This window comes from Procambarus clarkii, chromosome 64 (genome assembly GCF_040958095.1).
Source record: "Procambarus clarkii isolate CNS0578487 chromosome 64, FALCON_Pclarkii_2.0, whole genome shotgun sequence".
NCBI lineage: Eukaryota > Metazoa > Arthropoda > Malacostraca > Decapoda > Cambaridae > Procambarus > Procambarus clarkii.
The window spans coordinates 23,526,093-23,598,181 of NC_091213.1; the positions used below are offsets into that span (position 1 = coordinate 23,526,093).

The window sequence follows — 72,089 nt, forward strand, 5'->3', positions numbered from 1 at the left end:
ATATATATATATATATATATATTGTGACGATAATCTCTTTCAAGAGAGATTGAGCCTGCTCATCCCTTCAAAGTACGTTACATTAACAGATAATATAGAAGATATATCCAGCAAGTATCTCCAAAACGTTTTGCCCAGAGAGCAAAACGTATCTAGCACACCGGCACACCTGCTCGCCTCCGCCACCGTAAACCGGCAAACTGCTTGTCCATCGCCTGCCTGTCGCTGATTGGCTGGTGTCCAGTTGCACCTGCCCCACCACCCTCCGCCACAAGTCGATGTCTGGGCTGCAGCGACCCAGATATGGCAGAATATCCCAGTGCTCCTTGCAGTTGACACGTCTCATTGGTAGACTAAGCCTTGGCTTACGTGTACTAAGGGAGGTGGCAGCTCGAAGCCAATATTCCGGCACTATCATCATTTACTTTGCTATTGCTCACTTGTCTTAACGTAACTTTTCATTTGCCAGTGATTATTCTTATTATTTTGTTTGTTGACTTGTCTGTTATATTTTATACTCAATTCTATTCATGTCTTGCTTTTCTAACGTAATTAAAATTTCATTGTTAAATTTACTTGTGTTTTGTGTGTCTTCCCATTACCTTACCACAGACGAAAGTTTCAGCTTTTCTCTTTTTTTTTCTTTATGTGACGAGGCCCTGCCCCTAGCTTTTGAAACAGCCGAACACCAACGCTTTACCGTCACAATATATATATATATATATATATATATATATATATATATATATATATATATATATATATATATATATATATATATATATATATATATATGTCGTACCTAGTAGCCAGAACGCACTTCTCAGCCTACTATGCAAGTCCCGATTTGCCTAATAAGCCAAGTTTTCATGAAGTAATTGTTTTTCGACTACCTAACCTACCTAACCTATCCCAACCTAACTTTTTCGGCTATCTAACCTATAAAAATAGGTTAGGTACGGTTCGTTAGGTTCGGTCATATATCTACGTTAATTTTAACTCCAATAAAAAAAATTTACCTCATACATAATGAAATGTGTAGCTTTATCATTTCATAAGAAAAAAATTTGAGAAAATATATTAATTCAGGAAAACTTGGCTTATTAGGCAAATCGGGACTTGCATAGCAGTCCGAGTACGACGTTCTGGCTACTAGGTACAACATATATATATATATATGTAGTATATACAACCAACGCAACCCTCCCTCCGCAAATAATATGCCAACCGGAACCATCAAAGCCGCTACTAGCCGACAAGACAAAGGCAGCAATTGAATCCATAAACAACTTTGAGAAACAATGGACAATCAGCACAAACAAACAAAAGTTCCAGATAATTCACATTGCAAAAAGAAACCCGGACCCCATCACCCTTGACAACCATCCGATCCAATATGCGGAGGTAGGCAGAATACTGATACTTATGATCAATGGAACAGGGATAAAAATTTACGTAAGAGACCGACTAAACAAAGCCAAAGCAGCCTTAGTGAAACTGAGGTGATTCCGAAGCCTCAGTACGAACACTTAGATTCACCTATATTAGGCTCTAGTTCGGCCGCATCTAGAGTATTCCTCAGTACCACTTCACACCATAAAGAAAACTAACATGCAAAAACTGCAAGCTGTTCAAAACAAGGCACTAAGGAGAGCAGCAAAACACCGTCCACCATATGATGTGAGAATCCAGGAGGTCCATGAACTCCTGAACATACAGCCACTAAACATCAAACTACAGCACCAAGCCATCAGGGTGTGGAACACCATCCCAATGTTAGAGGACCCAAGGTTAGACAGGTTACTCCAAGATGAGACGCCCCGCTCCCACAGCTGGTGGCCCAAGATGAGACGCCCTGCTCCCACAGCTGTTGGTCCAAGATGAGACGCACCGCTCCCACAGCTGGTGGCCCAAGATGAGACGCCCCACTCTCACAGCTGGTGGCCCAAGATGAGACGCCCCGCTCCCACAGCTGGTGGCCCAAGATGAGACGCCCCGCTCCCACAGCTGGAGGCCCAAGATGAGACGCCCCGCTCCCACAGCTGGTGGCCCAAGATGAGAGGCCCCACTCCCACAGCTGGTGGCCCAAGATGAGACGCCCCGCTCCCACAGCTGGTGGCCCAAGATGAGACGCCCCACTCCCTCACCTGGTAGCCCAAGATGATACGCCTCGCTCCCACAGCTAATGGCTTAAGATGAGACGCCCCATTCCCACAGCTGGAGGCCCAAGATGAGACGCCCCGCTCCCACAGCTGGTGGCCCAAGATGAGACGCCCCACTCCCACACCTGGTAGCCCAAGATGATACGCCTCGCTCCCACAGCTAATGGCTTAAGATGAGACGCCCCATTCCCACAGCTGGAGGCCCAAGATGAGACGCCCTACTCCCACAGCTGGTGGCCCAAGATGAGACGCCCCATTCTCACAGCTGGTGGCCCATGATGAGACGCCCCATTCCCACAGCTGGTGGCCCAAGATGAGACGCCCTACTCCCACAGCTGATGGCCCAGGATGAGACGCCCCGCTCCCACAGCTGGTGGCCCATGATGAGACGCCCCACTCCCACAGCTGGTGGCCCAAGATGAGACGCTCCACTCCCACAGCTGGTGGCCCAAGATGAGACGCTCCACTCCCACAGCTGGTGGCCCAAGATGAGACGCACCGCTCCCACAGCTGGTGGCCCAGGATGAGACGCCCCGCTCCCACAGCTGGTGGCCCAAGATGAGACGCCCCGCTCCCACAGCTGGTGGCCCAAGATGAGACGCCCCACTCCCACAGCTGGTGGCCCATGATGAGACGCCCCATTCCCACAGCTGGTGGCCCAAGATGAGACGCTCCACTCCCACAGCTGGTGGCCCAAGATGAGACCCTCCACTCCCACAGCTGGTGGCCCAAGATGAGACGCCCCGCTCCCACAGCTGGTGGCCCAAGGTGAGACGCCCCACTCCCCCAGCTGGTGGCCCAAGATGAGACGCCCCGCTCCCACAGCTGGTGGCCCAAGATGAGACGCCCCACTCCCCCAGCTGGTGGCCCAAGATGAGACGCCCCGCTCCCACAGCTGGTGGCCCAAGATGAGACGCCCCGCTCCCACAGTTGGTGGCCCAAGATGAGACGCCCCACTCCCCCAGCTGGTGGCCCAAGATGAGACGCCCCGCTCCCACAGCTGGTGACCCAAGATGAGACGCCCCGCTCCCCCAGCTGGTGGCCCAAGATGAGACGCCCCACTCCCACAGCTGGTGGCCCAAGATGAGACGCCCCGCTCCCACAGCTGGTGGCCCAAGATGAGACGCCCCACTCCCACAGCTGGTGGCCCAAGATGAGACGCCCCGCTCCCACAGCTGGTGGCCCAAGATGAGACGCCCCACTCCCACAGCTGGTGGCCCAAGATGAGACGCCCCGCTCCCACAGCTGGTGGCCCAAGATGAGACGCCCCGCTCCCACAGCTGGTGGCCCAAGAGCCTCGATTAACTAGATGAAAACCCCGCCCCACAGTACAGTATTCCCAGGTGAAATACCGACCAGAAATTCCGCCAATAATTGTAAAATAATTAAGTATATATGTATATATATATATATGTAAATATGTATATATATGTGTATGTGTATATATAAATAAATCACTAAATAATAATAAAAATATATAACCTGAAAACAGAACAACATGTGTAGAAACATCAGGGTGTGTATATATGAATGCTACACAGTATTCATCTATAGACATCCATATATGGTGAAACACATGTGAAGAACCTCTCACACACTCACAGCTCCCTGACAAGAGATAACAAGCTTTAGCTTAGCTGCCAACACCCACACATCAGAAAGGCGGACAGCCCGCCTGCTCTCATAACTTTCACTGTATTTCCCACTTCCAAACTTTCCTTCACCTATGTGTCTCCTTCCACTTTATTACCCCCCCCCCCCCCCCCCAAAAAAAAAATGCACACATAAGCGGGACAAGTCACACAAAGTGCCTCACCAATATTGTGAACATCCCCCCCCCCCCCCCCCGCCTATTCATCGAGTGAAGGGAGCACTATTAATGACACCATAATGGAGGCCGACTATTAATTAAATAAAACTATCAGCGGAATTAAACTTGCAGAAAACTGACCAGGATTTAATTAATTTCAGTTGACAATACAAGTGATGGATGGACGCCGCTGATCCGGGACAGGACTCTCGCAGTTATCCCTTAACGCCAACATTAAAATATCAACGGGGGATTTGTATGGATTTCGGATGGTGTCAGTCACGTGTATGTGTGTGTGTGTACTCACCTACCTGTGCTTGCGGGGGTTGAGCTCTGCCTCTTTGGTCCCGCCTCTCAACTGTCAATCAACAGGTGTACAGGTTCCTGAGCCTATTGGGCTCTATCATATCTACACTTGAAACTGTGTATGGAGTCAGCCTCCACCATATCACTTCCTAATGCATTCCATATGTCAACCACTCTGACACTAAAAAAGTTCTTTCTAATATCTCTGTGGCTCATTTGGGCATTCAGTTTCCACCTGTGTCCCCTAGTGCGTGTGCCCCTTGTGTTAAACAGCCTGTCTTTATCAACCCTGTCAATTCCCTTGATGATCTTGAATGTGGTGTTCATGTCCCCCCTAACTCTTCTGTCTTCCAACGAAGTGAGGTTTAATTCCCGTAGTCTCTCCTCGTAGCTCATACCTCTCAGCTCGGGTACTAGTCTGGTGGCAAACCTTTGAACCTTTTCCATTTTAGTCTTATGCTTGACTAGATATGGACTCCATGCTGGTGCCGCATACTCCAGGATTGGTCTGACATATGTGGTAAATAATGTTCTGAAAGATTCCTTACACAAGTTTCTAAAGGCCGTTCTTATGTTAGCCAACCTGGCATATGCTGCTGCGGTTATCCTCTTGATCTGAGCATCAGGGGACAGGTCTGGCGTAATATCAACCCCCAGGTCTTACTCTCTCTCTCTGACTCTTGAAGTATTTCATCTCCCAAGTGATACCTTGTATCTGGTCTCCTGCTTCCTACCCCTATCTTCATTACATTACATTTGCTTGGATTAAACTCTAACAGCCATTTGTTCGACCATTCCTGCAGCTTGTCCAGGTCTTCTTGAAGCCTCAAGCTGTCCTCCTCTGTCTTAATCCTTGTCATAATTTTGGCGTCGTCAGCAAACATTGAGAGGAATGAGTCTATACCCTCTGGGAGATCATTTACGTATATCAGAAACAGGATAGGTCCAAGTACAGAGTCCTGTGGGACCCCACTGGTGACTTTACGCCAGTCTGAGGTCTCACTCCTCACTGTAACTCTCTGCTTCTTATTGCTTAGGTGCTCTCTTATCCACTGGAGCGCCCTACCAGTAACTCCTGCCAGTTTCTCCAGCTTATGCATCAACCTTTTATGGGGTACTGTGTCAAAGGCTTTCCGACAGTCCAAAAAAATGCAGTCCGCCCACCCTTCTCTTTCTTACTTAATCTTTGTCACCTGATCGTAGAATTCTATCAATCCTGTAAGGCAAGATCTACCCTCACTGAACCCATGTTGATGGGTTGTCACGAAGTCTCTTCTCTCCAGATGTGTTACTAGGTTTTTTCTCACAATCATCCCCATCACCTTGCATGGTATACAAGTTAAGGACACTGGCCTGTAGTTCAGTGCCTCTTGTCTGTCACCCTTTTTGTATATTGGTACTACATTAGCAGTCTTCCATATTTCTGGTAGGTCCCCCGTTTCCAGTGACCTACTATACACTATGGAGAGTGGTAGGCAAAGTGCTCTTGCACACTCTTTCAATACCCATGGCGAGAGTCCGTCCGGCCCAACAGCTTTTTTCACATCCAGCTCCAATAGGTGCTTCTTGACCTCATCTCTTGTAATTTCGAACCTATCCAAGGTCACCTGGTTTGCTGCCACCTCTTCTAGCGCCGTGACATCTCCCTGTTCTATTGTAAAGACCTCCTGGAACCTTTTGTTGAGTTCTTCACACACCTCTTTGTCATTCTCTGTGTACCTGTCCTCGCCCACCCTAAGTTTCATCACCTGTTCCTTCACTGTTGTCTTCCTCCTGATGTGACTGTGTAGTAGCTTTGGTTCGGTCTTGGCTTTATTAGCTATATCATTATCATACCTTTTCTCAGCTGCTCTTCTCACACTGACATACTCGTTCCTGGTTCTCTGGTATCTCTCTCTACTTTCTGGTGTTCTGTTATTACTGAAGTTCCTCCATGCCCTTTTGTTCAGCTCCTTTGCTTTCGTACATTCCCTATTAAACCACGGATTCTTCCTTTGCTTCTCTGCTTTTTTCTGTCGAGCTGGGACAAACCTGCTTACAGCCTCCTGACATTTTTGGGTGACATAGTCCATCATGTCTTGTACGGACTTGGTTCCGAGTTCTGTGTCCCAATGTATATCCCATAGGAATTTATTCATCTCCTCATAGTTTCCCTTTCGGTACGCCAGCCCTTTGGTTCCCAGTTCTTTTTTGGGGGTGATAATTCCCAACTCAACCAGGTACTCAAAGCTCAATACACTATGATCACTCATTCCCAATGGGGCTTCCAACTTAACTTCCCTTATATCCGACTCATTTAGGGTAAATATCAGATCAAGCAAGGCTGGTTCATCCCCCTCCTCTCATTCTTGTCGGTCCCTTGACGTGTTGACTTAGAAAGTTTCTTGTTGCCACATCCAGCAGCTTAGCTCTCCATGTGTCTGGGCCTCCATGTGGGTCTCTATTCCCCCAATCTATCTTCCCATGGTTGAAGTCTCCCATGATTAAAAGTCTGGATCCGTTCCTGCTAGCCACAGAAGCTGCTTTCTCTATTACATTGATGGTGGCCAAGTTGTTTCTATCATATTCCTGTCTGGGTCTTCTGTCATTCGTTGGGGGGTTATATATGACTACTATTATAATTTTCTGTCCTCCAGTTGCTATGGTGCCTGATATGTAGTCACTGAAACCTTCACAGTTCTGAATTACCATCTCTCCGAAACTCCAACCTTCTCTTAGTAGCAAAGCTACACCACCTCTTCCTCTCCCTTCTCTCTCTTTCCTCACTACATAGTAGCCTTGTGGAAACATTGTGTTTGTTATGATTTTCGTTAGCTTTGTTTCTGTGAGTGCTATTATGTCTGGGTTTTCTTCTAGTGCCCATTCTCCAAGTTCACTTGTTTTATTTGTAATCCCATCTATGTTAGTGTATATCGCCTTGAAGCTCACTTTCTTCTGTTCATTTTCATGTCCCTTTCTTGGCGAGCATTCTGCTGGTGTGGGAAGCTGTTCCGTGGGTGAGAAGATCTGTGAGGTGGTTTGCAGGGTCTCAGAGGATTTTGGGGTGGGGGGTGGGGGTTTAAGGGAAGGGGGACAGGTAGGGTGTGAGTTAAGGAGATAGGAGGGACATGGAGGATACAGGGTGAGGGGGGAGGAGGGATAGGGAGGGTATGGGATGAAGGGGAAGTGGGGAAAAGGTGGGAGGGGGGATATAATGGGAATGGGGATGGTGTGTCAGGGTCAGAATGGGGTGGGGGGGGAGGGAGGGTTGGGTGGGGGCAGGTAGGGTGAGGGGATGGGAGGGTTGGGTGGGGGCAGGTTGGGTGAGGGGATGGGAGGGTTGGGTGGGGGCAGGTAGGGTGAGGGGATGGGAGGGTTTCTATGCAGAGGGGGGTGGTGGTTTTTCCCTCCCCTCTGGTGTTCCTGGGATGCTGGTTTTGGGTTCCCATTTTGTCTCTGGGACTGTTGTGTTGGGGGCTGTGATTTTCTGGTTTGCTCCTCTCTCCCTGTGCTTCCTCCTTGCCTCTGCTGCCCTGGCTCTCTCCTCTTTTGTCCTGTTCCTCTGCAGGAATACTTTTTTGTATCCCTCCACATGCTGCAGACGACTCTTTCTTTCGAGAATATCCTCCTTCGCGGTTTCGTTTGTAAACACCACCTTTACAAGCCGGTTTCTGTCTTTATTATACCAGCCCAACCTGAAAACCTTATCAATGTTATGTACAGGCCCTTCCATCTGTAACCCCTTCAGTAGCCCACTGCCTCTCTATCCTTGCCATTCCATTCTTGCCTGTTCGATCCTTCCTGTTCTTTGATGCCTACAACTTCCACTGACCTTCTTCTGTCCAGCAGTTGAGTGGTGTACCTTGCTGCATCCTGTGACGTAGGTGCCTGCATCGCTACCTCCCTGTGTGTCTGTGTACTCACCTAGTTGTACTCACCTAGTTGTGTTTGCGGGGGTTGAGCTCTGGCTCTTTGGTCCCGCCTCTCAACCATCATTCAACAGGTGTACAGATTCCTGAGCCTATTAGGCTCTATCATATCTACACTTGAAACTGTGTATGGAGTCAGCCTCCACCACATCACTTCATAATGCATTCCATTTTTCAACCAAAATGAGCTCAGTAATTTTTTTTTTCTCTCTTTTTTTTAGATATATACAAGAGTTGTTACATTCTTGTACAGCCACTAGTACGCGTTGCGTTTCGGGCAGGTCCCTGGAATACGATCCCAGCCGCGAACAATCATTTTTTCATCCAAGTACACATTTTACTGTTGCGTTAAACAGAGGCTACAGTTAAGGATTTGCGCCCAGTAAATCCTCCCCGGGCCAGGATACGAACCCATGACAGTGCTCGCGGAACACCAGGCGAGTGTCTTACCACTACTTACCACTGTGTGTGTGTGTGTGTGTGTGTGTGTGTGTGTGTGTGTGTGTGTGTGTGTGTGTGTGTGTGTGTGTGTGTGTGTGTGTGTGTGTGTGTGTGTGTGTGTGTGTGTGTGAGTACTCACCTAGTTGTACTCACCTAGTTGTGTCTGCAGGATCGAGCATTGACTCTTGGATCCCGCCTTTCGAGCATCGGTTGTTTACAGCAATGATTCCTGTCCCATTTCCCTATCATACCTGGTTTTAAAATTATGAATAGTATTTGCTTCCACAACCTGTTCCTGAAGTGCATTCCATTTTCCCACTACTTTCACGCTAAAAGAAAACTTCCTAACATCTCTGTGACTCATCTGACTTTCAAGCTTCCATCCATGTCCCCTCGTTCTGTTACTATTCCGTGTGAACATTTCGTCTATGTCCACTCTGTCAATCCCTTTGAGTATCTTATACGTTCCTATCATGTCCCCCCTCTCCCTTCTTCTTTCTAGTGTCGTAAGGCACAGTTCCCTCAGACGCTCCTCATACCCCATCCCTCGTAGCTCTGGGACGAGTCTCGTTGCAAACCTCTGAACCTTTTCCAGTTTCATTATATGCTTCTTCAGATGGGGACTCCATGATGAGGCGGCATACTTTAAGACTGGCCTTACGTAGGCAGTGTAAAGCGCCCTAAATGCCTCCTTACTTAGGTTTCTGAATGATGTTCTAACTTTTGCCAGTGTAGAGTACGCTGCTGTCGTTATCCTATTTATATGTGCCTCAGGAGATAGATTAGGTGTTACGTCCACCCCCAGGTCTCTTTCACGCATCGTTACAGGTAGGCTGTTCCCCTTCATTGTGTACTGTCCCTTTGGTCTCCTATCTCCTAGTCCCATTTCCATAACTTTACATTTGCTCGTGTTGAATTCCAGTAGCCATTTATCTGATCATCTCTGCAACCTGTTCAGGTCCTCTTGTAGGATCCTGCAATCCTCATCTGTCACAACTCTTCTCATCAACTTTGCGTCATCTGCAAACATCGACATGTAGGACTCTACGCCTGTAAACATGTCGTTAACATATACAAGAAATAGAATTGGTCCCAGCACCGATCCTTGTGGTACTCCACTTGTTAGTGTTCGCCAGTCCGACTTCTCGCCTCTTACCGTAACTCTTTGGCTCCTTACTGTTAGGTAGTTCCTTATCCATGCTAGGACCTTTCCCCCCCACCCCCGCCTGCCTCTCGAGCTTGAACAGCAGTCTCGTGTGTGTGTGTGTGTGTGTGTGTACTCACCTAGTTGTGTTTGCGGGGGTTGAGCTCTGGCTCTTTGGTCCCGCCTCTCAACCGTCAATCAACAGGTGTACAGATTCATGAGCCTATCGGGCTCTGTCATATCTACACTTGAAACTGTGTATGGAGTCAGCCTCCACCACATCACTTCCTAATGCATTCCATTTGTTAACCACTCTGACACTAAAAAAGTTCTTTCTAATATCTCTGTGGCTCATTTGGGCACTCAGTTTCCACCTGTGTCCCCTTGTGCGTGTTCCCCTTGTGTTAAATAGACTGTCTTTATCTACCCTATCAATCCCCTTCAGAATCTTGAATGTGGTGATCATGTCCCCCCTAACTCTTCTGTCTTCCAGCGAAGTGAGGTTTAATTCCCGTAGTCTCTCCTCGTAGCTCATACCTCTCAGCTCGGGTACTAGTCTGGTGGCAAACCTTTGAACCTTTTCCAGTTTAGTCTTATCCTTGACTAGATATGGACTCCTTGCTGGGGCTGCATACTCCAGGATTGGCCTGACATATGTGGTATACAAAGTTCTGAATGATTCTTTACACAAGTTTCTGAATGCCGTTCGTATGTTGGCCAGCCTGGCATATGCCGCTGATGTTATCCGCTTGATATGTGCTGCAGGAGACAGGTCTGGCGTGATATCAACCCCCAAGTCTTTTTCCTTCTCTGACTCCTGAAGAATTTCCTCTCCCAGATGATACCTTGTATCTGGCCTCCTGCTCCCTACACCTATCTTCATTACATTACATTAGTGTGTGTGTGTGTGTGTGTGTGTGTGTGTGTGTGTGTGTGTGTGTGTGTGTCTGTGTGTGTGTGTGTGTGTGTGTGTGTGTGTGTGTGTGTGTGTGTGTGTGTGTGTACTCACCTAGTTGTACTCACCTAGTTGTGCTTGCGGGGATTGAGCTCTGGCTCTTTGGTCCCGCCTCTCAACCGTCAATCAACAGGTGTACAGGTTCCTGAGCCTATTGGGCTCTATCATATCTACACTTGAAACTGTGTATGGAGTCAGCCTCCACCTCATCACTTCCTAATGCATTTCATTTGTCAACCACTCTGACACTGAAAAAGTTTTTTCTAATATCTCTGTGGCTCATTTGGGCACTCAGTTTCCACCTGTTTCCCCTAGTGCATGTACCCCTTTTGTTAAATAGCCTGTCTTTATCTACCCTATCAATCTCCTTGAAAATCTTGAATGTGGTGATCATATCCCCCCTAACTCTTTTTTCTTCCAGTGAAGTGAGGTCTAATTCCTGTAGCCTCTCCTCGTAGCTCTACCTCTCCGCTCGGGTACTAGTCTGGTGGCAAACCTTTGAACCTTTTCCAGTTTGGTCTTATCCTTGATTAGATATGGACTCCATGCTGGGGCTGCATACTCCAGGATTGGCCTGACACATGTTGTATACAAAGTTCTGAATGATTCCTTACACAAGTTTCTGAATGCCGTACTTATGCTGGCCAGCCTGGCATATGCCGCTGATGTTATCCTCTTGATATGGGCTGCAGTGGACAGTACTGGGGTGATGTCAGCCTCTAGGTCTTTTTCTCTCTCTGACTCTTGAAGAATTTCATCTCCCAGATGATACCTAGTAGCTGGCCTTCTGCTCCCAATGCCTATCTTCATTACACTACATTTGCTTGGGTTAAACTCTAACAATCATTTGTTCGACCATTCCTTCAGCTTGTCTAGGTCTTCTTGAAGCCTCAAGCAGTCCTCCTCTGTCTTAATCCTTCTCATAATTTTGGCATCGTCAGCAAACATTGAGAGAAATGAATCTATACCCTCCGGGAGATCATTTACATATAACAGAAACAAGATAGGACCAAGTATAGAGCCCTGTGGGTCTCCACGGATGACTTCACGCCAATTTGAGGTCTCACCCCTCACTGTAACTCTGCTTCCTATTGCTTAGGTACTCCCTTATCCACTGGAGCACCTTACCAGCTACACCTGTCTGTCTCTCCAGCTAAGGTACCAGCCTCTTATGCGGTAATGTGTGAAAGGCTTTCCGACAATCCAAGAAAATGCAGTCCGCCGATCATTCTCCTTCTTGTTAAATCTTTGTCACCTGGTTGTAGAATTCTATTAAGCCAGTCAGGCAAGATTTACCTTCCCTGAATCCATGTTGGCGACTTGTTACAAAGTCCCTTGTTATAATTTATCTGCTGTTATGAGGGGCATAGAGTATTAATGATAAGGGCCAACAACTAGAATCAGGTTGTATGAAAAGTAGGGGAGATCAGATAGGCCCGGTCCCCAATAAAAACATAAAAACAGTATTCAATATCTGGCTGTAGAATCAATATGTCAGTCTAGTGGATAATCACTGAGCCCCCAAACAGGAAGAATGGATACTTCTTTAAAGCTAACTTATTTATTAAATCCTATTAACAACCCCCATATACATTAACAACAATAACAATAACTACTTTACCACACTATCTTACGATAAAAGCCTTGGTCCACATAAGTAGGATACTAGGTTTTACACTTAGGATAAGTTAGGGTAAAGTCTACTAGTGAAGGACTTGAAAGCTTGAGGCAGCTTGGGGTAGTAAGTACCACGTGGGACCCTATCACAACACAACACGTAGGGATGCCCAAAACTCTGGCTTATACTACACAAGTCTTACAAGCCTAGCAGTTAGCACGGCACACAAGGTTTGGTAGTTATCTTAGTAGAGTAGCTTAAGGTAAGGGAAGGGAGAAGAAGGAGAATCAAGGCAGACCCGCACAGGGAGATCTTGACACTACACAGCCAAAACAAAGAAGAACGCGAGCCTGCTGTCTGAGCTCTCTCCAGCTGAATCGCTGCCGGCCGAATACTCAGCTAATCGTACAGCAGCCCTCAATCCAAGTTTACTCAGACCTACTTTACTAATACTTTCAAATCATTTGTAAACATAGTTGATACCTAGTTTAATCATTAATAATCAACAACAAGCTCAGTCTTTTAATGCTCTGTGAGAAACAAGATTCGTCTTATAGCTGGCAAGGAAGATAGGAACAAACGCGCATCATCAAGCATATCAAATAATGTAAAGTAACTTATTTAGAGTTCAATTTGACCTCTGGTTTCGCACTAAGAAACCCAGGGTCGTAACATCCCTTCTCTCCAGATCTGTTACTAGTTTTTTTCTCACGATCTTCTCCATCACCTTGCATGGTATACAAGTCAAGGACACTGGCCTGTAGATCAGTGCCTCTTGCCTGTCGCCCTTTTAGTATATTGGGACCTCATTAGCCATCTTCCATATTTCTTGTAGGTCTCCTGTCTCCAGTGACCTAATATACACTATGGAGAGTGGCAAGCAAAGTATCTCTGCACACTCTTTCAGTACCCATTGTGAGATCCCGTCTGGACCAACAGCCTTTCTAACATCCAGATCCAGCAGGTGTCTCTTGACCTCCTCACTCGTAATTTCGAACCCTTCCAAGGCCGCCTGGTTTACTTCCCTTTCTCCTAGCACAGTTACCTCACCTTGTTCTATTGTTAAGACCTCCTGGAACCTCTTCTTCAGTTTTTTACCACCTCTTTGTACTGTATTGTGTGTTGGTGGTTTTGACGCGTGTTGTTGATCCTTCTTTATGGACAACCCAACCCACAACTCGGTAGAGTGCTTATACTTCACTAGTAGATCACACAAGGCACTTCTGGCTCTTGGAGAGGGGCTCAACGTCACACGTTTAGGGGATGCGACTCCAACACTTAGCCTCGTTGTCTCTTGCATAAACCCACTCGAGCCACTGTGACTCCCCACTCTCTCCTTATGTGATATGATCTCCTCAATCCCCTTTGATTTACTAGTTTTCCGTCCTACCCTGTCCACAGCAGTGGTTCTTGGTTCTTTCTCTCTCTCTCTCTCTCCTTCTTTACTACCTCTTGGGAAGCCTCACTAGGACAAGGGCAAACACCAGCAAATTTGAATAAATTTACTGGACCAAGCACATACACAATACATACACACATAATAATAATAATGAATCCTACACTCCATACTATTTCAGTCAGGTTGCACTCCAACACCATCAGAACTCTATCATCAGCTCATCAAGTGGTATCCTATCTCCTGGTTCACCACCTAATATTACCAACCCCCTCAAGTATGTCAAGTCTTATAATACAATGTTGCACTATCAGCAAGAGAATATATACATCAATAAACATTTACAAGGAAAATCAGCATATGAATGCAATAACATATATATATCAGTATAAATGTTCCTTGATACCCAACAATGATCAATCGATCACCCTATCAGTCCTAGAACACGTACATCTGTAAGTAATCCAGCCTACGTCTGTAACTCTATGCTTCAGTGTAAGCACTCCTTGGCATGAAATTGGCAAAAAATCACTCGCCTTTCACTGCGTCTTGCACGCTAACGACAACCAAACACTATCACCTTCCTACAAGTAATCATTTAGAACTTCCCTTCCACCTCTGGAAGTTCACTACCCTGATCTCTTCAGGTTCTTCCTGCTTTAACTACCAGGATCCTCTGCAGCTCCTTCAGGCTGCTACCATGAAGTTTCCTTGAACAACTATGGTGCTTCACTACTTCTACTAGGGTCCTCCACAGCTCTCCTGGCTGCTACACCATGAAGTTTCCTCGAACAACTATGGTGCTTCACCACCTCTACAGAAGCACGTGAAACTCCTCTTCACTGCTTCACTGCTTCTCCTCACAGCTCGAGGTACTCTCCTCCACTACCTTGGAGTCTTATCAACTACTCCCTCTGTGCTGTGTTATGATCCCAGGTAGCCGAAAAACGAGTCTCCCCTTTGAGATTTATTCTATCAACCCTGACCTGACTATAAGATCTGGGAAATATCGAGGTGAAGACACTGATGTAAAATAGTTGGTCGGATTTAGTAAACATTTTGAGATTATGGGCAGTGAATAAGAAAATAGATAAATAACTGGTTAGGAGATGTGGACAATTTGCTGGAGGCGTGAGGCTCGCTTCTGGAGGGGTTTGACCCTCACTTGAGGCCAGACATCGCAGGGGGGAAAGCCACGCTCCAATTGAGCTCCCGTCAGGAAGGAACCCTAGTGATATATCTCCAAGAGAAGAGAAGTGGCAGACGTGCCAGCTGTGGAATTGAGTTGAGAACGTTGTGGTCTTAAGTCCTGGACGGCGAGGAGTGTTTATTAAGCCGCCCAGAGACATTATCGTGGGCCGAGGTAGTGCCCTGACCAGGCTCTGTCAGAGGGAGGAGCGCCCTCGACTAGACAATCTGTGGTAAGCCCGATATATGCCAGTTTATAGTGATTACTTGTAATTGGTCGTGTGCCCAGCGACAGTAGCGAATGTTTATTGATAAGTTAGAAATGTTTTGGTAAAGCAGGAAGCCTAAATGAGAGGACGGAGATGAGAGAAACAGCGGGAGGGACGAGCAGCACGTCCTTTCCCGTCGACCGCCTGAAGCCATCTGACCAGCGGACGACCCTCCCAGAGTGAGTGAGGCCCGCCGGATGAGGTGGAGTATGGACCAGCCCAATGGGGGAGTCCACTCTCACTGCATGTAGAGAGCAGATAGATGTTGGATGCAAACATATTGTGTGGTTATTTTTGTTTATGTGTTTAAGGGGAAACATTTTTATTGGAGTGTCAATGGGTTGCAGGTTTGTCTTTGGGGAAGAAGTTGCTGAGAACTTCGAAGCCAGCACAGAGGGAGTAGTTGATGAGACTCCAAGGTAGTGGAGGAGAGGACCTCGAGCTGTGAGGAGAAGCAGTGAAAAGGAGTGTCACGTGCTTCTGTAGAGGTGGTGAAGCACCATAGTTGTTCGAAGAAACTTCATGGTGTAGCAGGCAGGAGAGCTGGGGAGGACCCTAGCAGAAGTGGTGAAGCACCGTAGTTGCTCAAGGAAAACTTCATGGTAGCAGCCTGGAGGAGCTGCAGAGGATCCTGGTAGTTAAACCCGGAAGAACCTGAAGAGATCAGGGTAGTGAACTTCTAGATGTGGAAGGGAAGTTCTAAATGAATACTTGTAGGGAGGTGATAGTGTTTGGTTGTCGTTAGCGTGCAAGACGCAGTGAAAGGCGAGTGATTGTTTGCCGTTGTCGTGCCGATGAGTTTATACTGATGTTTAGAGTTACAGTCATAGGCTGGATTACCTACAGATGTATGTGTTCTAGGACTGATAAGGTGATCGATTGATCATTATTGTGTATCAACGAACATTTATACTGATATATATGTGTTATTGCATTCATATGCTGATTTTCCTTGTACTTGTTTATAGATATATATATTCTCTTGTTGATAGTACAACATTGTATTATAGGACCTGACCTACTTGAGGAGGTTGGTAATATTAGGTGGTGAATCAGGAGATAGGATACCACTTGATAAGCAGATGATAGAGTTCTGATGGTGTTGGAGTGCAACCTGACTGAAATAGTGTAGAGTGTAGGATTCATTGTTATTATTATATATGTGTATGTATTGTGTATGTGCTTTGTCCAGTAAATGTACTCAAATTTGCTTGTGTTTGCCCTTGTCCTAGTGAGGCTTCCCAGGATATAGTAAAGAAGGAGAGAGAGAGAGAAAGAACCAAGAACCACTGTTGTGGACAGGGTAGGACAGAAAACTAATAAGTCAAAGGGGATTGAGGAGAGCATATCACATAAGGAGAGAGTGGGGAGTCACAGCGGCTCGAGTGCGTGTGTGCACGTGACAACGAGGCTAAGTGTTGGAGCCGCATCCCCTAAACGTGTGACGTTGAGCCCCTCTCCAAGAGCCAGAAGTGCCCAGTGTGATCTCCTGGTAAAGTAGAAGCACTCCACCGAGTTGTGGGTTGGGTTGTCCAGAAAGAAGAATCAACAACGACAACACCACCAACCCACACTATAATAGCTGGCTTCAAAGTTCTCAGCAACTTCTTCCCCAAAGACAAACCTGCAACCCATTGACACGCCAATAAAAATGTTTCCTTATAAACACATAGACGAAATAATCCACACAATATGTTTGCATCCAACATCTATCTGCTCTCTACATGCAGTGAGAGTGGACTCCCCCGTTGGGCTGGTCCATGCTCCACCTCGCCCGGCGGGCCTCACTCACTCTGGGAGGGTCCTCTGCCGCGAGGAGCTTGGCTTTTTCAGTCACCTGCCAGCGCTCAGAGGAGACGGACGTCGCTCCATGTTCCTCCCTCTCCACTCTCTTATTTTAGGCCTTCTGCCTTATCAAAACATGTCTAACTTATCAATAAACATTGCTACTGTCGCTGGGCACACGACCAACTACAAGTAATCACTAAAGACTGGCTTAAACCATGTTTACCACAGATTGTTTGGTCGAGGGCGCTTCTCCCTCTGACGTCTGGTGAGGGCACTCCCACGGCCCACAATAATGTATCTGGGCGGCTTAATAAACACTCCTCGCCGTCCAGGACTTGAGACCACTACGTTCCCAGCTCGATTCCACAGCTGGCACATCTGCACACTTCTCTTCTCTTGGAGATATATCACTAGGGGTTCCTTTCTGACGGGAGCACAAACGAAGCACGGCTTCCCCTTGTGATGTCAACCCTCAAGTGAGGGTCAAAGCCCTCCAGAAGCGAGCCTCATGCCTCCAGCATATTATCCACATCTCCTAACCAGTCATTTATCTATTTTCTTATTCACTGCCCATAATCTCAAAATGTTTACTAAATCCGACCAACTATTTTACATTGGTGTCTTCACCTCTATATTTCCCAGACCTTATAGTCAGGTCAGGCTTGATAGAATAATTCTCAAAGGGAAGACTCGTTTTTCGGCTACCTGGGATCATAACATTTGTCATTCTCTGTATACCTGTCCTCGCCTGTTCTAAGTTTCATTACCTGTTCTTTCACTGGTAGGTACCTGTTCATTCAGGGGTGCCTGGTAGCCTGGTGGATTGCATGTAGGACTCGTAATTCTGTGCTGAGGGTTCGATTCCTGCACCAGGCAGAAACAAATGAGCAAAGTTTCTTTCACCCTGAATGACCTTGTTACCTAGCAATAAATAGGTACCTGGCAGTTAGTCAGCTGTCACAGGCTTCTTCCTGGAGAGTGTGTGGTGTGGAAAAAAAATAGTTAGTAAACAGTTGATTGGCAGTTGGGAGGCGGGCCGAAAGAGCAAAGCTCAACTCCCACAAACACAACTAGGTGAATACTATTGTTTTCCTCCTGATGTGACTATGGAGTAGCTTTGGCTTCTCTTCTGCACCCTAACATACTCATTCCTGGTTCTCTGGTATCTCTCTCTGCTTTCTGGTGTTCTGTTATTCCGGAAGTTGATCCACACCCTTTTATTCAGTCTCTTTGCTTCCATACATGCCCTATTATACCATGATTCTTCTTTTGCTTCTCGGATTTCTCCCTTTGGGATGGGATGAACCTGTTTACTGCCTCCTGACACTTTTGGGTGACATAGTCTATCATATCTTTTACAGACTTAGCTCTGAGGTCTGTGTCTCAAGGTATTTACCTTAGGAAACTTCTCATCATCTCATAGTTCCCCTTTCGGTATGCCAGCCTTTTGTTTCCTAGTTCTTTTTTGGGGGAGATAATTCCTAGCTTTACCAGGTACTCAAAGGTTAATACACAGTGGTCACTCATTCCTAAGGGTGCTTCCATCTTAACTTCCCTTATATCCCACTCATTTAGGGTAAATATCAGATCGTGCATGGCTGGTTCATCTTCTCCTCTCATTCTTGTTGGTTTCTTGTAGTGCTGGCTTCGAAAGTGTCTTGTTACAACGTCCAGCAGCAAAGCTCTCCATGTTTCTGGTCCTCCATGTGGATCTCTTTTTCTCCAAATCTATCTTCCCATGGTTGAAGTCTCCTATGATTAGTAGTCCAGATCCATTCCTGCTTGCAACAGAAGCTGCTCTCTCAATTATGTTAATGGTGGCCATGTTGTTTCTATCATATTCCTGTCTGGGTCTTCAGTCATTTGGTGGGGGATTATATATGACTACGACTGTAATTTTTTGTCCTCCAGTTGTTATGGTGCCTATTATGTAGTCACTGAAACCTTCACAGCCCTGAATAACCATGTCCTCAAAGTCCCAGCCCTTTCTTACCAGCAGTGCTCCACCATCACCACCTCTTCCTTCTCTCTCCTTCCTCATAACATAATATTCCTGTGGGAACACTGCGCTTTTTATGGTTTTCGTTAGCTTTGTTTCTGTGAGTGCTATTATGTCTGGGTTTTCTTCTAGTGCCCATTCTTCAAGCTCATTTGCTTTATTTGTAATTCCATCTATGTTAGTGTACATTGCCTAGAGGCTCACTTTCTTCTGTCCCTTCTCAAATCGCCTCCTTGGTGAGTGTTCTACTGGTGGGGGAAGCTGTTCCATGGGTGTGGGGGGAGGGACATTTAGCTGAACATTTGAGTGGGGGCAAGGAGGGTTTGGGGTAGGGGGGTTTTCTGTGCAGAAGTGGGTGGTGTTGTTGCCCTTCCCTCTGGTGTTTCTGGGTAACTGGTTGTAGTGTCCCTCCCCCCCTCCCCTCACCTCTGGAGATGTTGTGTTGGGAGCTGTGAGTTCCTGGTTTTTCCCTCTCACCCTGCGCTTCTTCCTTGCTTCTGCCGCCATGGCCCTCTCCTTCCTCGTCATGTCCCTCTGGAGGAATACTTTTTTTAATTCTCCCACATTTTGCAGGTGACTTTTCCTTGTTAGAATCATCTCCTTTGTGTTCTCGTTTGCAAACACTATCTTTAACACAAGGTCTCGGTCTTTGTTATACTAGCCTAGCATGAAAACCTTCTCAATTCTATGCTCAGCCCCTTCCATCTCTAGTGCCTTCTGTATTTCATTCACTGCTGCATTGTCCTTATCATTCCACTCTGTCCTATTGGAGCCTTCCTGCTCTATAATAAACACAGCTACCATACTACTCTGTGTGTGTGCATGTGTGTGTGTGCGTGTGTGTGTGTGTACTCACCTAATTGTGCTTGCGGGGGTTGAGCTCTGGCTCTTTGGTCCCGCCTCTCAACCGTCAATCAACTGGTGTACAGATTCCTGAGCCTCCACCACATCACTTCCTAGTGCATTCCATTTACTAACTACTCTGACACTGAAAAAGTTCTTTCTAATGTCTCTGTGGCTCATATGGGTACTCAGCTTCCACCTGTGTCCCCTTGTTCGCGTCCCTCCAGTGTTGAATAGTTCATCCTTGTTTTCCCGGTCGATTCCCCTGAGGATTTTGTAGGTTGTGATCATGTCCCCCCTTACTCTTCTGTCTTCCAGTGTCGTAAGGTGCATTTCCCGCAGCCTTTCCTCATAACTCATGCCTCTTAGTTCTGGGACTAGTCTAGTAGCATACCTTTGGACTTTTTCCAGCTTCGTCTTGTGCTTGACAAGGTACGGGCTCCATGCTGGGGCCGCATACTCCAGGATTGGTCTTACATATGTTGTGTACAAGATTCTGAATGATTCCTTACACAGGTTCCTGAACGCCGTTCTGATGTTAGCCAGTCTCGCATATGCCGCAGACGTTATTCTCTTTATGTGGGCTTCAGGAGACAGGTTTGGTGTGATATCAACTCATTGATCTTTCTCTCTGTCTGTTTCATTAAGTACTTCATCTCCTATTCTGTATCATGTGTCTGACCTCCTGTTTCCACTGCCTAGTTTCATTACTTTGCATTTACTCGGGTTGAACTTTAACAGCCATTTGTTGGACCATTCACTAAGTCTATCTAGGTCATCTTGTAGCCTCCTACTATCATCCTCTGTTTCAATCTTCCTCATAATTTTTGCATCGTCGGCAAACATTGAGAGGAACGAATCTATACCCTCTGGGAGATCATTTACATATACCAGAAACAGTATAGGTCCAAGGACTGTCCCCTGCGGGACTCCACTTGTAACGTCTCGCCAATCTGAGACCTCACCCCTCACACAGACTCGTTGTCTCCTGTTGCTTAGGTACTCCTCTATCCACCGGAGTACCTTCCCTTTCACTCCAGCCTGCGTCTCCAACTTTCACACTAGCCTCCTGTGTGGCACTGTATCAAAGGCTTTCTGACAATCCAAAAATATGCAGTCTGCCCACCCTTCTCTTTCTTGCCTTATTTTTGTTGCCTGATCGTAGAATTCAAGTAACCCTGTGAAGCAGGACCTGCCATCCCTGAAACCATGTTGATGCTGTGTTACAAAGTTCCTTCGTTCCAGATGCTCCACTAGTTTTTTTCGCACAATCTTCTCCATCAGCTTGCATGGTATGCAGGTTAGGGACACAGGCCTGTAGTTCAGTGCCTCCTGTCTATCCCCTTTCTTGTATATCGGGTCTACGTTAGCTGCTTTCCAAATATCTGGCAGTTCCCCTGTTGCCAGTGATTTGTTATACACTATGGAGAGTGGTAGACACAGTTCTCCTTCCTTTAGAACCCAAGGGGAGATTCCATCTGGGCCTATAGCCGTTGTCACATCCAACTCTAGTAAACACTTCCTTACTTCCCCGCTGGTAATCTCAAACTCTTCCAGTGGTTCCTGGTTAGCTATTCCCACACTTACCTCTGGAATTTCTCCTTGCTCTAAGATGAAGACCTCCTGGAATTTCTTATTCAATTCCTCACACACTTCCTTGTCATTTGCAGTGAATCCTTCCGCCCCTATCCTTAATTTCATAACCTGTTCCTTTACTGTTGTTTTTCTCCTGATGTGGCTATGCAACAATTTAGGCTGAGTCTTTGCCTTGCTTGCGATGTCATTTTCGTATTGTCTTTCTGCCTCTCTTCTCATCCTGACATATTCATTCCTGGCATTCTGGTATCTTTTTCTGCTCTCCAGTGTTCTGTTATTCCTATAGTTTCTCCATGCCCTTTTACTTGGCTGCTTAGCTAGGCTACATCTCTGGTTAAACCATGGGTTTCTCATTTTCATTTCTCTGTTTTCCTTTTGGACTGGGACAAACTTGTTTGCTGCGTCCTTGCACTTCTGCGTGATGTAATCCATCATATCTTGGGCCGTCTTTCCCCTGAGCTCTGTTTCCCATGCTATATCTGTTATCTTATGAATTTTCTTATCCCCTCATAGTTTCCCTTTCGGTATGCTAACCTTTTGGTTTCGGTATCCCTCGTCGAGTTCAATAACCCTTTTTCAATCAAGTACTCAAACACCAGTACACTGTGGTCGCACATTCCTACTGGGTCCTCAAAACCGATTTTTCTTATGTCGGAGTCGTTCAGAGTGAAGACTAGGTCGAGTCTCGCTGGTTCATCATTGCCTCTCATCTTTGTGGGTTCTCCGACATGCTGGGTTGAAGAGTTTCTTGTCACCACCTCCAATAGTTTGGCTCTCCACGTATCCTCGCCTCCATGCGGTTCCTTGTTCTCCCAGTCAATCCTTCCGTGGTTGAAGTTGCCCATGATGAGCAGGTGGGATCTATTTCTACAGGCAGCAGAGGCTGCCCTCTCAATTATAGTGTTAACTGCCATGTTGTTGTTTTCATACTCTTGACAGGGTCTTCTGTCATTTGGTGGAGGGTTGTATATTACTGCTACTACTATTCTTGGTCCTCCCATTGTTATGGTGCCTGCTATGTAGTCTCTGAACTCCTCACAGCCCGGGATGGCCATCTCCTTAAAACTCCAATCCTCTCTCATGAGTAGGGCCACTCCGCCTCCTACCCTACCTTCCCTCTCTTTCCTTATTACTGTGTACTCCTGGGGAAACACAGCATTCATTATGATTCCAGAGAGCTTTGTTTCAGTGAGTCCGATCACATCTGGGTTAACTTCCTGTGCTCTTTCCCTTAGTTCACTTGTCTTGCTTGGGATCCCATCTATGTTCGAGTACATCACCCTGAAACTGACTCTCTTCTGTTTCTTCTCTGGGGGGGACCTTTGGGACCTTTGTGTGTGTGTGTGTGTGTGTGTGCGTGTGTGTGTGTGTGTGCACTCCCCTATTTGTGTCTGCAGGATCGAGCATTGACTCTTTGATCCCGCCTTTCGAGCATCGGATGTTTACAGCAACGTCTCCGGTCCTATTTCCCTATCATACCTAATTTTAAAATTGTGAATAGTATTTGCTTCCACAACCTGTTCCTTAAGTGCATTCCACTTTTCCACTACTCTCACGCTAAAAGAAAAGTTCCTAACATCTCTGTGACTCATCTGAGTTTCCAGCTTCCACCCATGTCCCCTCGTTCGTTACTATTCCGTGCGAACATTTCGTCTCTGTCCACTCTGTCAATCCCCCTGAGTATTTTATACGTTCCTATCATGTGCCCCCCTCTCCCTTCTTTTTTTCTAGTGTCGAAAAGCACAGTTCCTTCAGGCGCTCCTCATACCCCATCCCTCGTAACTGTGGGCTGAGTCTCGTTGCAAACCTCTGAACCGTTTCCAGTTTCCTTATATGCTTCTTCAGATGGGGATTCCATGATGAGGCGGCATACTCTAAGACTGGCCACACGTAGGCAGTGTGAAGCACCCAAAATGCCTCCTCACTTAGATTTCTGAATGATGTTCTAACTTTTGCCAGTGTAGAGTACTCTGCTGTCGTTATCCTATTTATATGTGTTTCAGGAGATAGATTAGGTGTTACGTCCGCGCCCAGGACTCTATCTCGCATCGTCACAGGTAGGCAGTTCCCCTTCATTGTGTACTGTCCCTTTGGTCTCCTATCACCTAGTCCCATTTCCATAACTTTACATTTGCTCGTGTTGAACTCCAGTAGCCATTTCTTTGACCATCTCTGCAACCTGTTCAGGTCCTCTTGTAGGATCCTGCAATCCTCATCTGTCACAACTCTTCTCATCAACTTTGCGTCATCTGCAAATATCGATATGTAGGACTCTACTCCTGTAAACATGTCGTTAACATATATTAGAAATAGAATTGGTCCCAGCACCGATCCTTGAGGTACTCCATTCGTTACTATTCACCAGTCCGACTTCTCACCTCTATGAAAAGTCTTTCTCAAAGACTCTTTGGCTCCTTCCTGTTAGGTAGTTCCTTATCCATGCTAGGGCCTTTCCTCCCACCCCCTGCCTGCCTCTCGAGTTTGAACAGCAGCCTCATGTGCGGTACTGTATCAAAGGCTTTTTGGCAGTCCAGAAATATGCAGTCTGCCCAACCATCTCTGTCCTGTCTTATCCTCGTTATTTTATCATAGAATTCCAAAAGGTTAATTAGGCACAATTTCCCTTTCCAGAACCCATGTTGATGTTTGTTCACAAACCTAACGTTCTCCAGGTGTGCAACCAGTCATAGCCTAATTATTCTTTCAAGTATTTTACAGGGGATGCTTGTCAGTGATACAGGTCTATAGTTAAGTGCCTCCTCCATATCACCTTTCTTGAAAATTGGTAAGACATTTGCTTTCTTCCATCAACTGGCCAATTCTCCCGACATAAGTGACTCATTAAAGATCTGGCCCTCAGCGTGCCAGAGGCACGCTGAGGGCCTGCACTGCTTCTTTTAGTATCAACGGTGATACTTTGTCTGGTCCAACCGCTTTAATTGCATCCAGTGTTGTCAACTGTTTCATTACCTCCTCTGCTGTCACCTCTATATCTGATAGTCTTTCATCTAGGGTAATCTCTTCTAACAATGGGAGCTGCTCAGGCTCGGTTGTGAACACTCCATGGAAGCTGGTATTCAGTGCCTCGCAGATTTCCTTGTTACTTTCAGTATATGCCCCTTCTATTTTCCTTAATCTTCTCACTTGGTCGTTCACGGACATTTTTCTTCTTGTATGGCTGTGTAGTAATTTAGATTGCTTTTTCGCTTTGATTGCAATATCGTTTGCATAGTTCCTTTCCGATGTTCGTCTTATGTGAATGTAATCGTTCCTAGCTCTGTTGCATCTGATCCTGTTGTCTTCTGTCCTTTGTCTTCTGTACCTCCTCCACTCCCGCCTGCTGGCCATTTTTGCTTCCTGACACTGTCTCTTAACCACAGGTTATTATATTTCCTCATATGTTTTCCCTTTCCTGTTGGTATAAGTTTATCTTCGGCCTCCTGGCATTTCCGTATTACCAGGTCGATGGACCTGGTCATACGGAATATCATACCAGTCATATCTTGGACTGTTTTTCCTCTAATTTCATCCTCCCACTGATCTTCTCCCAGATAATCCCTTATCCTCCTGTAGTCCCCTTTCCTGTAGTCAACTCTCCTTTCCCAGACCTCTTGTCCCATGGTCACAAGTTTGAATTCCATCATATAGTCAAAGACTAGGACACAATCGTCCCTGGCCCTTAGAGGTATTTCATGCTCTAAATTCTTGATGTCTTCTACGTTCTGGGTGAAAATCAGGTCTAATAGGCTCGGTGCATCTCCTCCTCTTTCCCTTGTGTCTTCCTTCACATGTTGTGTTAGGAAATTCCTGTCTATAACATCTACTAACTTTGCTCCTCACATTTCGTCCCCTCCATGGGGATTCCTTGATTCCCAATTTATCTCTCCGTGATTTAGGTCCCCATGACCAGCAGCTTCGCTATCATTCTGTGAGATAATGTTGCTGCCTTCTGCAGTTCATCTATGCATGCCTTGTTGTCATCATACTCCTGCCTGGGTCTTCTACTGTTTGGTGGGGGGTTGTAGATTACCAAGATCACAATCTTCCTCTTAACTGCTGTCAGAGTTCCATGTATGAAGCTTGTGCTCTCATTGGTAACCCGATTTCCCAGGTCTTCAAACTTCCATTTCAGCTTTATTAGGAGTGCTACTCCACCTCCCTGTCTCTGTGTCCTCTCTTTTCTTATCACCTGGTAGTCCTCGTGAAAGATGCATCCGAGATCATGTCATATATTTTAGTTCCCAATATTGCAACTATGTCTGGATTTGCCTCACTCACTCTTTCTTTTATCTCTTTTGCTTTACTAGATATCCCATCAGCATTGGTGTACCAAACCGTGAGATTATTCATGGAAACTCTGGTACCAGAGTTCGCCCTTTCTCTGGGGTCTGGTGAGGTGTCTGGTAGGTGAATGGGGGCTGGGGGGATCCAGGGGGTGTCTGGGGGTGAATGGGGTCTGGAGGGGTGCTTGGTGGGCGAATGGGGGCTGGGCATCTAGGAAGGTAGGTAGGAAGGTCTGGGGAAGGGCTTGGATAGGTAGGTCTGGAGTAGCAAGGGCATACTGGGTTTGTAGATTAGGGATTTTTTTTTTTTTTTTTTTTTTTATTATTATTTTCTACCACAGACGTGGCCACGCATTTACAATGCTAATCAGCATATATACATTTTCTTCTGTCCTCCATGGACAGGGTTAGAGAAGTGTTAAACATACAGTTCAAGGGGTTTATTGAACACTCAACCACAGAAGGTGATTCGGAGCTTTTAAAATGCTAAGCTAACTTACATACGTAAATACATAGATACCCAGATTTACGTATGCCCTACATAAAGTATTAGATGTGTCTTTTACATAGTGTCATTAATGTACATTCACAAAGGTGAAATGTAATTCTGATCAGCTTCCATATATGTTTTATACCCATACATATACATACACACACACACATACACATACATATATACACACACACATGCATTCACATACATTTGTCTCGTTTACCCTGACAGGGTGAGGTAGCTGATAAAGAAACTAGTGTGCAATTAAGCACTTAATCACTGAAGGTGATGAAGGTGCTTTTACCTTCATTACTTTCAGGGAGGGTCTGAGAGGTATAGAGGGGTTGAGAGGTGGCGTAAGGTTGAGAGTCAGCTAGAGGTGGAGAGGTTGGGGAGGGGAGAAGGATAGAGGGGGTGGGGGAAGAGGGGCGGATGGAACATGGATAGTGATAGTGGGAGGGAGGTTGTATTAGTCAGCGGGAACTCAGGGGTAGGTGTGGGCATTGGGGCAGGAGGGGTAAGAGGGAAATGGAGGAAGAGGTGGGGGGGGGCGTCCCCCATCCCCCATGGGGGTCCATGCGCCCCCACTCGCAAGGGTATGGGGTCACATAAACGGAGAGGGGATGAGGAGGGGTGAGGGCTGGGCGGGTTTTGGGAGTCGAGGGGATGAGGGCTGGGCGGGTTTTGGGGGTTGAGGGGATGAGGGCTGGGCAGGTTTTGGGGGTTGAGGGGATGAGGGCTGGGTGGAATTTGGGGGTTGAGGGAATGAGGGGTCCTTGGAATGTGGGATGAAGCAGATAGATTCGAATGTAGTGGGGTCAGAGGGATCAGGGTAGGTGGTGAGGAGATAGGCAAGGGCAGGGAGGGCTGATTTGGGGAGGGTGTGACCTGGGAAGCAGGCGTGGGCTCGTTAGCACGGGGTGGGGTAACTACGCTCAAATTTGACGAGGTGAGTTGTGGAGGCCGGCTTGCCCTGTGGGCTATCTGCTCATCTTTGGTCATGTATCTCTCAATATACACGTTGTAATAGTTTTCGCTACCTCTGAGTAAGTGCTTGTGTTGCAGTATGTAATCCACAACCTCTTCGTTAGTGAACTGTACCAGGACAGGTTGTTTCTTGTTACAGTTATATGCCCCAATGTAGCAGTGGATTCCCACCTCATTCCCTGCCATCTCGGCTCTGATATCTCTCAAGATCCCCTGTAACTCAAAATCTTCAATCTCCATCCTTTCCTGCCTCGATGATGCCTTGGCTTCAAGTAATCAATGGATTATGATTGATTTCTTTCTCAGTGCAGGGTCATGCTGGTCGCCTCCCCCCCCTAGCTGACACCCACCCTTCCCACACTCACTACTCCATCTCCCACCACTTCTCCTTCCCATGCCATGCTACCCTTATTCCTGCCAAATTCAGTTGTAAGCCTAGTTATCTCACTTTCCCATGCAACTCTGCTCTGCTTGAATATAGTCCATAAATTCTTGTTTTTGTCTCTGAACCTCGTCCTGTATCTTATTAAAGATTTCACTTTTAATCCCCTGGATTAAATCATCTATCCAAACATCCCTCTTCTCTAAAAATTTCCCAATCATCTTCTCCACAAACCTATCCTCTTCTTCAATCATAATACTGCTGGACCTAGACGCCCTTCCTGACCTAGTCATTGCTATAATCCAACCTTACTCACAGGGGTTCCAATTATTTTACCGACCCGCTAACACAATAGGTGAGTGAATCTCCAAGCGTCTCCCCACGGAGCAACACGTTCTCGCACTTGCTTTTAGTCAATATTGGCTTATTTTATAAGTGCATATGTGACATACTAATTGATTGTGAATATTTTAGTTTACCTTGAAAAACTTCATAGAAAATACCGACCTCACCTAACCTTCTTAGTATGTTAAGATAAGCATCTTATTGCTTCTTATTTACAATTATTACTTAAACTATCAATGGTATATTATATAATGGTATATAGGTTAAGTAATAACTGTAATTAAGAAGCAATAAGATGCTTTTCTTAACATACTAAGAAGGTTAGGTGAGGTCGGTGTTTTCTATGAAGCTTTTCAAGGTAAACTAAAATATTCACAATCAATTAGTATGTCACATATGCACTTATTAAATAAGCATATATTGACTGTAAGCAAGTGCGAGAACGGGTTGCCCCATGTGGTGTTGGGAGGGTTGATGCTGGGGGTGAGGTCCGGTCGGTCACAGATTGAGGCTGTTAGGCCACACTCAGTGTGAGGTCTGCTCCACTCCTCACACTGCCACTATGCATTCAACAACTATTTTCAGTTATGCTATTTCTATTGTATTTCTTCACTACCTTATGGTTTTAGTCAAAATCCAAGTTTTATCATTCACTCGTATATACTTTTTCACTTCGAAGCAGCCTGATCACCCCTCCCACTGCAGGATGCAGTGTGGGGTGTGTGTGTGTGTTTACTCACCTATTTGTGCTTGTGGGAGTTGAGCTCTGGCTCTTTGGTCCTGCCTCTCAACTGACTATCAACTGGTGTACAGGTTCCTGAGCCTACTGGGCTCTATCATATCAAAATTTGAAACTGTGTATGGAGTCAGCATCCACCACATCACTCCCTAATTCATTCCATTTGTCTATTACTCTGACACTTAAAAAATTCTTTCTAACGTCTCTGTGGCTCATTCGGGTACTAGGTTTCCACCTTTGTCCCCATGTTAGGAGGCCTGGTCGACGACCGGGCCGCGGGGACACTAAGCCCCGGAAGCACCTCAAGGTAACCTCAAGGTATGTTCATGTTCCACCCGTGCTGAAAAGTTTGTCTTTGTCTACCCTGTCAATTCCTCTGAGAATTTTGTTGGTGGTTATTATGTCTCCCCCTTACTCGTCTGTTTTTCAGGGATGTGACGTTCAGCTCCCTTAGCCTTTGCTCGTAGTTCCTACCACTCAGTTCCGGGACGAGTCTGGTGGCATACCGCTGAATCTTCTCTAACTTTGTCTTGAGTTTAACTAGGTATGGACTCCAGGCTGGAGCTGAATATTCCAGTATAGGTCTTACATAAGTGGTATACAAAGTCCTGAACGATTCCTTACACAAGTTTCTAAAGGCAGTTCTTAAGTTCTTATGTTGGCCAACCTAGCATATGCCGCTGATGATGCCTATTGATGTGGGCTTCTGGGGACAGGTTCCGTGTTATATCAACCCCAAGATTTTTCTCTCTGTTTAACACTTGCAGGATATCACCTCCCAGATGGTATATTGTAATCAGCTTTCTATTCTTTTCGTCTACTTTCATTACTTTACACTTTCCTGAGTTGAACATTTTTAGCCATTTTCTAGAACATTCCTCTAGTTTGTCAAAGTCGTCCTGTAGTCTCTGTCTATCTCCATCTGTCTAGATTCTTCTCATAATTTTTGCATCATCAGCAAACATTGAGAGGAATGAGTCTATACCCTCCTGAAGATCGTTAACATATATTAGAAACTGAATAGGTCCATGTACTGAGCCCTGTGGGACTCCGCTGGTGACATCTCGCCACTCTGATGTCTCCCCCATCACAGTTACTCGATTTTTCCCGTTGCTTAGATTCTTCCTTATCCACTGGAGCACCTTACCTTTTATTACTGCCGGTTGCTCCAATTTTGTAACAGCCTTTTAGGAGGTACTGTGTACTGTGGTACTCTAGTTCGATGTGACAAAGGCTACAGGCCCGGATGGAATCTCCCCTTGGATACTAAAGGAAGGAGCAGAAGCACTGTGCCTGCCACTCTCCATAGTGTATAACATATCACTGGTAAAAGGGAAATTGCCAAAAATTTGAAGACGGCTAATGTAGTCCCGATATACAAGTAGGGGGATAGACAAGAGGCACTGAACTACAGGCCAGTGTCCCTAACTTGCATACCATGCAACCTGATGGAGAAGATTGTGCGAAAAAAGCTAGTGGAACATCTGGAGCGAAAGAACTTTGTAACACAGAATCAACATGGTTCAGGGATGGCAAAAATCATGAAAGAAAAAGAGGGGCGGGCAGACTGCATATTTTTGGATTGCCCGAAAGCCTTTGACACAGTACCACACAAGAGGCTAGTGAAAAAACCGGAGAGGCTGGAGTGAAAGGGAAGGTACTTCATTGGATAAGGGATTACCTAAGCAACAGAAGACAGCGAGTCACTGTGAGGGGTGAAGTCTCAGATTGGCAAGACGTCACAATTTGAGTACCGCTGGGGTCAGTCCTTAGACCAATACTGTTTCTGATATATGTAAATGATCTCCCAAAGGGTATAGAATCATTCCTCTCATTGTTTGCTGATCATACAAAAATTATGAGGAGGATTAAAACAGAAGATGATAGTAGGAGGATACAAGATGACATAGACAGACTGAATGAATGGTCCAACAAATGGCTAATAAAATTCAACCCGAGTAAATGCAAGGTAATGAAACTAGGCGATGGAAACAGGAGGCCAGGCACAGGATACAGAATGGGAGATGAAGTACTTCATGAAACGGACAGAGAGAAAGATTTAGGAGTTGATATCACACCAAACCTGTCTCCTGAAGCCCACATAAAAAGAATTACATCTGTGGGATACGCGTGACTGGCTAACATCAGAACAGCATTCAGGAACCTGTGTAAGGAATCATTCAGAACCTTATGTAAGACCAATCCTGGAGTATGCGGCCCCAGCATGGAGCCCGTACGTTGTCAAGCACAAGACGAAGCTGGAAAAAGTTCAGAGGTATGCCACTAGACTAGTCCCAGAACTAAGAGGCATGAGTTACGAGGAAAGGCTGCGGGAAATGCACCTCACGACACTGGAAGACAGAAGAGTAATGGGAGACATGATCACTATTTACAAAATCCTCAGGGGAATTGACAGGGTAGATAAGGATAAACTGTTTAACACTGGTGGTATGCGAACAAGGGGACATAGGTGGAAACTGAGTACCCACATGAGCCACAGGGACGTTAGAAATAACTTTTTCAGTGTCAGGATAGTTAACAGGTGGAATGCACTAGGAAGTGATATGGTGATGGCTGACTCCTACCCAGAGGTTACCTTGAGGTGCTTCCGGGGCTTAGCGTCCCCGCGGCCCGGTCGTCGACCAGGCCTCCATACACAGTTGCAAATGTAGATGTGATAGAGCCCAGAAGGCTCAGGAATCTGTAAACCAGTTGATTGACGGTTGAGAGGCGGGACCGAAGTGCCAGAGCTCAATCCCCGCAAGCACAAATAGGTGAGTACATGTGCACTAACACATGCGCACTAACACACGCACACTAACACATGCGCACTAACACATGCGCACTAACACATGCGCACTAACACATGCGCACTAACACATGTGCACTAACACATGTGCACTAACACATGCGCACTAACACATGCGCACTAACACATGCGCACTAACACACGCACACTAACACATGTGCACTAACACATGTGCACTAACACGTGCACACTAACACATGCGCACTAACACATGCGCACTATCACATGTGCACGCACACACGCGCACTAACGTAGCAAGAATATTATGTACAGTTAATCAGGAATCCCAGTTAGAGGTTGGGTGGGTTATTTTAATAATTTTGTTACTTGTAATTAGATTTTACAAATATTATCATATAAATATATACAATTCCTCCGCTAGATTCGTGCGTTCTAATTGTATTATTTAATACACTTTTAATTTATAATGAATATTAGGCTGTCCACACTTGTCTGTTAAGTTAGAATGTCAAAATATTTGTTTCACATATATTGGGTGTGGCAGGTGATTGGTGACGGTACATCCCAGGGTGTGGGGCAGGTATCTGGAAGAGGCTACACCCTAAGTGTGGTGCAGGGGTCTGGAAGTGGCTACACCCTAAGTGTGGTGCAGGTGTCTAGAAGAGGCTACACCCTAAGTGTGGTGCAGGTGTCTGGAAGAGGCTACACCCTAAGTGTGGGGCAAGGGTCTGGAAGTGGCTACACCCTAAGTGTGGTGCAGGTGTCTAGAAGAGGCTACACCCTAAGTGTGGTGCAGGTGTCTAGAAGAGGCTACACCCTAAGTGTGGTGCAGGTGTCTGGAAGAGGCTACACCCTAAGTGTGGTGCAGGTGTCTAGAAGAGGCTACACCCTAAGTGTGGTGCAGGTGTCTGGAAGAGGCTACACCCTAAGTGTGGGGCAAGGGTCTGGAAGAGGCTACACCCTAAGTGTGGGGCAAGGGTCTGGAAGAGGCTACACCCTAAGTGTGGGGCAGGTGTCTGGAAGAGGCTACACCCTAAGTGTGGTGCAGGGGTCTGGAAGAGGCTACACCCTAAGTGTGGGGCAGGGGTCTGGAAGAGGCTACACCCTAAGTGTGGGGCAAGGGTCTGGAAGAGGCTACACCCTAAGTGTGGGGCAGGTGTCTGGAAGAGGCTACACCCTAAGTGTGGGGCTGGGGTCTGGAAGAGGCTACACCCTAAGTGTGGGGCAGGGGTCTGGAAGAGGCTACACCCTAAGTGTGGTGCAGGTGTCTGGAAGAGGCTACACCCTAAGTGTGGTGCAGGGGTCTGGAAGTGGCTACACCCTAAGTGTGGTGCAGGTGTCTGGAAGAGGCTACACCCTAAGTGTGGTGCAGGTGTCTAGAAGAGGCTACACCCTAAGTGTGGTGCAGGTGTCTGGAAGAGGCTACTCCCTAAGTGTGGGGCAGGTGTCTGGAAGAAGCTACACCCTAAGTGTGGTGCAGGTGTCTGGAAGAGGCTACACCCTAAGTGTGGTGCAGGGGTCTGGAAGAGGCTACTCCCTAAGTGTGGGGTAAGGGTCTGGAAGAGGCTACACCCTAAGTGTGGGGCAAGGGTCTGGAAGAGGCTACACCCTAAGTGTGGGGTAAGGGTCTGGAAGAGGCTACACCCTAAGTGTGGGGCAGGGGTCTGGAAGAGGCTACACCCTAAGTGTGGGGCAGGGGTCTGGAAGAGGCTTCACCCTAAGTGTGGAGTAAGGGTCTGGAAGAGGCTACACCCTAAGTGTGGGGTAAGGGTCTGGAAGAGGCTACACCCTAAGTGTGGGGTAAGGGTCTGGAAGAGGCTACTCCCTAAGTGTGGGGCAAGGGTCTGGAAGAGGCTACACCCTAAGTGTGGGGCAGGTGTCTGGAAGAGGCTACACCCTAAGTGTGGTGCAGGTGTCTGGAAGTGGCTACACCCTAAGTGTGGGGCAAGGGTCTGGAAGAGGCAACACCCTAAGTGTGGTGCAGGTGTCTGGAAGAGGCAACACCCTAAGTGTGGTGCAGGTGTCTGGAAGAGGCTACACCCTAAGTGTGGGGCAAGGGTCTGGAAGAGGCTACACCCTAAGTGTGGGGCAAGGGTCTGGAAGAGGCTACACCCTAAGTGTGGGGCAGGTGTCTGGAAGAGGCTACACCCTAAGTGTGGTGCAGGTGTCTGGAAGAGGCTACACCCTAAGTGTGGGGCTGGGGTCTGGAAGAGGCTACACCCTAAGTGTGGGGCAGGGGTCTGGAAGAGGCTACACCCTAAGTGTGGTGCAGGTGTCTGGAAGAGGCTACACCCTAAGTGTGGTGCAGGGGTCTGGAAGTGGCTACACCCTAAGTGTGGTGCAGGTGTCTGGAAGAGGCTACACCCTAAGTGTGGTGCAGGTGTCTAGAAGAGGCTACACCCTAAGTGTGGTGCAGGTGTCTGGAAGAGGCTACTCCCTAAGTGTGGGGCAGGTGTCTGGAAGAGGCTACACCCTAAGTGTGGTGCAGGTGTCTGGAAGAGGCTACACCCTAAGTGTGGTGCAGGGGTCTGGAAGAGGCTACTCCCTAAGTGTGGGGTAAGGGTCTGGAAGAGGCTACACCCTAAGTGTGGGGCAAGGGTCTGGAAGAGGCTACACCCTAAGTGTGGGGTAAGGGTCTGGAAGAGGCTACACCCTAAGTGTGGGGCAGGGGTCTGGAAGAGGCTACACCCTAAGTGTGGGGCAGGGGTCTGGAAGAGGCTACACCCTAAGTGTGGGGTAAGGGTCTGGAAGAGGCTACACCCTAAGTGTGGGGTAAGGGTCTGGAAGAGGCTACACCCTAAGTGTGGGGTAAGGGTCTGGAAGAGGCTACTCCCTAAGTATGGGGCAAGGGTCTGGAAGAGGCTACACCCTAAGTGTGGGGCAGGTGTCTGGAAGAGGCTACACCCTAAGTGTGGTGCAGGTGTCTGGAAGTGGCTACACCCTAAGTGTGGGGCAAGGGTCTGGAAGAGGCAACACCCTAAGTGTGGTGCAGGTGTCTGGAAGAGGCAACACCCTAAGTGTGGGGCAGGTGTCTGGAAGAGGCAACACCCTAAGTGTGGTGCAGGTGTCTGGAAGAGGCAACACCCCAAGTGTGGGGCAGGTGTCTGGAAGAGGCAACACCCTAAGTGTGGGGCAAGGGTCTGGAAGAGGCAACACCCTAAGTGTGGTGCAGGTGTCTGGAAGAGGCAACACCCTAAGTGTGGTGCAGGTGTCTGGAAGAGGCTACACCTTAAGTTTGGTCAGCAGGTTTCTGGAAGAGGCTACACCCTAAGTGTGGGGCAAGGGTCTGGAAGAGGCTACACCCTATGTGTCTGGGCTACGGAGTGTAATAAGACTGGCCACCTTCCTGCAATGCTCCAAAGGTGCTCACCATCGTCACCTTCTCGTGCTGATGGTGAGAGGGAGAGTGTGTGTGTTCCAGTCACATAAGAGCAGGTGAAGGTGACTTGGGATGCAGCTAAGGATAGGTATTATGGAGAATTACTAACTGTATCAGCAACAACTACCATTAATAATGTAAGAATCAATAAACAAAATCCTTTGAAGAAGACAAAGACAAAATCCTGCAAGTTGTGTACTATCCATAATATAGTAATAATATAAAAGCCTATCTCATGCAGATGTAGCAAAAGCCTTGTTTTAGAAGCAGTGTTCATCTCATGTATAACTTATTCACGTAAATAAAATAATTTTTTTTTGAGATATATACAAGAGTTGTTACATTCTTGTAACAACCCTCCCTCGGAACCCAACCCAACCCTCTTGTAACAACAACAAAATTAACCCTCGGATATAGGGTCGCCAGGAGGCCACCGAATATCAGAAGGGGGGGGGGGAGGGGGAGGGACCATTGTGGTCATCATACAAACCGTCATTTTGAGGGGAGGCCTTTTTCACTCCCCCCCCCCCCTCCCCTCCGGCCACACACTGTAGCAGAATGGTTGCCATCTGGGTCCCCCAGGGATACTGGTACTCCAGGCCTGGTCTTGACGATGTTGCTACACCATTGCAACAGATCCTGACGACCCAGGTAAAAATTATTGCTACTCTTTGGATTCCACATGTGAAAAGGAACCCATAGATACTCATCTTGACACACTATGAGTTGCAAATAACAAAGTTGTGTCTTGTAAGTACTGACGCAAGCAATACATTAGTGCCATGTATCACTCATTGTGCCATGTAATATACATGTGCCATGTATCACTCATTGTGCCATGTAATATACATGTGCCATGTATATTAGTGCTATCCATCTCTCACATATACAGTACACTCTAGCCAAAATTGTGTATCGAGGCGACAGGGAGCGGGGTGGCTGAGCTCATCTAAATTATCTATTACAAACATTTGTAATGACAGGTGACCAAATGTTAAGTGATCCAACAAGACGCTCTGAAGGTCACACCTGAGAAAGTCATTGATAATGCAATGTGACCTTAATGCCGAGTGTGTGAGGATTATTGATGTCATCGAGTTACCGTGTTAGGAAGTGGAGCAGCTGGAGCAGTACAGACTACTCGACTCGTTCACTGCTACAGCGCTTTGGTGACCTTTGTAGACTCCGTAGAAGAATCGTGACCTTGTCCCAAAAGTTTCCAATCTGGCTGAGGCGTGTCATCCCCAGAGAAAGGCTTCATGGCTCTACATCCTCCAGACCTGAGGAGTTTTCCACGACGGTGGTCCGGGGTGGAGAGCGCCTGTGATGATGGTATCAGGCCACACAGAGCACGTCTGATCCTCAGGTGCCTCCAGCCCTTCCTAAACACCGTCTGTGAATTTATTAACTCGACTGACTTTCAGATTGAGGGTTTCTACGATGTGACTGTGGGAAAAGTCTGCCATTAAATTGGAATGTGAATGTGTAAGTAGATGAATGTGAGTTCGTCAGTAGATGAATGTGAGTTCGTCAGTAGATGAGTGAATGAGTGAAAGAACGTGAGTATATGAAATTTATTGTTAGGTCTCGGCTCTTTCGTTGATTAATAAATTGATTGACCATTAATTCCGTCGGTAACTTTTTTAACATTTTCATTAAACTGCTTGTGGGAAAATCCAGCAGGCATTTATTTATTTTTATTATATTTTTTGGTAACTTCAATATTGTATTATTATGGTGCTAAGTGGACTGTATATTTTGATTCAGCCGCCAGAATTTTATCTGCACATAGTTTTGTGGGACAATTATAGCTTATACCACTATGAGTGGATATAGGATAAACTAAACTAGTTTACCTCTTGCAAAATATAAATTATTCCATATATGGTGACCTAATCTACAGTATTATTGTTAGTACTAATCAATCTTATGATTATATTAGAATTCAATTTAGAATGTCTCAGCTGTATGGTAAAGATGGCCTGATTATACTGTGTGTTTCTCCTAACATGTGTTTAGGGTGTGGGTACATGTGCTTCAGGGTGTGTGTGATGGCGCCTAGCACGGTGGCCTCTCTACAGCCAAGGTAGCAATAAACTTCACTATTTGTGTGGGCCAGCTCAGCTTGCAGTAACTCCAAATCACAAGTTACCTGACAAATGAAGGACATTAATAATGGTTTAATATACAAATAAAGTACAGGTGTGACATGAATATTGTGTGTGTGTAGTGCTGAGTTAACACATATTGTGTTTGTGTTTTTCGTACATTAATAACCGGCTGCCTATCCAATATTATATAGTGATCACTACAAATGAAACAATATAAGACAGTCGGATACTCAGGCAGTCCTGTTGTTGAGGTCACAATGGCAATTTCTCGGTTGGTCTCATCGTTATGGATCCTTTGAGGAGTTGTGCTTGTAGTGAGGCGCCCTCTCTGTTTTGTGTACTAGTTCTGTGTATACGTGACTGGCGCCTCCTCTCTCAGGTGGTGGTCCAGTAATATTCCCTCAATATTCTGTGTTTATTTTACAGTAACAAGGGAGCTAAGCTATATTTTTACTGCCAATTATATTTATTCAGTCCTAGTGAATACTATTGTATTATGTTTAAACATTAGACTCTTGTTTAAAAGAATAATTAGAGTTTTAAATTTACGTGTAGTGAAAAGACGTCTGTTGTGATGATGTCACAGAATCATCCATTCTCTAAATTCTTAAAGGGTAACTGTAGTATGTTAACATGTGTGTGTCGGATTTCCGTCACTGCTTTCCTTATGTAGCCAAAAGTCATTGAAACTTTAACACTTCAGTATACTTTGGTTTGTTTTTATGTAAATAAATATACATGCATTCTTAATAAAGGGGTAAATATCAAAATGATGTGGATTCCCAACATTGTGGATGCATGTGAGGGTAAACTGCTTCTTCCCCTCTCACCTCCGTCGTTGACAGCCTACTTACAACTAATACTTCACACCAACTAGAGCTACAAATACATATGTTCTGGAGTTCCCGCCAGGGCCTGACACCCTGTCTAGACAACAAAACACTCCATCCTTCACCACCTGCAACGCTTGCCCACTTTTCACACTGCAAAGACGACTATGGCGTTTTGTTTATACTATTAATGCTCGTGAAACATAACATCTTCTTGGTATGACAGCAGTACCGTTTCATGCAACAGTCCATTGAAAATGTCACTGGTCGAGAAGTATTAGATAAATTTGATGAAAGCTGAACAGTGCAAATTGGAACTAGCAAGTCCATTGTTCATCACAATGAAATGTGTTAAGTAAAACATGTGTATGGGGCAAGTAACGAAATCAACAGACTAACAAACGTTGTAACAGCTCGAATAAGACTTGGCAACAGGTATCTCTTGCAGTTTGACTTATATAGGGATCTAGATGACTTAAAGTGTAAAGTGTGTGGACAAAGACAGGGATACACACTCGAGCATTACATTTTAGACTGATAAAATTCAGGCATTTAGAGATAAATCTAAACTCACCCTGCATGACAAGCCCTGCATGAAATGACAATCTTAGTAACAAGTATAAAATACCTGAAATCCTTGCACCATATACATGTTTTGCTTCTAGTAAAGAAACGACATATGATAGTGAGGAACACGCTGTGTAGTGTGAAGACTAACATTAAGGAATAGCAACTTTCCTGTGACCCTGTAATACTTCCATAGCTAGTAGTAGGCATCCTTCAGTCTCGGGAGACTATGGAGTCGCGTTCTGGTTGTCAATTCTGGTGCAGCGTCTGGTGTGACTGATGAGGACAATCCGAGAATGGCAGTCCATCCCACACTGAGCACAAACGAAGTCCGATTCTGGTCTGTCTTCCTGGCTACCGGCTTTCCTCCTCTGTCTCTCTGCCTCCGAATTCTTGGCAAGTGACTCCTCGAACTTGGAGAGACCTCTTTGAACAGACTGCCCCCAGGCTGAACGATCTGCGTCCAGTGTTTCCCACGTAGCAAGATCGACGTCCATGGCTTTCAGGTCCCTCTTGCATACGTCTTTATACCGTAGCTGGGGTTTGCCTATTGGACGCTCTTCCTGCGTCAGGTCTCCATACAGGAGATCCTTGGGGATCCTGCCATCGCCCATTTGCACAATGTGCCCGAGCCAGCACATTCGTTTCTGCTTCAGCATTGTGTACATGCTGGTGATTCTTGCTCTCTCCAGGACGCTGTTGTTTCTCACCTTGTCCTGCCAGGTGATGTCCACGATGTGTCGGAGGCAGCGCATGTGGTAGGCGTTCAGCTGTCTTTCCTGACGGGCGCAGAGTGTCCAAGACTGACTGCCATAAAGGAGAGGGCTCAGGACGCAGGCTCTGTAAACCTGGATCTTTGTACACTCAGTAAGCTTATTGTAGGCCCACACTCTCTTTGTCAGTCTGGACATGGTAGTTGATGCCTTACCAATGCGTTTGTTTAGCTCCGTATCAAGAGACAGGGAGTCACAGATTGTGGATCCTAGATATACGAAGTCGTGAACTACTTCCCGTTTGGAATCGCAGGTGCCGATGCCAGGTGGGGGAGTCCACTCCTTGCCCCATGACCTGTGTTTTCTTCTGGCTAATGGTGAGCCCAAAAGCCTGACTGGCCTCAATGAAGCGGGTCATGAACCGTTGGAGGTCTTCGGTTGAGTGGGCAGTGACTGCTGCATCGTCAGCAAAAAGGAAGTCGCACAGACACCTCAGCCGATCCTTCGTCTTGGCTCTCAGTCTGGCGAGGATAAAGAGCTTTCCATCCGACCTGGTCCGGAGGTAGATGCCTTCCGTGGCAGATCCGAAGGCGTGCTGCAGCATAACTGCGAAGAAAATCCCGAATAGGGATGGAGCCAGGATGCAGCCTTTTTTACTCCACTTCGCATGACCAAGGCATTTGATGTTAGGCCATCATAGACCACGGTGCCCTTCATGTTCTCATGGAAGGATCTGATGATGCTGAGGAGCCTGGGTGGGCATCCGATCTTGGGGAGGAACTTGAATAGGCCATCCCTGCTGACGAGGTCAAAGGCCTTCGTCAGATCTATGAAGGCTACGAAAAGTGGCTGCTTCTGTTCCCTGCATTTCTCCTGCAGTTGTCTGAGGGAAAAGACCATGTCGATGGTGGACCTGTTAGCTCGGAATCCGCATTATGATTCTGGATAGACTCTCTCTGCAAGTACTTGGAGCCTCTTCAATGTGACTCGGGCAAACAGCTTTCCGATAATACTGAGGAAGGAGATGCCACGGTAATGGTTGCAGTCGCCCCTCTCACCTTTATTCTTATACAGCGTGACGAAGTTGGAGTCCCTCATTTCCTGTGGCACCTCTCCTTCCCAGCAGAGGCAGAGAATTTCATGCAGCTTCATGAGCAGGTTACCTCTGCAGCACTTCAAGGTCTCAGCAGGAATACTGTCTTTTTCAGGAGCTTTGCCAGAAGCAGGGGAGTCTAGGGCCTCACTGAGTTCTTTGAGGGTCGGTTCGCTGTCGAGCTCCATTAACACAGGCAGATACTCAATGGCGCTCAGGGTGTCTTTGGTGATCACATTCTCCCTGGCGTATAGCTCAGAGTAGTGCTTGACCCAACGCTTCAGCTGCAGTGTCTGGTCCTGAATCACCCGCCTGTAGCAGATTTCAGGAGAACGGTCTTCTTCTGGATTGTCCCAAGGGCCTTCTTGATGCCGTCACACATTCCCTTTACATCGCCTGCATCTGCTGCAGTCTGTATTTGGGAGAAGAGCTGGAGCCAATAGTTGTTGATACATCGCCTGACGCTCTGCTGCACTTTGCAGTGGACGGCCTGAAGGATCTGTAAGTTGCGCTGACGACCTGGGCAGGCTTTGTAGGCTGCTAAAGCGTTTCTCTTTTCTTCGATGACAGGTGTCATTTCATCTGAATGAGCCTCGAACCAGTCTGCCAACCTGCTAGTCTTCTTGCCAAAGATGGACATGTCAGCATTGAACACAGCGTCTCTGAAGTGCTTCTTTTACAGGCAGTGACCCAAGCGGGCCAGGGATAGCTTCCTCGAGCACACGTGCAAAATCATCAACCTTGTCCTGATTGCGGGTCTTGGTGGTGTCGATGCGAGGTCTGCCCTCCTTTTTCGAGTGGTGAATCTTCTTTGTTTGCATCTTTACCTTGCTACATACCAAGGAGTCAACGGTGTCACACACAGCACTCTGGCAGTTATGCTAATCTTGACGCTGGGTAGACTTGTATGCCTGGTAAGAATCAGGTCAAGCTGGTGCCAGTGCTTGGATCTGGGGTGTCTCCAAGAGACTCGGTGTTGAGGTTTTGTGCCGAAGAAAGTGTTGATGACACAGAGACCATGAAGGCAGCAGAGTTCTAACAGACGTTGCCCGTTTTCTTTCATCCTCCCTATGCCGAATTGATCCAGACAAGTGGGCCAAAAGTTGTGATCAGCACCCACTCTGGCATTGAAGTCGCCGAGGATGAACAGTGGCTCCTTTACAGGGATTCTCGCTTACTCTGTTGAGGTCATCATAGAAATTTTGCTTTGTCTCTGCTGGAGTAGTCAGGGTTGGTGTATATGCACTAATTACATTGAATAGTCCTTTTTGGGAGTGCAGTTGCAGAGACAAAATTCGTTCGGTTTCCCCCATCGGTGGCATAATGTGTCCCAATAGTGCATTCCTGATGGCAAATCCCACACCGTGTTCTTTAGTCTCATCTGGAGGTTTTTCTTGTCAGAAGAAAAAGAAGGCCCTTTCTCTCTCAGATCCTGATCCTGGAAGCCTGGTCTCTTGGAGAGTAACAATATCCATCTGCAGTTTGCTCAGCTCCCTATCGATGATTGCTGTTTTTCGGGCGTCATTGATTTCTTCCAGGTCGTCAGAGAAACCTGGTGTCAGTGTCCTGACGTTCCATGTGCCCAGCTTTAGGGCAGTTGATATTTTCTTTTTGGGATTGGTATTGCTTGGTGCAAAGTTGTCGGGCCGCTTGTCGGTTTTCACCCTAAACCCCACACACCCAGTGAGGTTAACGGATCGTAGCGGGACAACACCTTATTGATTGGGGTTTGCCCAGCTTGAGGCGGGCGGTAGCTGCCCAGTAGGGCGCGATGACCCCTCCCACCGTCGGGAGAAACCCCTGGCGTCGCACTCTTCGCCAATCGAGCAGAAAAATTTAAACCAGTAGACTGCCGCTTCCCGTGTTGGTTCGACGCTGTGAGGCGAAGCTGAAGCGTCCTTTCCAGGGCACAAAGCCTGGGTAGGTAAATATGGAAGAGAAGCTGCTACCCATGTAGCAGGTCCCCTCTCTCCACGTTGCTGAAATTATCCAATGGAAAGGCAAATGCCAATACACATGGTTCCAGCACTGTCGCAGGAGCTACCAGAACGAGGTCGACGTCCACAACGAACTGCCTTAGGGGCTCCAACTCTGGATTTTTCATCGAGGTTGACTCCTGAAACCTTACCCAAAAGAGGGGTATAGCCGCAAGGCAGTGGAGGTCTAAAATCAGGGTTTTCCTTCCTCTAGATTGGCTGCCTTCCCAGGCAGCCCATCTCCCAGCCCAAAAATTGTCTCTTAAGTCTCTGTGTTGGGGGTTTCTTAAGTCTCTGTGTTGGGGGTCTCTTAAGTCTCAGTGTTGGGGGTCTCTTAAGTCTCTGTGTTAGGGGTTTCTTAAGTCTCTGTGTTGGGGTCTCTTAAGTCTCTGTGTTAGGGGTTTCTTAAGTCTCTGTGTTGGGGGTCTCTTAAGTCTCAGTGTTGGGGGTCTCTTAAGTCTCTGTGTTGGGGGTCTCTTAAGTCTCTGTGTTGGGGGTCTCTTAAGTCTCAGTGTTGGGGGTCTCTTAAGTCTCAGTGTTGGGGTCTCCTAAGTCTCTGTGTTGGGGGTCTCTTAAGTCTCTGTGTTGGGGGTCTCTTACGTCTCTGTGTTGGGGGTCTCTTACGTCTCTGTGTTGGGGGTCTCTTAAGTCTCTGTGTTAGGGGTCTCTTAAGTCTCAGTGTTGGGGGTCTCTTAAGTCTCTGTGTTGGGGGTCTCTTAAGTCTCAGTGTTGGGGTCTCCTAAGTCTCTGTGTTGGGGGTCTCTTAAGTCTCTATGTTGGGGGTCTCTTACGTCTCTGTGTTGGGGGTCTCTTAAGTCTCTGTGTTGGGGGTCTCCTAAGTCTCTGTGTTGGGGGTCTCCTAACTCTCTGTGTTGGGGGTCTCTTAAGTCTCTGTTTTGGGGGTTTCTTAAGTCTCAGTGTTGGGGGTCTCTTAAGTCTCTGTATTGGGGGTCTCTTAATTTAGTCTCTGTCTTGGGGTCTCTTAAGTTTCTGTGTTGGGGGTCTCTTAAGTCTCTGTGTTGGGGGTCTCATAAGTCTCTGTGTTGGGGGTCTCATAAGTCTCTGTGTTGGGGGTCTCATAAGTCTCTGTGTTGGGGGTCTCATAAGTCTCTGTGTTGGGGGTCTCATAAGTCTCTGTGTTGGGGGGTCTCTTAATTAAGTCTCTGTGCAGTTTCTAGTTTAAAGGCTTAACTTTCACGGAATTTAATACCATTATATATTTACAAATGCCGTTTGATCAGACAGAAAACCAGTTATCTATTTCAACACTTTAACTGTTCTAATTAAATTTTCACGTTTGGTTTATGGAAGGTTCCTGCATGACCGATGACGACTCCCCCGGGAGAGGTTCCTGCATGACCGATGTCGACTCCCCCGGGAGAGGTTCCTGCATGACCGATGTCGACTCCCCCGGGAGAGGTTCCTGCATGACCGATGTCGACTCCCCCGGGAGAGGTTCCTGCATGACCGATGTCGACTCCCCCGGGAGAGGTTCCTGCATGACCGATGTCGACTCCCCCGGGAGAGGTTCCTGCATGACCGATGTCGACTCCCCCGGGAGAGGTTCCTGCATGACCGATGATAACTTCCCCGGGGAGGTTCCTGCATGACCGATGTCGACTCCCCCGGGAGAGGTTCCTGCATGACCGATGTCGACTCCCCCGGGAGAGGTTCCTGCATGACCGATGTCGACTCCCCCGGGAGAGGTTCCTGCATGACCGATGTCGACTCCCCCGGGAGAGGTTCCTGCATGACCGATGTCGACTCCCCCGGGAGAGGTTCCTGCATGACCGATGATAACTTCCCCGGGGAGGTTCCTGCATGACCGATGTCGACTCCCCCGGGAGAGGTTCCTGCATGACCGATGTCGACTCCCCCGGGAGAGGTTCCTGCATGACCGATGTCGACTTCCCCGGGGGAGGTTCCTGCATGACCGATGATAACTTCCCCGGGGGAGGTTCCTGCCTGACCGATGAAGGTTAGCGACGAAGTAGTTATTTCATCCTCTGGTTGTTGGTTACTTATACTCGCTTCTCCCATTAGGGTTGGATTACCTCCTGACAGCTCTTCTGTCGTTTCCAAGCGACTCAACCAGTCAGCTCCGACATTGTCGGCTTTTTTGATGTACTCAACACGGAACCTAAACTGATGCAAGAACGGAGGCCCTTTGCATAATCCAGGGATTAGCGTTCTTAAGGGTACTGAGATGACTACTGGATTGGTGGTCTACCTGGACGGTAAAACATTTCCTAGACATACTGATAAAACTAGAAGGTGAAGGGACGACGACGTTTCGGTCCGTCCTGGACCTTTCTCAAGTCGATTGTCAAACCCACATTCTACTTGAGAATGGTCCAGGACGGACCGAAACGTCGTCGTGTCTTCACCTTCTAGTGTGTGGTTTGGTCAACATACTTTAGTCACGTTATTGTGACTCATCGCCTACATACTGATAAAACTTTTTAATCCTACCACTGCGGCTAATAACTCGCTCTTCAGTAGAGAACCTCAGCTCAGTATCACTGAACTTGCGATTATAGTAAGTGGCCATACCCTACCCTCGTGTTCATGTTGAGCACAGGTGTTACACATGACATTCAGGTAATTATTAATGAATAAACCTTTCCCCTTCGGGTGGTGTTTTCCTGCAACGTAACGACTGAATTTTAGATTAAGGCCAAAATATATGTACTATTTGAAAAAAGCAGAATTCTGCAATTTCCTGAGTTCTGTTAAGTCTTGGCAACAAATAGTGACTAATGTAAGTTCCGCTGCTTTCTGGGACTTCAGATTTCGATTTATTTTATTTGTTATTTAATTATTTTGTGTGACATTGTGTTGGAATTGAGCTGCGTTGTTTACCATACCGTTCATTTCGTAAGTATAAGTATAGATGTCACACCTGTGACAGGTAACACTATGCTTTTCTTGAAAAACCGCGCCTTCGTTGCATGTAAGAGCAACACACATGCTATACTAAATATGTTACAATTCCATTTCAATGTTTCTGATTCCATTGATAAATTGAATTATCATAGATTTTGATTTATTTTCATTTTAATTTAACTATTTTGTGTGAATTGCATTGGAATTGAGCTGTGTTGTTTACCATACCGTTCCTTTCGTGAGTATAGTTTATTTTTTTATTTTTTCATATTTTCATTTCATTTTCAACGGTTTTTCTTATATATCAGTGATGGGAACATCAGATCACTTGATGTTCCCAATTTTCTGGTGGGAACTTCCGACCACTGGGGAAGGCAATGGACGAGGGAGTGGGGAATGGTGGGGGATGATGAGGGGACGGAAGTGAGAGATGGTGGGGAGGACGAGGGGACGGAAGTGAGAGATGGTGGGGAGGAAAAGGAGACATGGGAGAGACTAATGGTGGGGAAGGATGAGGGGATGGGGGAGTTTGAAATGGTGGGGACGTGGGGATGGGGGAATGGAGAATAGTGGGGAGGACAAAGGGACGGGGGAGTGGGGCACGGGGCATGGTGGAGTGGGGAATGGTGGGGAGGACTGGGGGACAGGGGAAGGTCGCTGTGGCTCAGCAAGGCACATGTGCTGCTAAGCCACAGCAACGCGTGGCCGGGTACAGCTAGTATTAGAAAATAAATCTCCACGGTACCCATACTCATTCACTGTTAATATGGGTGAGTATGGCCTCTCCCGCCTCAGGTGTGGGTGTAATTTGTCTCCACAAATTATTCCTTCAGACCAACAAGGTCAGCACGGAAGAGCGTAGCACCATGTTAAGACATTCCTGGTAACAACATATATACCTCTGGTGCAAGTGTGGGCACCTGTAGCCCCGCTGAAGGCAATACATAGCGACGGACATAAGGCCATTGTGGCTTGTTTATTATTAAAAACAACAGCAATTGTTAAGCTATGAAAGATAAAACAATAGTTAACGAGTTTACTGGCGCGCAACAGGCAAAGGAAAGGCGAATAAGCAAGTGTTATTGTGCGTAGTAATTGTAAATGTTGGCATGGACAGAGTAGTGAGCACTTATAGTGAAGTTGGTTGTGACTGGACAGTTTGTGGGTGAAGACTAAAGACTATCAAGATGTGCAGCGTTAAAGGATACACCTCGCAGTGAGCCCTAACTGTGAGGCTGAAGACTAAGACCAGGTCCAGAACACCCCGAGGGACGAGCGGGACGTGTGGACACAAGAAGAGGAAGGAGGCGGAGAGGAAGAAGCTGTAGCAGGAGACAACGAGCCAGGACCTGACCCAGCTGCAAGACCTTATAATAGGATGCCTTACGACAACAACAGCACGGCGGCACAGGAGGCACGACAACAGCACGGCGGCACAGGAGGCACGACAACAGCACGGCGGCACGGGAGGCACGACAACAGCACGGCGGCAAGGGAAGCACGACAACAGCACGGCGGCAAGGGAGGCACGACAACAGCACGGCGGCACGGGAGGCACGACAACAGCACGGCGGCAAGGGAAGCACGACAACAGCACGGCGGCAAGGGAGGCACGACAACAGCACGGCGGCACGGGAGGCACGACAACAGCACGGCGGCAAGGGAAGCACGACAACAGCACGGCGGCAAGGGAGGCACGACAACAGCACGGCGGCAAGGGAGGCACGACAACAGCACGGCGGCAAGGGAGGCACGACAACAGCACGGCGGCACGGGAGGCACGACAACAGCACGGCAGCACGGGAGGCACGACAACAGCACGGCGGCACGGGAGGCACGACAACAGCACGGCGGCACGGGAGGCACGACAACAGCACGGCGGCAAGGGAGGCACGACAACAGCACGGCGGCAAGGGAGGCACGACAACAGCACGAGGGCAAGGGAGGCACGACAACAGCACGGCGGCAAGGGAGGCACGACAACAGCACGGCGGCAAGGGAGGCACGACAACAGCACGGCGGCAAGGGAGGCACGACAACAGCACGGCGGCACGGGAGGCACGACAACAGCACGGCGGTACGGGAGGCACGACAACAGCACGAGGGCAAGGGAGGCACGACAACAGCACGGCGGCACGGGAGGCACGACAACAGCACGAGGGCAAGGGAGGCACGACAACAGCACGGCGGCACGGGAGGCACGACAACAGCACGGCGGCACGGGAGGCACGACAACAGCACGAGGGCAAGGGAGGCACGACAACAGCACGAGGGAAAGGGAGGCACGACAACAGCACGGCGGCACGGGAGGCACGACAACAGCACGAGGGCAAGGGAGGCACGACAACAGCACGAGGGAAAGGGAGGCACGACAACAGCACGGCGGCACGGGAGGCACGACAACAGCACGAGGGCAAGGGAGGCACGACAACAGCACGAGGGCAAGGGAGGCACGACAACAGCACGAGGGCAAGGGAGGCACGACAACAGCACGAGGACAAGGGAGGCACGACAACAGCACGGCGGCAAGGGAGGCACGACAACAGCACGGCGGCACGGGAGGCACGACAACAGCACGGCGGCAAGGGAGGCACGACAACAGCACGAGGGCATGGGAGGCACGACAACAGCACGAGGGCAAGGGAGGCACGACAACAGCACGAGGGCAAGGGAGGCACGACAACAGCACGGCGGCAAAGGAGGCACGACAACAGCACGAGGGCATGGGAGGCACGACAACAGCACGAGGGCGTGGGAGGCACGACAACAGCACGGCGGCACGGGAGGCACGACAACAGCACGAGGGCAAGGGAGGCACGACCACAGCACGGCGGCACGGGAGGCACGACAACAGCACGAGGGCAAGGGAGGCACGACCACAGCACGGCGGCACGGGAGGCACGACAACAGCACGAGGGCAAGGGAGGCACGACAACAGCACGGCGGCAAGGGAGGCACGAAAACAGCACGAGGGCATGGGAGGCACGACAACAGCACGAGGGCACGGGAGGCACGACAACAGCACGAGGGCAAGGGAGGCACGACAACAGCACGGCGGCAAGGGAGGCACGACAACAGCACGGCGGCAAGGGAGGCACGACAACAGCACGGCTACAAGGGAGGCACGACAACAGCACGGCGGCAAGGGAGGCACGACAACAGCACGAGGGCATGGGAGGCACGACAACAGCACGAGGGCATGGGAGGCACGACAACAGCACGAGGGCATGGGAGGCACGACAACAGCACGGCGGCAAGGGAGGCACGACAACAGCACGAGGGCATGGGAGGCACGACAACAGCACGAGGGCAAGGGAGGCACGACAACAGCACGGCTACAAGGGAGGCACGACAACAGCACGGCGGCAAGGGAGGCACGACAACAGCACGGCGGCAAGGGAGGCACGACAACAGCACGGCGGCAAGGGAGGCACGACAACAGCACGGCGGCAAGGGAGGCACGACAACAGCACGGCGGCAAGGGAGGCACGACAACAGCACGGCGGCACGGGAGGCACGACAACAGCACGGCGGCAAGGGAGGCACGACAACAGCACGGCGGCAAGGGAGGCACGACAACAGCACGGCGGCAAGGGAGGCACGACAACAGCACGGCGGCAAGGGAGGCACGACAACAGCACGGCGGCACGGGAGGCACGACAACAGCACGGCGGCAAGGGAGGCACGACAACAGCACGGCGGCAAGGGAGGCACGACAACAGCACAGCGGCAAGGGAGGCACGACAACAGCACGGCGGCACGGGAGGCACGACAACAGCACGGCAGCACGGGAGGCACGACAACAGCACGGCGGCAAGGGAGGCACGACAACAGCACGGCGGCACGGGAGGCACGACAACAGCACGGCGGCAAGGGAGGCACGACAACAGCACGGCGGCAAGGGAGGCACGACAACAGCACGGCGGCAAGGGAGGCACGACAACAGCACGAGGGCATGGGAGGCACGACAACAGCACGAGGGCATGGGAGGCACGACAACAGCACGAGGGCATGGGAGGCACGACAACAGCACGGCGGCAAGGGAGGCACGACAACAGAACGAGGGCAAGGGAGGCACGACAACAGCACGAGGGCAAGGGAGGCACGACAACAGCACGAGGGCATGGGAGGCACGACAACAGCACGAGGGCATGGGAGGCACGACAACAGCACGGCGGCAAGGGAGGCACGACAAGAGCACGAGGGCAAGGGAGGCACGACAACAGAACGAGGGCAAGGGAGGCACGACAACAGCACGAGGGCAAGGGAGGCACGACAACAGCACGGCGGCACGGGAGGCACGACAACAGCACGGCGGCAAGGGAGGCACGACAACAGCACGGCGGCACGGGAGGCACGACAACAGCACGGCTACAAGGGAGGCACGACAACAGCACGGCGGCAAGGGAGGCACGACAACAGCACGAGGGCATGGGAGGCACGACAACAGCACGAGGGCATGGGAGGCACGACAACAGCACGGCGGCAAGGGAGGCACGACAACAGCACGGCGGCAAGGGAGGCACGACAACAGCACGGCGGCAAGGGAGGCACGACAACAGCACGGCGGCACGGGAGGCACGACAACAGCACGGCTACAAGGGAGGCACGACAACAGCACGGCGGCAAGGGAGGCACGACAACAGCACGGCGGCACGGGAGGCACGACAACAGCACGAGGGCAAGGGAGGCACGACAACAGCACGGCGGCAAGGGAGGCACGACAACAGCACGGCGGCAAGGGAGGCACGACAACAGCACGGCGGCAAGGGAGGCACGACAACAGCACGGCGGCACGGGAGGCACGACAACAGCACGGCGACACGGGAGGCACGACAACAGCACGGCGGCAAGGGAGGCACGACAACAGCACGGCTACAAGGGAGGCACGACAACAGCACGGCGGCAAGGGAGGCACGACAACAGCACGGCGGCAAGGGAGGCACGACAACAGCACGGCGGCAAGGGAGGCACGACAACAGCACGGCTACAAGGGAGGCACGACAACAGCACGGCGGCACGGGAGGCACGACAACAGCACGGCGGCACGGGAGGCACGACAACAGCACGGCGGCAAGGGAGGCACGACAACAGCACGAGGGCAAGGGAGGCACGACAACAGCACGAGGGCAAGGGAGGCACGACAACAGCACGAGGGCAAGGGAGGCACGACAACAGCACGAGGGCACGGGAGGCACGACAACAGCACGGCGGCAAGGGAGGCACGACAACAGCACGGCGGCAAGGGAGGCACGACAACAGCACGGCTACAAGGGAGGCACGACAACAGCACGGCGGCAAGGGAGGCACGACAACAGCACGAGGGCAAGGGAGGCACGACAACAGCACGGCGGCAAGGGAGGCACGACAACAGCACGAGGGCAAGGGAGGCACGACAACAGCACGAGGGCACGGGAGGCACGACAACAGCACGAGGGCAAGGGAGGCACGACAACAGCACGGCGGCACGGGAGGCACGACAACAGCACGGCGGCACGGGAGGCACGACAACAGCACGAGGGCAAGGGAGGCACGACAACAGCACGGCGGCACGGGAGGCACGACAACAGAACGAGGGCAAGGGAGGCACGACAACAGCACGAGGGCAAGGGAGGCACAACAACAGCACGAGGGCAAGGGAGGCACGACAACAGCACGAGGGCATGGGAGGCACGACAACAGCACGAGGGCATGGGAGGCACGACAACAGCACGGCGGCAAGGGAGGCACGACAACAGCACGGCGGCAAGGGAGGCACGACAACAGCACGGCGGCAAGGGAGGCACGACAACAGCACGGCGGCAAGGGAGGCACGACAACAGCACGGCGGCAAGGGAGGCACGACAACAGCACGGCGGCAAGGGAGGCACGACAACAGCACGGCGGCAAGGGAGGCACGACAACAGCACGGCGGCACGTGAGGCACGACAACAGCACGGCGGCAAGGGAGGCACGACAACAGCACGGCGGCAAGGGAGGCACGACAACAGCACGAGGGCATGGGAGGCACGACAACAGCGCGGCGGCACGTGAGGCACGACAACAGCACGGCGGCAAGGGAGGCACGACAACAGCACGGCGGCAAGGGAGGCACGACAACAGCACGAGGGCATGGGAGGCACGACAACAGCACGAGGGCATGGGAGGCACGACAACAGCACGGCGGCAAGGGAGGCACGACAACAGCACGGCGGCAAGGGAGGCACGACAACAGCACGGCGGCAAGGGAGGCACGACAACAGCACGGCGGCAAGGGAGGCACGACAACAGCACGGCGGCAAGGGAGGCACGACAACAGCACGGCGGCACGTGAGGCACGACAACAGCACGGCGGCAAGGGAGGCACGACAACAGCACGGCGGCAAGGGAGGCACGACAACAGCACGAGGGTATGGGAGGCACGACAACAGCGCGGCGGCACGTGAGGCACGACAACAGCACGGCGGCAAGGGAGGCACGACAACAGCACGGCGGCAAGGGAGGCACGACAACAGCACGAGGGCATGGGAGGCACGACAACAGCACGAGGGCATGGGAGGCACGACAACAGCACGGCGGCAAGGGAGGCACGACAACAGCACGGCGGCAAGGGAGGCACGACAACAGCACGAGGGCATGGGAGGCACGACAACAGCACGAGGGCATGGGAGGCACGACAACAGAACGAGGGCAAGGGAGGCACGACAACAGCACGAGGGCAAGGGAGGCACGACAACAGCACGAGGGCATGGGAGGCACGACAACAGCACGAGGGCATGGGAGGCACGACAACAGCACGGCGGCAAGGGAGGCACGACAAGAGCACGAGGGCAAGGGAGGCACGACAACAGAACGAGGGCAAGGGAGGCACGACAACAGCACGAGGGCAAGGGAGGCACGACAACAGCACGGCGGCACGGGAGGCACGACAACAGCACGGCGGCAAGGGAGGCACGACAACAGCACGGCGGCACGGGAGGCACGACAACAGCACGGCTACAAGGGAGGCACGACAACAGCACTGCGGCAAGGGAGGCACGACAACAGCACGAGGGCATGGGAGGCACGACAACAGCATGAGGGCATGGGAGGCACGACAACAGCACCGCGGCAAGGGAGGCACGGCAACAGCACGGCGGCAAGGGAGGCACGACAACAGCACGGCGGCACGGGAGGCACGACAACAGCACGGCTACAAGGGAGGCACGACAACAGCACGGCGGCAAGGGAGGCACGACAACAGCACGGCGGCACGGGAGGCACGACAACAGCACGAGGGCAAGGGAGGCACGACAACAGCACGGCGGCAAGGGAGGCACGACAACAGCACGGCGGCAAGGGAGGCACGACAACAGCACGGCGGCAAGGGAGGCACGACAACAGCACGGCGGCACGGGAGGCACGACAACAGCACGGCGGCAAGGGAGGCACGACAACAGCACGAGGGCAAGGGAGGCACGACAACAGCACGAGGGCAAGGGAGGCACGACAACAGCACGAGGGCAAGGGAGGCACGACAACAGCACGAGGGCACGGGAGGCACGACAACAGCACGGCGGCAAGGGAGGCACGACAACAGCACGGCGGCAAGGGAGGCACGACAACAGCACGGCTACAAGGGAGGCACGACAACAGCACGGCGGCAAGGGAGGCACGACAACAGCACGAGGGCAAGGGAGGCACGACAACAGCACGGCGGCAAGGGAGGCACGACAACAGCACGAGGGCAAGGGAGGCACGACAACAGCACGAGGGCACGGGAGGCACGACAACAGCACGAGGGCAAGGGAGGCACGACAACAGCACGGCGGCACGGGAGGCACGACAACAGCACGGCGGCACGGGAGGCACGACAACAGCACGAGGGCAAGGGAGGCACGACAACAGCACGGCGGCACGGGAGGCACGACAACAGAACGAGGGCAAGGGAGGCACGACAACAGCACGAGGGCAAGGGAGGCACAACAACAGCACGAGGGCATGGGAGGCACGACAACAGCACGAGGGCATGGGAGGCACGACAACAGCACGAGGGCATGGGAGGCACGACAACAGCACGGCGGCAAGGGAGGCACGACAACAGCACGGCGGCACGTGAGGCACGACAACAGCACGGCGGCAAGGGAGGCACGACAACAGCACGGCGGCAAGGGAGGCACGACAACAGCACGGCGGCAAGGGAGGCACGACAACAGCACGGCGGCAAGGGAGGCACGACAACAGCACGGCGGCAAGGGAGGCACGACAACAGCACGGCGGCACGTGAGGCACGACAACAGCACGGCGGCAAGGGAGGCACGACAACAGCACGGCGGCAAGGGAGGCACGACAACAGCACGAGGGCATGGGAGGCACGACAACAGCGCGGCGGCACGTGAGGCACGACAACAGCACGGCGGCAAGGGAGGCACGACAACAGCACGGCGGCAAGGGAGGCACGACAACAGCACGAGGGCATGGGAGGCACGACAACAGCACGAGGGCATGGGAGGCACGACAACAGCACGGCGGCAAGGGAGGCACGACAACAGCACGGCGGCAAGGGAGGCACGACAACAGCACGAGGGCATGGGAGGCACGACAACAGCACGAGGGCATGGGAGGCACGACAACAGAACGAGGGCAAGGGAGGCACGACAACAGCACGAGGGCAAGGGAGGCACGACAACAGCACGGCGGCACAAGAGGCACGACAACAGCACGGCGGCAAGGGAGGCACGACAACAGCACGGCGGCAAGGGAGGCACGACAACAGCACGGCGGCACGGGAGGCACGACAACAGCACGGCGGCACGGGAGGCACGACAACAGCACGGCGGCAAGGGAGGCACGACAACAGCACGGCGGCAAGGGAGGCACGACAACAGCACGGCGGCACGGGAGGCACGACAACAGCACGGCGGCAAGGGAGGCACGACAACAGCACGGCGGCAAGGGAGGCACGACAACAGCACGGCGGCAAGGGAGGCACGACAACAGCACGGCGGCACGGGAGGCACGACAACAGCACGGCTACAAGGGAGGCACGACAACAGCACGGCGGCAAGGGAGGCACGACAACAGCACGGCGGCAAGGGAGGCACGACAACAGCACGAGGGCAAGGGAGGCACGACAACAGCACGAGGGCAAGGGAGGCACGACAACAGCACGGCGGCAAGGGAGGCACGACAACAGCACGGCGGCAAGGAGGCACGACAACAGCACGGCGGCACGGGAGGCACGACAACAGCACGGCTACAAGGGAGGCACGACAACAGCACGGCGGCAAGGGAGGCACGACAACAGCACGGCGGCAAGGGAGGCACGACAACAGCACGAGGGCAAGGGAGGCACGACAACAGCACGAGGGCAAGGGAGGCACGACAACAGCACGGCGGCAAGGGAGGCACGACAACAGCACGGCGGCAAGGGAAGCACGACAACAGCACGGCGGCAAGGGAGGCACGACAACAGCACGGCGGCAAGGGAGGCACGACAACAACACGAGGGCAAGGGAGGCACGACAACAGCACGGCGGCAAGGGAGGCACGACAACAACACGGCGGCAAGGGAGGCACGACAACAGCACGGCGGCAAGGGAGGCACGACAACAGCACGGCGGCACGGGAGGCACGACAACAGCACGGCGGCATGGGAGGCACGACAACAGCACGGCGGCAAGGGAGGCACGACAACAGCACGGCGGCACGGGAGGCACGACAACAGCACGGCGGCACGGGAGGCACGACAACAGCACGGCGGCAAGGGAGGCACGACAACAGCACGGCGGCAAGGGAGGCACGACAACAGCACGGCTACAAGGGAGGCACGACAACAGCACGGCGGCAAGGGAGGCACGACAACAGCACGAGGGCAAGGGAGGCACGACAACAGCACGAGGGCAAGGGAGGCACGACAACAGCACGGCGGCAAGGGAGGCACGACAACAGCACGAGGGCAAGGGAGGCACGACAACAGCACGAGGGCAAGGGAGGCACGACAACAGCACGGCGGCAAGGGAGGCACGACAACAACACGGCGGCAAGGGAGGCACGACAACAGCACGGCGGCAAGGGAGGCACGACAACAGCACGGCGGCAAGGGAGGCACGACAACAGCACGGCTACAAGGGAGACACGACAACAGCACGGCGGCAAGGGAGGCACGACAACAGCACGAGGGCAAGGGAGGCACGACAACAGCACGGCGGCAAGGGAGGCACGACAACAGCACGGCTACAAGGGAGGCACGACAACAGCACGGCTACAAGGGAGGCACGACAACAGCACGAGGGCAAGGGAGGCACGACAACAGCACGGCGGCAAGGGAGGCACGACAACAGCACGGCTACAAGGGAGGCACGACAACAGCACGGCTACAAGGGAGGCACGACAACAGCACGGCTACAAGGGAGGCACGGCACGGTGCGCCAGCCAGCCCAACCATTCCCGCCAAACAATCACATAAAAGCCACCACTTCACTATCTCCTGGAAGGTGAAGCAACCAACGACCTTAGAAGAGCTCTAAGAGTTCGTGACTCTTGCAGTAACCAGCCTGAAGCCATCAACACTGCCACTCTTCTGGTCAAAAAAGGTGTCCAGCATCTGGAGACCCACATAAACACTGTCAAGCAGTATCCTCCCCCGCGATAGCAGCCACATAGTAAGGACTCACGATTTAAATGCGCGTTCAACACACAGTATATCCTCTCACGACCAAAGATCACATTCACTCCCAAAAATGTACCACACGGGATATTCATGCCCGTGCCACCTCTTGGGGGCTTAATCTTCATCAATCAATCAATCACCTTCCCAGTTTCGGACATCAAAACAAATTTTAGAGAAGACGTCCCTTGATCCCCATAGTTCCTCTAAGTAAATGTTTACTCAAGCTGATTATTGGTCTTCCTTGTTACCATTGTGAAAATTAGTCGGGTCTAATTCTCACTCATTTCTCTAGTTTACCAGGTTGTATTTACCAGTTTATTAGGAGAGCAGCCGGCCAGGCTGTGTAAGTAATTAACTGTGGTGGGCCGGGACTCACGTTACCAACCTAATTATTAATTAAGGTTGAGAAATGTGCAGGAGAGAGCTTCTGAAAGTAGGATAACAGCCCTATCAACTGGAATACATCCCCTCCCACAATAAATACATCCCTTTCCACAATAAATACAGCCCCTCCCACCCGTAATACGGCCCAACCCATGCCTAATACAGCCTTCTCCTACACGAATACAGCCCCCCCCCCAACCCCTAATACAGCCTTCTACAACCCTAATAGGGCCCCTACCATCCTAATACTTCACCGCCTACCCCCTAATACTGCCCCTCCCACCCTAATACAGCCACTCCCACTCCTAATACTGTTCCTCCCACCTCTAATATTGCCTCTCCCACCGTAATACAGCCCCAACTACCTGTAATACAGCCCCTCCCACCCCTAATACAGCCTTTTCCCACCCTAATAGAGTCCCTCCCATCCCATATAAAGCCCCTCTTTCCCCCTAATACAACCAATCTCTCCCCTAATACAGCCCCCCCCTCCCTTAATACAGTCCCTCCCACCCCTAATACAGTCCCCTCTCACCCCTAATACAGCCCTTCCTTACCCTAATACTGCCCCTCCCTCCCTTAATAAAGTCCCTCCCACCGCTAATACAACCCCTTCCACCCCTAATACAGCCCTTCCCACCGCTAATACAGTCCCTCCCACCCCTAATACAGCTCTTCCTCCCTCCCTTAATACAGTCCCTCCCTCCCATAATACAGTCCCTCCCACTGCTAGTACAACCCCTCTGACCCCTAATACAGCCCCTCCCACTGCTAATACAACCCTTCCCACCCCTAAAAACAGTCCCTCCCTCCCTTAATACAGTCCCTCACACTCCTAACAGAGCCCCTCTCCTAGTACCGTCCTTCTCACTATGACGTTACTCCTTCCTCCCTAACACAGGGCCTCTCACACTACCACAGGACCTCTCACACTAACACAGGGCCTCTCACACTAACACAGGGCCTCTCACACTACCACAGTGCCTCTCACACTAACACAGGGCCTCTCACACTAAGACAGGGCCTCTCACACTACCACAGTGCCTCTCACACTAACACAGGGCCTCTCACACTAACACAGGGCCTCTCACACTAACACATGGCCTCTCACACTAACACAGGGCCTCTCACACTAACACAGGGCCTCTCACACTACCACAGGGCCTCTCACACTACCACAGGGCCTCTCACACTACCACAGGACCTCTCACACTAACACAGGGCCTCTCACACTACCACAGGGCCTCTCACACTAACACAGGGCCTCTCACACTACCACAGGACCTCTCACACTAACACAGGACCTCTCACACTAACACAGGACCTCTCACACTAACACAGGGCAACTAACACTAACACAGGGCCTCTCACACTAACACAGGGGCCTCTCACACTAACACAGGGCCTCTCACACTAGCACAGGGCCTCTCACACTAACACAGGACCTCGCACACTAATACAGGGCCTCTCACACTAACACAGGGGCCTCTCACACTAACACAGGGCCTCTCACACTAACACAGGACCTCTCACTCTAACACAGGGCCTCTCACATTACTACAGGGCCTCTCACACTCTTACAGGACCTCTCACACTAACGCATGGCCTCTCACACTAACACAGGACCACTCACACTAACACAGGGCCACTCACACTAACACAGGACCTCTCACACTAACACAGGGCCTCTCACAGCAACACAGAGCTCTCACACTAACACAGGACCTCTCACACTAACACAGGGCCACCCACACTAACACAAGGCAACTCACACTAACACAGGACCTCTCACACTAACACAGGGCCTCTCACACTAACACAGGGCCTCTCACTCTAACACAGGGCCTCTCACACTAACACAGGGCCTCTCACACTATCACAGGGCCTGTCACACTAACACAGGGCCTGTCACACTAACACAGGGCCTCTCACTCTAACACAGGGCCTCTCACACTACCACAGGACCTCTCACACTAACACAGGGCCTCTCATACTAACACAGGGCCTGTCACACTAACACAGGGCCTCTCACATTAACACAGGGCCTCTCACACTATTACAGGACCTCTCACACTAACACAGCGTCCCTCACACTAACACAGGACCTCTCACAAAAACACAAGACCTCTAACACTAACACAGGGCCTCTCACACTAACACAGGGTCTCTCACACTAACACAGGGCCTGTCACACTAACACAGGGCCACTCACACTAACACAAGGCAACTCACACTAACACAGGGCCTCTCACACTAACACAGGGTCTCTCACACTAACACAAGGGCCTCTCACACTAACACAGGAACTCTCACCCTAACACAGGGCGTCTCACTCTAACACAGGACCTCTCACACTAACACAGGGCCTGTCACACTAACACAGGGCCTCTCATGCTAACACAGGGCCTCTCACACTAACACAGGGCCTCTCACACTAACACAGGACCTCTCACACTAACACAGGACCTCTCACACTAGCACAGGGCCTCTCACACTAACACAGGAACTCCCACCCTAACACAGGGCCTCCCACACTAACACAGGGCCTGTCACACTAACACAGGGCCTCTCACACTAACACAGGGCCTCTCACACTAACACAGGGCCTCTCACACTAACACAGGGACTCTCACACTAACACAGGACCTCTCACACTTACACAGGGCCTGTCACACTAACACAGGGCCACTCAGTGTAACACAGGGCCACTCACACTAACACAGGGCCTCTCACACTAACACAGGGCCTCTCACGCAAACAAAGAACCTCTCACACTAACACAAGGCCTCTCACACTAACATAGGACTTCTCACACTAACACAAGGCCTCTCACACTAACACGGGACATCTCACACTATCATAGGGCCTCTCACACTAACATAGGACTTCTCACACTAACACAGGGCCTCTTACACTAACACAGAGCCTCTCACACTAACACAGGACCTCTCACACTATCACAGGATCTCTCACTATAATTCAGGGCCTCTCACACTAACACAGGACCTCTCACACTAACACAGGACCTCTCACACTAACACAGGGCCTTTCACACTAACACAGAACCTCGCACACTATCATAGGGGCTCTCACACTAACATAGGACTTCTCACACTAACACAAGGCCTCTCACACTAACACGGGACATCTCACACTATCATAGGGCCTCTCACACTATCATAGGGCCTCTCACACTAACACAGGGCCTCTCACACTAACACAGGGCCTCTCACACTAACACCGGACCTCTCACACTAACACAGGGCCTCTCACACTAACAAGGGTCTCTCACACTAACACCGTGCCTCTCACAGTAACACAGGGCTTCTCACACTACCACAGGACCTCTCACACTAACACAGGGCAACTCACTCTAACACAAGGCCTCTCACACTAACACAGAACCTCTCCCACTAACACAGGGCCTCTCACACTAACACAAGACCTCTCACACTAACACAGGACCTCTCAAACTAACACAGGGCCTCTCACACTGACACAGGGCCTCTCACACTAACACAGGGCCTCTCACACTAACACAGAAACCTCTCACACTAACACAGGGCAACTCACACTAACACAGGGCCTCTCAAACTAACACAGGACCTCTCACACTAACACAGGGCCTCTCACACTAACACAGAAACCTCTCACACTAACACAGGGCAACTCACACTAACACAGGGCCTCTCACACTAACACAAGACCTCTCACACTATCACAAGGCCTCTCACACTAACACAGGGACTCTCACACTACCACAGGGCCTCTCACACTAACACAGGGCCTCTCACACTAACACAGGGTCTCTCATACTAACACAGGACCTCTCACACTAACACAGAGCTCTCACACTAACACAGGGCCTCTCACACTACCACAGGGCCTCTCACACTAACACAGGGCCTCTTACACTAACACAGGGCCTCTCACACTACCACAGGGCCTCTCACACTACCACAGGGCCTCTCACACTAACACAGGGCCTCTCACACTAACACAGGGTCTCTCACACTACCACAGGGCCTCTCACACTACCACAGGGCCTCTCACACTAACACAGGGCCTCTCACACTAACACAGGGCCTCTCACACTAACACAGGGCCTTTCACACTACCACAGGGCCTCTCACACTAACACAGGGCCTCTCACACTAACACAGGGCCTCTCACACTAACACAGGGCCTCTCACACTAACACAGGGCCTCTCACACTAACACAGGGCCTCTCACACTAACACAGGGCCTCTCACACTACCACAGGGCCTCTCACACTAACACAGGGCCTCTCACACTAACACAGCGCCTCTCACACTAACACAGGGCCTCTCACACTAACACAGGGCCTCTCACACTAACACAGAGCCTCTCACACTAACACAGGGCCTCTCACACTAACACAGGGCCTCTCACACTAACACAGGGACTCTCACACTAACACAGGGACTCTCACTCTAACCCCGATCTCCCACTATTACACCATCTCTCCCACTGCTCCATCCCCATTCCCCCCCCCTCCCACCGGCCCAAACACCTCCCAACTCCCAAACCCCTCCTTCCACTGACCCTACCCCCATCCCACATTCCAATCCTCCCGTCCACCGGCCCCACCCCCTCCCACCTCCCAAATTCCCCCACTCCCACATCCCCTTGGCCCCCATCCCTCGTCCACATCCCCCCCTCCCACCGACCAAGCCCTCTCCAATATCCCCATCCCCCGTCCCACCGGCACCCCCCCTCCTCCTCCCCCCCCCCCTCCTACATCCCCCTCCCCCCCTCGGACATCCCCCTCCCCTCACCCCAGATCCCAACCCCCTCCCACCTCCCCCTCCTCCCCCCTCCCACCGGCCCAACCCCCCCCCCCCCCTCCCATTAATCACGGTCAAGAGTACTAATGCAAAAGTTTTCCAACGAGTAATAAATTCTGCACGTTGTTCACGGCCTCAAAATGTATTTATATCATAAAAATAACTTTTTGAGGACGGCGGAATGGAACAGGTTGAGGGGGGCGGAATGGAACAGGTTGAGGGGGGCGGAATGGAACAGGTTGAGGGGGGCGGAATGGAACAGGTTGAGGGGGGCGGAATGGAACAGGTTGAGGGGGGCGGAATGGAACAGGTTGAGGGGGGCGGAATGGAACAGGTTGAGGGGGCGGAATGGAACAGGTTGAGGGGGCGGAATGGAACAGGTTGAGGGGGCGGAATGGAACAGGTTGAGGGGGGCAGAATGGAACAGGTTGAGGGGGGCGGAATGGAACAGGTTGAGGGGGCGGAATGGAACAGGTTGAGGGGGGGGCAGAATGGAACAGGTTGAGGGGGGCGGAATGGAACAGGTTGAGGGGGCGGAATGGAACAGGTTGAGGGGGCGGAATGGAACAGGTTGAGGGGGCGGAATGGAACAGGTTGAGGGGGGCAGAATGGAACAGGTTGAGGGGGGCGGAATGGAACAGGTTGAGGGGGCGGAATGGAACAGGTTGAGGGGGGGCAGAATGGAACAGGTTGAGGGGGGCGGAATGGAACAGGTTGAGGGGGCGGAATGGAACAGGTTGAGGGGGGCGGAATGGAACAGGTTGATGGGACGGAATGGAACAGGTTGAGGGGGGCAGAATGGAACAGGTTGAGGGGGGCAGAATGGAACAGGTTGAGGGGGGCAGAATGGAACAGGTTGAGGGGGCGGAATGGAACAGGTTGAGGGGGGCGGAATGGAACAGGTTGATGGGACGGAATGGAACAGGTTGAGGGGGGCAGAATGAAACAGGTTGAGAGGGGCAGAATGGAACAGGTTGAGGGGGGCAGAATGGAACAGGTTGAGGGGGCGGAATGGAACAGGTTGAGGGGGCGGAATGGAACAGGTTGACGGGGCGGAATGGAACAGGTTGATGGGGCGGAATGGAACAGGTTGACGGGGCGGAATGGAACAGGTTGATGGGGGCGGAATGGAACAGGTTGAGGGGGCGGAATGGAACAGGTTGAGGGGGGCGGAATGGAACAGGTTGATGGGACGGAATGGAACAGGTTGAGGGGGGCGGAATGGAACAGGTTGAGGGGGCGTAATGGAACAGGTTGATAGGGGCGGAATGGAACAGGTTGATAGGGGCGGAATGGAACAGGTTGATAGGGGCGGAATGGAACAGGTTGATGGGGCGGAATGGAACAGGTTGATGGGGGCGGAATGGAACAGGTTGAGGGGGCGGAATGGAACAGGTTGAGGGGGGCGGAATGGAACAGGTTGATAGGGGCGGAATGGAACAGGTTGATGGGGCGGAATGGAACAGGCTGATGGGGGCGGAATGGAACAGGTTGAGGGGGCGGAATGGAACAGGATGAAGGGGCGGAATGGAACAGGTTGAGGGGGGCGGAATGGAACAGGTTGATGGGGCGGAATGGAACAGGTTGATAGGGGCGGAATGGAACAGGTTGAGGGGGCGGAATGGAACAGGTTGAGGGGGCGGAATGAAACAGGTTGAGGGGGCGGAATGGAACAGGTTGATGGGGCGGAATGGAACAGGTTGAGGGGGCGGAATGGAACAGGTTGATGGGGCGGAATGGAACAGGTTGATGGGGCGGAATGGAACAGGTTGAGGGGGCGGAATGAAACAGGTTGAGGGGGCAGAATGGAACAGGTTGATTGGCGGAATGGAACAGGTTGCTGGGGCCGGAATGGAACAGGTTGATGGGGCGGAATGGAACAGGTTGAAGGGGGGCGGAATGGAACAGGTTGAGGGGGGCTGAATGGAACAGGTTGAGGGTGCAGAATGGAACAGGTTGAGGGGCTGGAATGGAACAGGTTGAGGGTGCAGAATGGAACAGGTTGAGGGGCTGGAATGGAACAGGTTGAGGGGGGCGGAATGGAAAAGGTTTAGGCGGTGGAATGGAACAGGTTGACGGGGGCAGAATGGAACAGGTTGAGGGGGGGGCGGAATGGAACAGGTTAAGGGGGGGCGGAATGGAACAGGTTAAGGGCGGGGCGGAATGGAACAGGTTGAGAGGGGCAGAATGGACAGGTTGAGGGGGGCAGAATGGAACAGGTTTAGGGGGCCAGAATGGAACAGGTTGAGGGGGGCGGAAAGGAACAGGTTGAGAGGGGGAGCGGAATGGAACAGGCTGAAGGAGGCAGAATGGAACAGGTTGAAGGGGGCGGAATGGAACAGGTTGAGGGGGGCAGAATGGAACAGGTTGAGGGGGCAGAATGGAACAGGTTGAGGGGGCGGAATGGAACAGGTTGAGGGAGGCAGAATGGAACAGGTTGAGGAAGGCAGAATGGAACAGGTTGAGGGGGGCAAAATGGAACAGGTTAAGGGGGCGGAATGGAACAGGTTGAGGGAGGCAGAATGGAACAGGTTGAGGGGGCGGAGAATGGAACAGATTGAGGGGGCCAGAATAGAACAGGTTGAGGGGGAGGGGAGGGGGCAGGCTTCTAAAACCTCTGATCTGGAGAGCTCACTGACGCACCTCCGCTCTCGTCAGAGAGCCGTGAATGTCTGAGCCTCAACGCCTCCGCAAGCTCTGAGCCAGGTCTCCCGGTGACGTCACAGCCTCCAGGGGCGGGCTCTCATTGGTTACTCGTCATGTGACCATAGCCAGCCAATCCTCAGCCTGTTGGCGTCTCTACGTTCTTGGCGCCAATCTGGCAGGGGGACGTCGCCATTTTGTATTTACTAGGGGCGTAAGCCCCCTTACCTGTAAAACATAGAAATGGTAATTTCTCCACAAATACGTACTCTTTCCAGCTGCCTCCTATATCAAACGATTCCTTGCGCCTTAGGGGAGCCTACAAGATGTGGACATATGACTCTTTACGCTGGAACAGTGGAGAAATAGGAGAGGGCAGTGTGTCAGCGCCCAGGGTTTCAGAGGCTAATGGCACGAACCTGTAACAACTTTCCCGGTCACAATACTTGTTTGTTTGCTGGGTCTCCATGAAGGTGGCCGCCCCGCCTCCCTCAGCAATTCTGCGAGGTCTATATATATCAGCTAATGTAGACGCACATGTGTGACCCGTTTACCTTCCCTCCATGGATGCAGGGTGACTTCATCTGGGCGTTTTTGTCTGCTGTCAGGTCTGCACAACTGAGGTTCCCTTTGTGCTGGGCACCCAGCTGTAGCCAAACTTCTCTTGATGATGTCATTGAGTGCTTCATGTCTGGCAATCTTTCCCTGTGTCTTATGACAGATGAGACCATGGCTGCAGCATTGGTCTGCCCGTGCATGGCCGCAAATACACCGGCGCTCGGTGGAGATAGGGCCGGCAAGGCGCAGGGCAACACCAATACTTAGGGCCCGATGGTCCAGGCGGGTGCCCAAGGCGGCATTAGGGACTGTCAACAGGAAGTCTCCGGCAAGGGGGGGCTTGCACTGAACCCATTGCTTGAAGATGCCGCAAAGGACCTTCTAGTGGAACTTACCAGATTTTCCAACATGTGTTTGGCTGGCGGCGTCCCTGAGGACATCAGGCCTGTCTTTTATGGAGCAGCACTCTGTGCTTCAAAGAAGAAGGATTTGGGAATCAATTCCATTGCCGTTGACAACACCCTCCGACTCCTCGTAGCTAAGGCTGCAATGAGATCTATCAATCAGGAAGCAGCAACCTTGCTGAAACCTCATCATCTCAGGTTTGGGATCCCCTTAGGCTGTGAAGCTGCAGCACATACAGCACGGGCTTACATTGCTGATCTCCCGGACTAGAAGGCACAAGTAAAGCTTGACTTTAAAAATACCTTCAATCAAGTCAGACGAGACGCTGTCCTCAGAGCTGTACACAACCATTTCCGTCCCCTTTACCCATTCATCCGATCGTGCTAGAGTGGGGCCTTTAAGTTTCTTTTTGGGGAGCATGAAATAGACTCCTGTGAAGGAGTCCAACAAGGTGATCCCTTGGCCCTCCCCCTCCTTTTCTGCTTAGCTATCAAAGAGGTCACTGATAGTCTGACAAGCGATCCAAACATCTGGCACCCGGATGATGGCACTCTCGCCGGAACCCCGGATACCATTTTGGAGGATATGAGGAAAATCCAGGAGCAGGGAACAGCCTTGGGCCTCATTCTGAATGCACCCAAAAGCGATATAGTCTCCCGCAACCCAGACATCACTGTCCAAATAAAAAATGTTCTTCCAGATATTCTCGTTGTCGAGTGTCACTGTAACAGTGTCACCACTGACACTGTAAGTGTCATGGTGATGATGATGGGACTGTACTTCTCGCTGCTGTAACCATCTTTACTACACACAACCTTCATCACTGTAACCATCTTTACTACACACAACCTTCACCACTGTAACCATCTTTACTACACACAACCTTCCCTACTGTAACCATCTTTACTTCACTCAACCTTCATCACTGTAACCATCTTTACTATACACAACCATCATCACTGTAACCATCTTTACTACACACAACCTTCACCACTGTAACCATCTTTACTATACACAACCATCATCACTGTAACCATCTTTACTGCACACTACCTTCACCACTGTAACCATCTTTACTACACACAACCTTCATCACTGTAACCATCTTTACTATACACAACCTTCACCACTGTAACCATCTTTACTACACACAACCTTCATCACTGTAACCATCTTTACTACACACAACCTTCATCACTGTAACCATCTTTACTACACACAACCTTCATCACTGTAACCATCTTTACTATACACAACCATCATCACTGTAACCATATTTACTACACACAACCTTCACCACTGTAACCATTTTTACTACACACAACCTTCACCACTGTAACCATCTTTACTACACACAACCTTCATCACTGTAACCATCTTTACTACACACAACCTTCACCACTGTAACCATTTTTACTACACACAACCTTCACCACTGTAACCATCTTTACTACACACAACCTTCATCACTGTAACCATCTTTACTACACACAACCTTCATCACTGTAACCATCTTTACTACACACAACCTTCATCACTGTAACCATCTTTACTACACACAACCTTCACCACTGTAACCATCTTTACTACACACAACCTTCACCACTGTAACCATCTTTACTACACACAACCTTCATCACTGTAACCATCTTTACTACACACAACCTTCATCACTGTAACCATCTTTACTACACACAACCTTCATCACTGTAACCATCTTTACTACACGCAACCTTCACCACTGTAACCATCTTTACTACACACAACCTTCACCACTGTAACCATCTTTACTACACACAACCTTCACCACTGTAACCATCTTTACTACACACAACCTTCACCACTGTAACCATCTTTACTACACACAACCTTCATCACTGTAACCATCTTTACTACACGCAACCTTCATCACTGTAACCATCTTTACTACACACAACCTTCACCACTGTAACCATCTTTACTACACACAACCTTCACCACTGTAACCATCTTTACTACACACAACCTTCACCACTGTAACCATCTTTACTACACACAACCTTCATCACTGTAACCATCTTTACTACACACAACCTTCATCACTGTAACCATCTTTACTACACACAACCTTCATCACTGTGACCATCTTTACTACACACAACCTTCATCACTGTAACCATCTTTACTACACACAACCTTCACCACTGTAACCATCTTTACTACACACAACCTTCATCACTGTAACCATCTTTACTATACACAACCTTCACCACTGTAACCATCTTTACTACACACAACCTTCATCACTGTAACCATCTTTACTACACACAACCTTCATCACTGTAACCATCTTTACTACACACAACCTTCATCACTGTAACCATCTTTACTATACACAACCATCATCACTGTAACCATCTTTACTACACACAACCTTCACCACTGTAACCATTTTTACTACACACAACCTTCACCACTGTAACCATCTTTACTACACACAACCTTCATCACTGTAACCATCTTTACTACACACAACCTTCACCACTGTAACCATCTTTACTACACACAACCTTCACCACTGTAACCATCTTTACTACACACAACCTTCATCACTGTAACCATCTTTACTACACACAACCTTCATCACTGTAACCATCTTTACTACACACAACCTTCATCACTGTAACCATCTTTACTACACACAACCTTCACCACTGTAACCATCTTTACTTCACACAACCTTCACCACTGTAACCATCTTTACTACACACAACCTTCATCACTGTAACCATCTTTACTACACACAACCTTCATCACTGTAACCATCTTTACTACACACAACCTTCATCACTGTAACCATCTTTACTACACGCAACCTTCACCACTGTAACCATCTTTACTACACACAACCTTCACCACTGTAACCATCTTTACTACACACAACCTTCATCACTGTAACCATCTTTACTACACGCAACCTTCATCACTGTAACCATCTTTACTACACACAACCTTCACCACTGTAACCATCTTTACTACACACAACCTTCACCACTGTAACCATCTTTACTACACACAACCTTCACCACTGTAACCATCTTTACTACACACAACCTTCATCACTGTAACCATCTTTACTACACACAACCTTCATCACTGTAACCATCTTTACTACACACAACCTTCATCACTGTGACCATCTTTACTACACACAACCTTCATCACTGTAACCATCTTTACTACACACAACCTTCACCACTGTAACCATCTTTACTACACACAACCTTCATCACTGTAACCATCTTTACTACACACAACCTTCATCACTGTAACCATCTTTACTACACACAACCTTCATCACTGTAACCATCTTTACTACACACAACCTTCATCACTGTAACCATCTTTACTACACACAACCTTCATCACTGTGACCATCTTTACTACACACAACCTTCACCACTGTAACCATCTTTACTACACACAACCTTCATCACTGTAACCATCTTTACTACACACAACCTTCATCACTGTAACCATCTTTACTACACACAACCTTCATCACTGTAACCATCTTTACTACAAACAACCTTCATCACTGTAACCATCTTTACTACACACATCCTTCATCACTGTAACCATCTTTACTACACACAACCTTCACCACTGTAACCATCTTTACTACACACAACCTTCATCACTGTAACCATCTTTACTACACACAACCTTCATCACTGTAACCATCTTTACTATACATCAACGTAACCATTTCTTGACCAAAACAATAATATTAGGACATTGTTACACATATAATTTTCAGCTTCAAAAATCAAGAATAAAGGAAACAACAGTTAAATAACTCAGATAAAAGATTTTATTTAATCCTAGTAAAAACATCAATGATTTTCAATATAAAAATGTCTTTTCATTAATTTCCTTTTTTTCCTTTTTAGTTCCTTTTCCTGTTTTCGTTCGTAATTATTTTCCTGCTTACGCTTTTTCTCTTTTTCTTGTCCATGCTGCTTCACCTCTGCCTGCCGTTGTTCTTCGAGGTTCTGCCGGTGTTCTTTCTTCCGTGGGTTCTTCTCCACCTTCTGAAGCTTGGTCTTCATGCGTGCGAGCTTCTCTGCGAGAGCACTGGGCACTGAGCCCACCACTCCCTGCCTGGCTCGCTTGATTCGTGGGTCATGTGACCCCGGGGGAACAACCTCTGCATACCTGCGTTTCACACCTGACCCTGCCTCATATCCTCCATCATGACCTATGAGCCAAGGCGGGACCCCTTCTCCATAACCTTCAGGCAAGTCTGGGTTCCTGCCAGACTCATCCATCCTTGACTGAGGTCTAAGTAAAGAGTCCTGAAGGACTCAGTGAGGCTCAGGTAAATATCCCAGATGGTGAATATTTAGTCAAGGTGATAGTGTTTCTAGCGTAAGGCTAGGTAATTATCAGGGGAAAGCGCTAAGGCATTACGACTATACAGCACAGGTATAGGAAAAGGGGGATAAGTAACTAGGATATGATAGAGGAAAGGAATGGTGCCTAACCACTTCGACGGCACCATTCTTGTTTTAGTGAGTGGAGGTGCTACAAAGTGCTGATGGCAATGGTGTTGTCAAGAGTTAGATGCTGGCAGCTTAGTAGTGAATATGGCAACACTGGAGATGTTGGCACTGTTAGCAATGGTGTAGTGAAGAGTTAGATGCTGGCAGCTTAGTAGTGAATATTGGAGCAATGGAGCAGCCACGAAGACGTAGTTTTGAGTGCAGTAGTCACCATAACAATGATGTGAGTGTAATAGTCATGGTGACGATGTTGGGAGTGTAATAGTCATGGTGACGATGTTGGGAGTGTAATAGTCATGGTGATGATGTTGGGAGTGTAATAGTCATGGTGATGATGTTGGGAGTGTAATAGTCATGGTGACGATGTTGGGAGTGTAACAGTCATGGTGACGATGTTGGGAGTGTAATAGTCATGGTGACGATGTTGGGAGTGTAATAGTCATGGTGACGATGTTGGGAGTGTAATAGTCATGGTGATGATGTTGGGAGTGTAATAGTCATGGTGACGATGTTGGGAGTGTAATAGTCATGGTGACGATGTTGGGAGTGTAATAGTTATGGTGATGATCCGACGATCCTGGGAATGTAATAGTTATGGTGACGATGCTAGATACTCTATCTAGAAACCCAACATTATGTTTGTAAGTCATCATGTATGTATGAACTTTGACTTGAATAAACATTTGATTTGACCATGTACAAGGTAATTTACCTTTCAGATTTATAGGTTTTATAATTGCCGAACTAAGATTCTGCCAGATTCAAGCTAATATATATATAATTGACAGTCAGGGTTATATAACTCTCAGTCAGGCTCTTTGTCACTCATACTAAACAAATTGCTAGTTTCAAGCTAATATGATTGCCAGTAGAGATAATTTAATTGGCAGTTACAGGTTAATATAACTGCCAGTCGGGCTAACATAATTGCCAGTTAGAGGAAACTATGATTGCCAGTTACAGGATTGAAAATTAGAGGATACGACAACTGCCAGTTACAGGATAAAATAATTGCCAGTCAGACTAATATAATTGCCATTCAGGTTATTATAACTGCCAGTTACATGCTAAATATCATTGTTAATAAGACTAATATAATTGCCAGTCAGGCTTGTCAGTGAACGCGATTCCATTTACTAATATTCAATACAATAGGCAGATAATATTCCTACTGGGGTCAGCAAGCCGTTGAACGCCAAGCCGTTGAACTTGGTTGTACGCCAAGAAATCCGGACTCCACTTGCCAAAGATTATTGGGGAATACAAACCTGGGTATGCGTATGGAAATGTCAAGACACACAAGCCTGGAAACCCACTTCGGCCAATCATCAGCCAGATACCCACACCCACGTACAGACTGGCAAAGCGACTCAACGGCTTGCTGACCCCTTATGTCCCTTGCGCCTTCAGCCTGAAGTCTCCAAAGGAATTTGTTGAGTTACTGCGGGGAACACAGGCCGCAGGGATAAGAGCCTCGTTGGATGTAGAATCACTGTTTACCAACATACCTGTGGATGAAAAAATTGAGATAATAAGGGACAGAGTGTATCATGATCCGGCCTGTACTCCTCTTGACATACCAGAACACATTCTAAGGAAACTACTCCAAGCTTGTTCTTAAGAGGCACCCTCCTTGAGCCCGGATGGGCACATGTATAAGCAAGTAGATAGGGTCGTCATGGGTTCTCCCCTAGGTGTCCTGTTTGCGAACTTCTACATGGGTACCATCGAACAGAAGGTTTTAGACGACATGAACTGGAAACCGGCCATATACTGCAGGTATGTTGACATTTTTACACAGGTACCTGATGTCTGTGAGGGGATGGTTCACCAGCTCACTTACAATAGTGCTCTTATGCCTGTGGAGGCCAGTACACTTGTTAAGTGTGCGGACTTAAGTTTGGTAACCAGCAACTGAAACATCTAGTGTTTGGGCTCATGTGAGAGCCCCAGTCACCAGCAGTCCAGAAATGTTACCCTGGCCGGTGTAGCACGTCTGTGGACAGCGCTAGAACCGATAGCATCATCTCATTTTGTGGCATGAAGCTAGACTCGAGTTTGCTCGGGAAACAAGCTAGGCCCCAGGCGTGTTTGAGCTGTGGGCCTCCCGCACGCTAGCCAGTCGTCGTCATGGAAATAGCCGCCATCTTAGTAAACATCTTGAGCCGCCATGTTGGTCGGCCATCTTGGTGTTGCCCTAGGGGCTATACTACCCAGTTGCTGATTGGTTGAGGGGTAGGCCGCTGTATGCCTTCCTCTCATTGGTTATTTCGAGGAGGACGTGGGAATCGCCTGTGTAAGCGTCATTCTGAACATAGCTGCCACTTTGTCAAGACGCTCTCTGTACTCAATTCGGCCAAATTGAGTATAGGGCGTCGGGGTGGCTTGATTACTCAACTGCTTCACCTCCTGCTTCATCTACGACGGTGGTTGTCACAGAATCCAGCCGAAGTCGTCGCTCGAAGAGGAGAAAGACATTGTGTACAGTGGGTAGAGATCCAGTGATCTGGGATTGTGGGGTAATGTGCATACGAGCAGTAACTGATTAAAAAGAAAACGTTCCATGCAGCTATATGTTCTGTAGCAGTCGATGGGAATGGAGAAATTCGCGTCAGTGTTTTAAGGCAGATTTCCCATGTTTGTGTAAGACACTATCGTTGTGCGCGTCACCTGGGTTCAAACGCCTCACTTCACCGGTGGGTCGAAGGTGCGAAACGAGCCGTGTTGTGAGGGTGGGGTTTGAGTGCGCGCTAAATGTACGTAAAATACCAAGTGAGGTACCAGCACCGCCTAATCTCCACCACTGCGAGCCAGCCACCCGTAGCAGGGTGCCTGATGTATGGGAATGGTGTGTAAGCCGGCAGTATGAATGAGTAAGTATCTATGTGTGTACTTCTGGTGATCAGTTAAGTCTCTAAAAGCTCGAATTCGAAAGTCAAGTGTTCCGTCACATTCTCACGCAGCACCTGTGAGGTGAAGTGAAGCGTGGACGACGAGATAATCACCCTTTATTGTCATCTTGATAGTCTAGAGGGACTTACGTCTTGTGTACACAGATGTACAGTGTGTGTGTGTGTGTGGGTACACACGGGAACAGAGTATACATAGATTAGCCAAGGACTGAGGGGATGTCCATGTAA

General features: G+C 49.8%; 3 protein-coding genes across 3 annotated transcripts; 2 read left to right on the plus strand and 1 right to left on the minus strand.

Moving 5' to 3' along the window:
- Window positions 1-30,100: 30,100 nt before the first annotated feature.
- LOC123769113 (putative per-hexamer repeat protein 5) lies at window positions 30,101-33,982 on the plus strand. The gene is made up of 5 exons (XM_069309278.1): window positions 30,101-30,256; window positions 30,466-30,621; window positions 31,967-32,182; window positions 32,291-32,970; window positions 33,253-33,982. The coding sequence occupies exons 1-5, from the start codon at window positions 30,101-30,103 to the stop codon at window positions 33,980-33,982; spliced, it is 1,938 nt and encodes a 645-aa protein (XP_069165379.1).
- Window positions 33,983-34,261: 279 nt separating this feature from the next.
- LOC138354786 (uncharacterized) lies at window positions 34,262-34,693 on the plus strand. Its single transcript, XM_069309279.1, has one exon. It carries the CDS (start codon window positions 34,262-34,264, stop codon window positions 34,691-34,693), a length of 432 nt encoding a protein of 143 aa, XP_069165380.1.
- Window positions 34,694-39,955: 5,262 nt separating this feature from the next.
- Window positions 39,956-40,303, minus strand: LOC138354787 (uncharacterized). The gene has a single exon (XM_069309280.1). The coding sequence runs from the start codon at window positions 40,301-40,303 to the stop codon at window positions 39,956-39,958; it is 348 nt and encodes a 115-aa protein (XP_069165381.1).
- Between the last annotated feature and the right edge of the window lie 31,786 nt (window positions 40,304-72,089).

Bases quoted from the DNA above. Each gene is read 5' to 3' on its own strand.
- LOC123769113 (XM_069309278.1), top strand. From the start codon at position 30,101: ATGGAGAAGATTGTGCGAAAAAAGCTAGTGGAACATCTGGAGCGAAAG. The intron at 30,622-31,966 runs GTAATGAAACTA...TGGGTGTGGCAG, and splicing joins TCAACCCGAGTAAATGCAAG to GTGATTGGTGACGGTACATC. The intron at 32,971-33,252 runs GTAAGGGTCTGG...CTACTCCCTAAG, and splicing joins GGCTACTCCCTAAGTGTGGG to TGTGGGGCAAGGGTCTGGAA.
- LOC138354786 (XM_069309279.1), top strand. From the start codon at position 34,262: ATGGGGCAAGGGTCTGGAAGAGGCTACACCCTAAGTGTGGGGCAGGTG.
- LOC138354787 (XM_069309280.1), bottom strand. From the start codon at position 40,303: ATGGAGCTCGACAGCGAACCGACCCTCAAAGAACTCAGTGAGGCCCTA.